This window comes from Labeo rohita, chromosome 20, assembly GCF_022985175.1.
Source record: "Labeo rohita strain BAU-BD-2019 chromosome 20, IGBB_LRoh.1.0, whole genome shotgun sequence".
In the NCBI taxonomy this organism is placed as follows: Eukaryota; Metazoa; Chordata; class Actinopteri; order Cypriniformes; family Cyprinidae; genus Labeo; species Labeo rohita.
The window spans coordinates 5044285-5116373 of NC_066888.1; the positions used below are offsets into that span (position 1 = coordinate 5044285).

Genomic DNA, 72089 nt, shown 5'->3' on the forward strand with positions numbered 1-72089 from the left:
TTTATCTCCTTATGATATTGCAATTAATTGGGCTTTTACATTTATGTTCACTATTAAAATACTACTGCTATTAACAATAATATTAAAAATGCAACTTTTCATATTGCAAATGGTTTTAAAACCTTTTGTGAAGTACTGATTAAGATGTGTACACACACTACATAAATAAATGAATAATTAAATAAATAAAAGCATGTTAGAAAATCTATATGAAATATTTCTTCAGTAATCATAATCTGGATTATTATTTAATTAATTGTTCAGCTTTACGCTTTCTTTTTAATGATGCCTTAGACAGAGCCAGCCTGCTTTTGTGGCTTTGCACAGAACTCTTGCAGTGAACATTGTTCTGGTTTATTTCAGTTTCGCAGACCTCGCAGTGTCATCATCATGTGAACAGGAAGGATGTGGAAAATGACGATCAACACTGTCTTTATATAGAGTTGAGATTGCAGGTTTCTCAGCTGTCTCTTCACATCACATCACAAACTGGCAAGAAGGTAAGTCTGCATGTAATATTTTCACATGATGACATCAATGTAGCAATTATTATTATAATCAAAGCTGCAAAATTTGGTTGGGGTAAAGTTCAGCAGCAACGTGCGTATAGTTTTAGAGAAGTACATTAATGTCAGTCAACTTTTATATTTGAAAGACATTGCTGTTTTAGTTCTTTGCACTTGTCACCAGCTACGTAACACTTAAAAGTCCAACTAACAGAAAAATACTCAATGCTGTTAACCAGTACTGGCTTTAAATGTTTTTAGGGTTGTTTTAATGTGCGCAAAAATCAATGTTCAAAACCAAAATTTGACAAAATTTTATTCAGCTTTCTAAAGATTATTCAGAGGATTGTGAGATTAGTTGATTCTAATATTGCAATAAATGTGTTCTCTTTTCTTCTAATGACAGCATAACAGTTCTGTTTTCATATTTACAAAAATCCCTCTATAGGGTTTTGAATTGCAAAATGTCCTGACGTCCCTGCTAGAAAGAGGTTTCAACCAAATGATGCATGAAAGAACTGAACCAGTAACTGTAGATTAGTTAAGTTTTTGTCTATTCCTTGGCAATTCAAACACATTTATGTCTCAAAGCATAAAAACTGAATGTCAAACAGGCTGCCTGACAGAAAACATCTGATCTCTGGGAAGCTGATTGTTATGTGCTCTCACAGCGACGTATATAAAAGACGGCATTTGTTAGATAACCCTTTCCTGGAAGTGGCGCTTGCAGCAAAAGCCCCCTTGCAGTGAGCTGTCAAGGCCAGACGTTGTGGGCTCCCACATAACCTCATCATTGTGTGACAAGCGCAGTTCTATAGATATGAGTCCACCGGAGACACTTCACGTAAATGAGCTCATAAAGAACGTGGGAAATGACAGCAGATTCTTCCCACAGTCCGCTGAATTCCGTGTAGGTCTATTGACTCAACTTTACTGTGGCTATAGGTCCGTTTAACACATTTTCAGAATGACAGCATTTCAAAAATGTGCTTATGATTTGATTCTTGGTTTTGCTACCAGCACCATGCATGTAGGTATTTTTTTCCCGATGCACTGTAAACCTATGAATTATTTTAGTGCAATTGCTATAATGATTAATATCTGAGTTTGCTGAGAAAACCCCCTGAATAATATATATATATATATATATTTAAGACATTGTTGCAGATTAGTGTGCACAATGTTAGAAACGAACTAAATTAAATCGACTTTCAGTTTGTCCATCCGATGTTCACACAGAATGCGTTCTTGTGTCCCACCTGCGCTATTTTTGAATTGTTGGTCTGTGTGCAAACGGATGTTCATTTTCATAGAATGTATTTTAAATGGCGTGACAAATTAAAACTTTCATTGTTAACAAGTACGTCATGCGTTCGCTTTCACTCTGTCTAGGTATTTTTGAATGTACTCTCTACTGCTTGCTCATGCATGATGTGGTTTGGTCTGGTGGGTCATGTGGTTAGAAGTTCTCAGGTATTAGGTGGGGTGAAGGCAGCATTGGCATAAAAAGATGCATGAATGTATGTCAACCTGGATCACAGGCGCCTTAAAAGTAATGCTGCCGGCAAACTCTTACCTCAGAGTCAGGCGTTCTTAAGTTGTCATACTCAAGTCGCAAACATACTATGGAAGTAGTCTAAACAAAACAAACGGTATTGTATTGTGAACAATATACCCAACGTGAGTAGATATTCAATAAAAATGATGAAAAGGACTAATTTCTTTAAGTTATTTTTACGTGGTATCACCACAGTTAGATCTGAATTCAAAATGATGAACTGTGTTACCGGTAAAGCGTTACGTGTTGAACGTTAAAATCATCCACTCCAGACTTGATTCTGCTTGCTAATCTCTAGATTTAGATTATAACCTACAATCAGGGTGTCCAAACACGGTCCTGAAGAATTTACCTCCAACTTGCCTCAACACACCTGCCTGGAAGTTTCTAGTAGCTACTGTATGTCTACACTGTAAAAAATAGAAAACACAATTTGTTGAGTCAGCTTAAAATAATTTGTTAAAATTTTAAGTTCAGTCAACTAAAATAAGTTTAGTCAACTTGAAATGTTAAGTTGTACTAAGTAACAACTTAGATATTTGTGTTTGCTAAACTTAACAGATGGGTAAGTAACCCAGCTGCCTTAACATTTTAAGTTGATTCAACTCAAATATCTAAGTTGTCACTTAGTATAATTTAACATTTAAAGTTAAATAAACTTTTTTTGAGTTGACTGCACTTAAAATTTTAAGGCAGCCAGGTTACAAATTATTTTAAGTTGACTCAACAAATCGTTTTTTACAGTGTAGTACGATCTTGATTGGCTGGTCCATGTGTGTTTAATTGGGGTTGAAACTAAACTCTGCAGGACAGTGGCCCTCCAGGAGCTGGACTGGACATTCCTACCTACATACAGCATGTTATATTCAATATATAGCCTATTATATGTGACCCTAGACCACAAAATCAGTCTTAAGTAGCACTGGTATATTTGTAGTCAAAATGTTCGATTTTTTTTTTTTTAATGCCAAAAATCATTAGGATGTTAAGTAAAGATCATGTTTCATAAAGATATTTTGTAATTTCCTGCTGTAAACATATCGAAACTTAATTTTGAAACTTTGGTTTTGTGGTCCAGGATCACATATATCAACGTTTCCGCTATGTTTCAAATCAACCCTTCCTAAATCAACTCTATAGGTATGTTTGGTAGCAGCTTGAGCTCCGAACTGACAAAAACATGCCTTATATGCATTTGTTTTATATTAAATTATTTTGACTAATTGTACACTATTTATTGAAAGCATTATTTGATGAAAAGCCAAATAAAAACACCACAACATCTTGACCATCTTGACTTTTTCAGAAACTGATCAAATCTACCGAACTGCTCTGAGCTGTGGAAAAAATGAAACTCGAACAGGAAAACTGGGAAGTCATATACAATCAGTTCTGCCCTATGGATCTCGGCTTATTCCAGGCTGTGGAGAGAGAAAGGGTCCTGGAGGTTCTTCAGCGAGACAAAGCACTTCGAACCATTGAGGCAGACAGAATCAGGTACGAAAATGTTTTAGAACAACTTCTTTAGAACATGTGTGTTCTTATTTTGTTGGTGTGCAGAAAAACGTAAATGTGTTGGATAATTTTTCAAACTAATTGGTTTTAGGAGGCTGAAGGTAGATCTTCAAGGTGTCTGTCGACAGACTGCCAAAACCATCATGCGTCCCTACGGTCAGAGATCATGCGCGCGATGTCAGCGGATTCTTGGGAAGTTTTGGGACTGTGGTTCGGTGTGCTGTGGATGCAGCCATCGCATCTGTAAACACTGTCGGGTCGTCCGGTCTGCACAGGAGTGGAAGTGCACAATGTGCCATGCATACAGGTAAAGACAAAGCCACGTTTATGGATTTATGAGAAATGCATTATTAAATGATCTTAAAAGTTTGGTATGAATGACACAGATAAAACATAAATGTTTTTTTCATAATAATGTCTTCCAGGGAATTTAAGATCAAATCTGGTGAATGGTTTCAGGAACAGCAAGCAAAGAAATTTCCGGATGTCAGAGGTTTGAATGTTTCTATTAGCTAATTGTTAGGAACAATTTCTGAGGACAACTGTTCTTTTGAATTGACTAAATATACACTTTACTGGAATACTGGACTTTGATTGGCCAATCACTGCATTCTTCATCCAAAATGTTGTAATGATGATAAATTGTATAATTGACCATTGTCTTGTATTGTTTTTAGAAAACAGTCATGAAACCATCGGAGACAAACTATTACAGTCTTATCAACGGCTAAGGTTGGACACCCTAAAATATAAACCTTGTTGTAAAAATCAATATAATAATCACCTTTGGTTTATGACCATTATTTTATTTTTTTTTAGCTTTATTGCTGTCGTGCCTCCAACTCCTCCTCCTGTTTATGAACCCCCCGTCATATAACAGATTGATTCATTTAACAGAACAGGTAAAGAGAGTAATATGTTTTTGTTTGTTTTTTTTTGTTTTGTTTTTCTCTTTGCATTTCTTCATCACCTAATAATGTCTTTGTGTGTCTTTGTTTATACTAGGATCTCAAAAAATCTAAGCCATTTACTAAATCTGTGGAGAACCTGATGGTGTCTGTCAGTGCTCACATAAAAAGTAAGAAAACAAAGCCAGAGTCTTCGCTATGTTAATTGTAATAACATTGTAATAACTTTTGGATCCACAAGAGTCTCTGCAACAGTTTTGTCTTGTCCTGATGCTAGAGTTCTCCAAATCCCAGAATGATTTGAGTGTGGAAGTGGATCAGCTGACTGTGGATCACGGACAGCTGCAGAACTCAAGACACAAGAGCCGATCAGAGAGTGCCATCAATAAAGTCAATGTAAGTCTATGCAGTATCGTCTACAATTGCATTTGCGCTGCAGTTAATTTCCTGTAATTGTCCTTCACTGCTGATGTATGAACGACTTAAATTTGAGACTAAGCAATTCATCTGTCAGGCCTAATTGTCTGTAAAGTTCTTGATAAATCCACCTTGGTTTTCCTGCTTACCAGGTTTGACTTGAAAAAAACTGCCAGATTAGTAACCATTACCGGCTGTGTTTGAAATCTCCAGCGGATCTTAATTTCTTTTTAAGTTTTTAAGATTTTTTTTTTTTTTTTTTTAAATATTTTAGTCACAATTTACACCCAGTAAAATATTTTGGTAATGTTTTCTAATAAGGTCCCATCAGTTGATGTTAGTTATATAATAAGTATAATATGTTTTAGAAGTGTTTTTTTTTTATTGTTTGAACTCTCCAGTGGTTCAAATTTTTTTAAAGCAAAAAAAAAAAGAACAAAAAAAAAAATGTTTTTTTTTTAAACTCACAATTTTGTACCCAGTAAAATACTTTCTTTCTTTCTTTTTTTAACTTTTGTTTTAAAAAACAAAAAAAACACATTTATTATCATATTATTCTTTGCTAATGGTAGTTAACCCTTTAACTGTCACTCCCATTTTTTTAAAACATACATAAAAATGCACTATCTAGACTTAAATTTTTATAATTCATGAATGAAACATTTTGTAATATGATTTTGATGTACATTTTCCATGGTAATGCGATGTCTGATTCTAAAATGCCTTTTAAAGGATGAATTTCGAGAAGTTTTGAGCTTTTTAAGTTGCACTCTTGACATATATTAATCTATTACTTTTCCTACATAATTTCTATCACAAAAATATGGTAAAATATCTATTTAGGAGTCTTTCCAACGATGTATAGTTTGTCGTGATTAGGATTTATTTGTAATATGGTGAAGTAAACTTAGGCGTCCCACCTGGGGGATGGTGACAGTTAAAGGGTTAAATAACACAATGTTCAGATCCATTAAATAATAAAAGATACACCTTTGTTTTTAATAATGTATTAGTACATTTTGAACTTTAACTAATTAAAAATGCTTGTTATTTAATGTTAACTAATGTTAATAAATTATGCCTAAAGTGTTACTAATATTTTAGAGCCCAGCAGAAGTAGAAAAAAAATACATTAACTATGTACAGTTATGTACTTGTGCTGTCAAATTGATTAATCGCGATAAATCACATCTAAAATAAAAGTTTGTGTAATAATATAATAATATATGTGTGTGTGTACTGTATATATTTAAATGTATATACAGTATAAGTACACACACATGCATTGACATATTTAAGAAAAATATGTTGTTTATATATTAAATATTTTTATATATAATATGAATATGAATAAAATATATACAATAAATTATCTAATATACATCTAAATATTTCCAAAATATATACTGTACATAATAAATATATACAAAGTATACACACATAAATTATGTAAACAAAAACTTTTATTTTGGATGCGAATAATCACGATTAATCGATTTGACAGCAGTAGATTTTACATTACTCTTCCAGGTCTTTCAGCTTAAAATAATTTGTTACCCTGCTGCCTTAAAATTTTAAATTCAGTCAACTAAAATAAGTTTAATTAACTTGAAATGTTAAGTTGTACTAAGTATCAACTTGTGTTAGTTGTGTTATTAGCGTTTGCTAAACTTAACAGATGGGTAAGTAACCTAGCTGCCTTAAAATTTTAAGTTGATTCAACTAAAATATCTAAGTTGTCATTTAGTACAATTTAACATTTCAAGTTGAATAAACTTTTTTTTGAGTTGACTGAACTTAAAATTTTAAGACAGCCAGGTTACAAATTATATTAAGTTGACTCAACAAATTGTTTTTTACAGTGTGAGACTGTGGAAATCCTGGTTCTTCAAAGACAAAAATATGAATTAAAATGTGAAATAACATTACTTTTTTTTTTTCTTATTTAAACCATTTCAAGTCATCTTGAGGCCCTTTGGAAGTTTGTTGAACCATTGTGAGAACCATTGTATAAGTCTGATGGTTTCTTTCAGTTATAAATTCAGACTAATATTTGGCATCATTGTGACCTCCTGATTGATTTTATCTCTTCACAGCTGTGCAAAGTACCCAGTCTACCCAATCTGTCCCAGAACAGCAGAGGCATCGAGCATTATGCTTCAACAAGTACACTTTACCTTACAGATGACGACGCTTCGTATACATCCGCATACAGCGATGAACAGAGGGTACGTGTTTACAGGACGATTGATTGGTTTTCTGTTTAATCTGATAACTGATGAGTACAGATCTCTCAGGAAGCAAACTGCCCAATATCTGCAAAACTCTGCAAGATAACTTTCTGCAAAAACGCTTAGATAACGCTTACAGGCTTATGGGCATGAATGATGAATTGTGTATTAATCGCTCTCACGACTTTAAACATCAACATAAAAAAGTGCAATGTTAATAAATATCATTCAAAAACATGTTTTGTACAGGACAGCAACAGCAGCACGGGAATGGATTGTGGGATCTTCGAAAACACTAGTGTGACTGGAGAAGTGGAGGTTGCCTTCGCTTACAACAACAGGACGTCCTGTTTGGAGATAACTATCAAAGCCTGCAAAAATCTGATGTTTGGAGATATGAAGAAGAAATGTCATCCGTAAGTTGTTGTGATGGAGTGTGTGTTTCCTGTGTGTTGCAGAATTGTTTTGAATGTGTGAAAAATTGACAATATTGATGCTACAACACATTTGGCTCATATGCAGTTGACCTTACAGGAAATGTTGTTTCTTTCTGAACAAACAGGTATGTAAAGGTCTGTTTGCTTCCAAAGAAATACCATGATTATAAGATGAAGACAGCAGTCAAGAGGGGAAATAACCCGGTTTACAACGAAACCTTTACAGTGAGTATTTACAGCCAGATGTACTAGTGAACACTGATTTAAAAAACAATACAAGTGTTATTTTAAAACAACTGAGATATTATTATTATTTAGATTTTTGTATGTTTTATTTTAATTTTACTTAGTTTCAGTAAATTTGTTGTGTATTTTTGTTATTTTTATTAATGTGCCAATATTGGTTTTATTTTTTATTTCAGTTTTAGTATAGTTCAGTAGAAATAAAATAAGTTTAAGGGTATTATTTATTTCAAGTACCAAAAAATTTTGGTATAGTACTATAGTTTTCACTTGCATTGAAAGTGTGCATCAGCGGAGTGAGATAAGCAAACATTATTAGTTAAAGTCAATAAAATATCAAGGTTAGTAAATTTTGCAGTAAGAAAAGCAAACAAACAGATGCTAAGTACAACAGGTATTGAGTGAGCAAAATGTTATTTGTTATTGTTCTCACAATCTATGGAAGTAATTTGAGCTTCCACAATCACACAATTAAAATTTACAACCAGACATCAGAAACAAAACCAGACTTTACATCAGAGTGTAAAAAAACAGTTTAATCTTTAAAAATCATCAAAATATTGTAGTTTCATGAAATTTAATAATTTAATTTAATTTAATTTAATTTAATTTAATTTAATTTAATTTTTTAATTTTTTAATTTTTAATTAAATGTAATTTAATTTAATTTTGGTAAAGTATGCATTTGCCCTAAATCTGCAGCTGTCTTGTTGTGGCAACTCAACTGACAAATAGATAATAAAAGCAGTATCTGTATTATTATTATTATTATTATTATTTAATAAATTCTGACCATTTTAGTCATTTGAATTTAATTAAGCTGTATTTATTTGCAACAGATACTGAGTGAGCAAAATATTATTTGTTATTGTTCTTACAATCTATGGAAGTAATTTGAGCTTCCACAATCATACAATTAATATTTACAACAGACATCAGAAACAAAACCAGACTTTACGTCGGAGTGTAAGAAAAACATTTTAATTTAATTTAATTTAATTTAATTTTTAATTAAAGTATCTGTATTATTATTATTATTATTATTATTATTATTATTATTTAATAAAATTTGACCATTTTAGTCATTTAAATTTAATTAAGCTGTATTTATTTAAAAGTAATATTTACTTGAACTTTTATTTTTTTATTTACATAACTAGAAATGCACTGAAAGTATGACTATATATTGAGGTGTTTGTGTGCTGAATTCTTCGGTTTGTGTTTGCAGTGCGTGGTCGCTGCTGAGCAGCTGGGCAGCAGCATAGTTCAGGTGTCAGTGTGGCACAGCCGGGGACTCAAGCGCAAGCTCTTTCTGGGTGAGACGCACGTCTGTCTGTCTGACTTGTGTCTGGAGAGCACAGACACTCAGCGCTCGGTCTGCTACGCACTTGGTCCAAAGGTAAGACCAGTCAAACTGGACTGACGTCATTAGAAAACTATGAAATTATCTGCTCTTAAATTAAGTCTTTAACTACTATCTCCTGGGGAAGTTATTTAAGAAAATGTCCATTCCCCACTTCAACTGACTGTATTTACTTATTCAAAGGCACATTCCTAGCAAAATACCTAGTCTTCATAATCAAAATGTGATCATCTGCTCATGTTCATAGGTGTATCTGTTGACCTGTGATCTGTTAAATGCTGACGCTTGTTCTTTCATTGCAGGGTCATCCACTGGGTGGCGATGAAGAACTGCTGCTTAAAGCTCAGTTCCAGTTCCTGCCACAGACTTACCCACATACAACCGGTATGAGACTCAATTAGGAATGACTGTGTGTGGATGAGAAAAAGACTGCCTTTTATGGCCTTTTCATGTTCTTTTCTTCAATTACACATTAGAAATGTAAATGTTTTGAAACTCTTATTAAATATAAATTAGGGCTTTATTGAATGAAAACTATTGCAACTACTCTGTCTCTGCAGATGTCTTGATTGGAGCTGCAGGACAGCTCAAGGTTGTCATCACTAATGCATCGAAGCTGAGCACTTTGTCAAAAACGGCTTACATTGAGGGGTGAGTGGACTGTGTATGTATGTCTGTAGTGTTTCAAATAAGCTTATATAATGTTATGGTTGTGAAATTATAATAGTAAGGTTGTGAAATTATAATAATATAATAATAGTGTGTATTTAGGATACATAAAATGGCTAAATATCATTGCCATCACAGAATGCAATTAAATATATAAAAATAATACAAAAAAACAGTAGATTACAGTAATGGCATGAAATTAAAAATGTATTTTGTAAAAGTTTTGTCAAAGTGTATATATTTGTATGTACAGTTGAGGTCAAAAGTTTACACCCCCCCTTTTAGAATCTGCGAAATGTTAATTATTTACCAAAATAAGAGGGATCATACAAAATGCATGTTATTGTTTATTTAGGACTGACCTGAATAAGATATTTCACATAAAAGATGTTTACATATAGTCCACAAGAGAAAACAATAGATGAATTTATAAAAAAAATGATCCCGTTCAAAAGTTTACATCCCCTTGATTCTTAATACTGTGTTGTTGCCTGAATGATCCACAGCTGTGTTTTTTGTTCAGTGTTAGTTGTTTGTGAGTCCCTTGTTTGTTCTAAACATTTAAACTACCTGTTGTTCTTCAGAAAAGTCCTTAAGGTCCCACAAATTCTTTGGTTTTCTAGCATTTTTTGTGTAATTGAACCCTTTCCAACAATGACGGTATGATTTTGAGATTCCTCTTTTCACACTGAGGACAACTGAGGGACTCATATGCAACTATTACAGAAGGTTCAAACACTCACTGATGCTCCAGAAGTAAAAACAATGCATTAAGAGCCAGGGGTGTAAACTTTTGAACAGAATGGAGATGTGTACATTTTATATATATATATATATATATTTTTTTTTTTTTTTTTTTCATTTAGTACTGCCCTTCAGAAGCTGCAGAAGATATTTACATGTTTCCCAGAATATTTACCCTGATCTTCAAATTCAAAGAGTTTTCACCCCCCAGCTCTTAATGCATTGTTTTTCCTTCTGGAGCATCAGTGAGCATTTGAGCCTTTTGTAATAGTTGCGTATGAGTCCTGAAGTTGTCCTCAGTGTGAAAAGATAGATCTCAAAATCATACAGTCATTGTTGGAAAGAGTTCGAATACACAAAAATGCTGAAGAAACGCAGAATTTGTGGGAGTGTAGGATTTTTCTGAAAAACATGGGGCAGTTTAACTGTTCAGGACAAACAAAGGATTTATAAACAACTATCACTACACAAAAACAGATCTGTGGATCATTCAGGTAACAACACAGTATTAAGACTCAAAAGTGTAAACTTTTGAATGGGTTCATTTTTATAAATTCCACTATTATTTTCTCTTGTGGACTATATGTCTATATAACATATGTCTATATGTGGACTATATCTTTTATGTGAAATATCTTATTCAGGTCAGTACTAAAACAAAAATGTGCATTTTGTATGATCCCTCTTAGTTTGGTAAAATAATTAACATTTTTAACAATAATTAACATCATTACAACTAGTCTATAGTGTCGACAGGTTCCTTCAGAATTCATTCTAATATGCTGATTTGCTGCTTATTTCTCTCTCTCTCTTTGTATATATATATATATATATATATATATTTTACTGCACCCAGATTTTTTAACAGTACTATGGCGCGTGACTTGATTTTAGTTGCATTAATTGTGTATTAATGTCTTCCCAGGATCCTTTGCCTTCCTGGAGACCGAGAGCTGGTGCAGAGAACTCCGGCGCTGAAGAAGACTGCCAGTTCTGTCCAAATGAACTTCAGCAGATTCACACGTCAGGAGCTCCAGCAGGCCGCGCTGCAGATCAACCTTTGGGAGAAAAATACCTTCAGCCTCACTGACCGTTTAATGAGATCAGCACGACTAGCCGGAGGTGAGTTCCACACACAAAACAGACGCTAAAAGCGGCCTAGGTATTTTTCACTAAAAGTTTAAGACCTAAAAGCACATGAAATGATGTACACTCACATGAGATCAAGACTCCAGTAATGTTTGACGTCAGTAAGTTTTGTACATCTATAAATGCGCACCAGTAGACTTCTCTAAAAATAATGCCTGCACACTCACAAATAGAAAGAAAAAATATGGGGTTGTATGTCATTCTGTCTGCTTGTTTCGACAGAATCGTCATGGCAACGTCTGCAACAGATGCCAGGAGAGTGGCATGACTTCGTTCTTCCACTTCAAGCAAATGTCAGCACAAGCATGAGGTCATGAATGAAGAACGTGGATCCTTTCCATCAACCCACAGATCCTGGCAAGTGACAGCTGTGCCTACAAGCTCACGAAGAACCAGAATCCTGACAAACAAATGCCCAGATTGCCTTAAAACTGCCTCATTCTCATTTCTTCAGACAATTTTCTTTGTTGTTGTTTAATTTACAGTATTTCGTATTCATTTCATAAATTATTTAATAAACATTAATGTTAATTGCTATATATACTGTATAAATGAACATTAATAGTATTTACTAATTGCCATTACAAATCAACAATGAACAGCTTAACAAACATTAATAAACTGTTAAAAATGTTCATTGTTTGATGATTCCTCATACATTGACTAATGCTACCATACAGAACCTTACTGTAAAGTACTACAAGCTCACGAAGAACCAGAATCCTGACAAACAAATGCCCAGATTGTCTTAAAACTGCCTCATTCTCATTTCTTCAGACAATTTTCTTTGTTGTTGTTTATTTTACAGTATTTCGTATTCATTTCATAACTTATTTAATAAACTAAATATATCCACAAAGATGGCATGTTGTGCAGCATTCTGTTCTTAAATAAAACACACAGATCTGTTCATCATAAATCTTTATTTCTAATATAATAAACACCTTTTAGGGGAAAATAAATAAATCCAGTTGTTGTGAAGCTTGAAAGTTTGTCTGCTACCGCTTTACATAACTCATTATACACATAAGTCACACATTAAAATGTTAACCCAGGGTCAACTGGCTCTTAATCTGGGTTAGTTACTCGCATACATTTGATACCATAATTGAGCTTCATAACCCAAGGTTAAAAACAATGTTAAGTCCTGTTAAAACACTCCCCATATGCCTCTGATTGGTAGTGCGTAGTGTGAAAAGCTTATTTGTGTATGGATGGTATCGAAATATTTCAAACACAAGCGCTCAAAGTGCTGCGATTTAAAACAGCTGATTTTGATGGTGGAGAATTAAGCGTGAATTAACAGTCAGGATCATTTGGAGGAAACAAACACATTTAAAACCTTCAGCCTCTTTACAAAAAAAAAAAAAAAAAAAAAACTTTTTATGAAAGTGGCACCACATGGTTACAGGCATCTTAGAAACAATTTACTAAATTGTCATATTCGCCCATTCGTATGTCACATACATCTAAATGTCTAAAACTTCATTCTTGTCGAAAGTATTTTACATTTGGTCCCACCAGCAGAGTAAAGTTGTAGTAACACTACCTGATTTGTGCTATTTTTTATATTTTTACTTAAAATATAAAGAGCTGCTAGCAAGTCTGTGAGAAACTCTCACTCACAAAACCACCAACACAGCACATATCAAGATCCATTTAGATGCCTACTGAGATTACAAAAGGCTATTGGCCACTGTCATGGCAAAAAAAAAAAAAAAAAACATTAAGTAACCATTTCAAAGTCATAAAAAAATCAGTTTGTACCTATGTAGGAAATCTAACGATTTAACATGCATTTGAACATAATCCAATATATATAAAAAAGTATAACTTACATATAAATCTTTTAAAAATAAAGGATCATCATTTGGGTCAGTACAGAACTCAATAAACAAATGAATCTGTACTGTCATTAGTAAAGAAGCAAAGTACATCTACCCAGAAACCTTAAATAACCCAAAGACTGAATAAATAAACACTATAACAAGTATTCTGGCAAAAGCCATATTCAACATGAATGAGAGAGTTTTAATATAAGACAATACATAAAATTAAGATCATACTGCAAAGCCCTGTGCTGAGTGGATCATGAACAAGAAAAAAAAAAAAAAGGAGGGGGCTGTTAAAACTAGTTCATTTGGCCAGATTATTGAATTACTAACATATTTAACAAAAGGGGGATGCATTGGCACGTGTTTAAATATTATTTAGCTTCGTAATTTTATGGCAAAAGCAGATTTCGTTCAGTACGTTCTGTGAAACTGGTGTGCGTTTGTGAAATTGGTAACATTTTACAATAAGGCTGTAACATTAGATAACATTAGTTAATTCATCTTAATGTTAATTGCTATATATACTGTATAAATGAACATTAGTATTTACTAATTGACATTACAAACCAACAATGAACAGCTTAACAAACATTAATAAACTGTTAAAAATGTTCATTGTTTGATGATTCCTCATACATTAACTAATGCAACATACAGAACCTTACTGTAAAGTATTACTGTGAAATTCAATGTACACCACTTAGGGGTAAACATCCTATGTGTAATTATGTATATTAAATGTAATGACAAAAAAGTGTGCATTTTATGAATAATTTAGATCTTAGTGCATGTTGAACCAATGCTCATGTCAAACGAATCAAATCTGTTGTATTGTTATGTGTGTATACGTGTGCACCTAATGTAGTTTTGTACGCAGGTTGTGCCTCTTGCATTGACCACTCAGATGGGACAGAAAGAAAATGGACAAAGGCTTTGAGACTCCTTCTTTCCCTCCCTCCCAAAGTTTCCTGGTCCAGATATTTTATAAGGCCTCAAACTCATCAATCCTCTGTTTAGTGTTGCCCTGGCGGATCTGCCGGAGAGTTTTGTATTTGTCTCGGCCGGCGCGCACGTTCTCTGTGTGCAACAGGTCGTTCTGAGTCTTCTTGGTGTCGTCACGAGCCTGGGCCAACTCTGAGGTCAGAGCCTGTAAAGAAAACAATGTCAGAAATTTAGCGATGCTTCTTTAATGTATATCCGAAAAGAGCAGAGTCAAACAAATGCAGTCCTAACCCTATCCCAACCATTTAACGTGATTTTATCATGTAGGATTAACATCCTGGAATAACGTTGTTCAGGCCTGAGGCCAGCGCAGGCACCTAAACCCATTCAAAACAATTGGATATCTAGTTAATAACACTCTTATCACCAATTCTATTCTTATCTATAGTTCCCTCTGATATAAGCTAGAAATATGTTATGGTTGGGGATTGGGGGAGGGATAGTGTTTGAACTCTTGTGGGATATGTTTGGATTGTTTGATAGTACTGTTGTTCTAGGACAGATAAAATACAGCATGTTATTTCAGGAACATGTCCTACTTGGCAAAATCACATTGACCACTCCTAACCCCAATTATTAACTAACTCTAAAGGCAGAGGGAATTTATAGGTTTATAAGTCAAGCCCCAGCCTGAGAGTAAATCCTAAACCTAATCCTATTTCCAAAATCTGTTTGGTTGTTAAGAGTGTTGTCCAGGACCAACAAAGATCTGTTAGTGGTACCACAGTAATCATATGAGACAACTTGATAAATCAAAGTAGGACATGTTTGTAGACATCCCTGGTGCTAGACAACTAACTATTCCTGTCAACAAAGTATAGCTCTAGGTCAGTGGTGTGCAAACCCAGTCCTGGAGGGCCACTGTCCTGAAGAGTTTAGCTCCAACTTGCCTCAACACACCTGCCTGGAAATTTCTAGTATGCCTAGAAAGACCTTGATTAGCTGGTTCAAATGTGTTTAATTAGGGTTGGAGTGAAACTCTGCAGGACAGTGTCCCTCCAGGACCAAATTTGGACACTCCTGCTTTAGGCCAGGGGTCTCCGACCCAGCTCCTGGAGAGCTACAGTCCTGCAGATTTCAGCTCCACCCCAAACACAGCTGAACCAGCTAATCAAGATGTTCAGGATTGCTTGATAATTACAGGCAGGTGTGGCGGTGCAGGGTTGAAACTGAAGTTTGCAGGACGGTAGCTCTCCAGGAGCATGTTTGGAGATCCCTGGATTTAGGTCAGCAGTGTCCAAACTTAGTTTCGAAGGGCCACTGTCCTGCAGTGTTTAGCTCCAACTTGCCTTAACACACCTGCCTTCTAGGATGCCTAGTAAGATCTTGATTAGCTGGTTCAGGTGTGTTTAATTGGGGCTGGAGATAAACTTTGCAGGACAGTGGCCCCTTTATGACTGAGCTTGGACATCCCTGATCTAGATCTATCCAAACATAAACCCTAAAAAGAGAGGCAAATTACTAATTGTTTCAGGGCAGGGGTTAACTATTCCTAGTCATACAGTAGTTCCAGTACGCCCCAAGATGGTCTTGAGCAGTGGCTCTCAACTCTAGTCCAGAGCAGTGGGGCCTGAGGACTGAAGTTGAGAACCACTGCTCTAGGCCATCTTGGGGCAAACTGGAACTACTGTATGTCTAGAGCCTAGAGCAGGGATAAGCAACTTTTGTCCTGAAGTGTCCTGGAGTGCCAAAGTCCTGCAGAGTTTAGCTCCAACCCTAATCAAACACACTTGCCTGTAGCTTTCTAGTGATCTGGAAGACACTGACTAGCTTATTCAGGTGTGTTTGATTAAACTCTGCAGGGCAGTGGCCCTCCAGGACCAAAGTTGCCCATCCCTGGCCTTGACGTGGACCTACATACCTGAAGAGACTTTGGTCTCTTTGCACCTACAATGGGAACCCCATGTTAACAATCTACTGCTGTTTTTCTTTTAATATTGTTTATGTGTGCAAAACAGCTACAATGACAGAGGAAGTTAGTTCAAAGACTACAGCTTGAATGTTCTGCAGGAAAGTGGATCTCCATGAGTCAGAATGAGTAACCCTGTTCTAGGCCCTAAAACCTTAAATAAGAAAGGTTGATAGGAATATTCTAAAGCAGAGGTCTTCAACCCTGTTCCTGTGGATCCACTATCCTGAAGAGTTTAGCTACAACCCTAATCAAACACACCTGAAATGGCCAATCAAGGTCCTCAAGACTGTTTGAAAATTGCAGGCAGGTGTGCTGAAGCAGGTTGGAAATAAACTTTCCAGGAGCAGGGTTGAAGACCTCTCTTGTAAAACACTGGTTCTCAACTCCAGTCCTCGAGGCCCACTGCTCGGCACATTTTGTATGTTTCTGAATCTGACACACTCAGCTCAGTTCATGGATTTTTCTTCTAACGAGCAGACGATCTGAATCAGGTGTGTTAAATGAGGGAGACATACAAAATGTGCAGAGCAGTGGGCCCCGAGGACCAGAGACAGAGGTATTTAACCCTGCTTCATGAGAAACAATGTCCCTCCAAGATCAGGTCCAACCCTAATCAAACACAACTGAACCATCTAACCAAGGTTTTCAAGATTACTTGGATCTAGTTGAATACCCCAGATCCAGGACCAATAAAGTCTCTAATTCTGAAGAGTTCAACCTTTTGGAAAGTTCAACCAGTTGCTCCTGCAATGTTAGGGTTACTTACCAACAGCTGTTTCTGAACTCGTTCATTCTTCTCGGCCTCAGTGATTCGCTGTTCTTCGTAGCGGTGGTCATTGATACCTCCTGTCTGGAGGTCTGCACTGTAGGTACTGTTGCTCTCCCCATCTTCATACTCATTCTCATCAGGTTCATATGCAGGTGGTGGAGGAAGAGGTAACGCAGGAAGAGGTGGTGCCGTCATCACCGTGTGAAGTTCCTCACGGGTCTTCACAAGGTCATCTTGGGCCTCTTGTGCCTGGAAGAACACAGTCCAACACCACAAAGATCAGACTACCAATCCAATTACTGAAGAACTCAAGAATGCATGACAGTTATGGATATATAGACAGCTTTTGGACAAATTTGCAGGTGACCTTGAGGTGATCTTGAGGTGATCACTATTTCCAGTATAGGTTTATGTCTTAACGGTCTTACTCTGTGCTGCCATGTCATAGCTTCCTCCTCCTTGCGTTTTTTGGCTTCCTCCAGGAGTGCAATACGAGCAGTATGTTCTGCCAGCTCAGCAGCCTGAGAGAGATTAATAGAGAGTATTGTTAATAGGGGAAAAAAACCTTTTAAAGGATAAGTAATATTTTAAGAGAATGAATGTTGGGTTCTCACCAGCTGTTCCTGACTCTTCAGCTGATCCTGGGCTTGACGGGCAAGTTCCTCCTTTGCGAGCAGGGCTGCCTGCCTCTCTGCCTCCAATCTGGCTGCCTCCTCTTCTGCCATTCTCCGTTCACGCTCCAGCTGCATGGCCCTCTGCATTTGATCCTGCAGGTCTGAAAACATGCATCCAGATTTAATGTAAAGTGCAACCATCAGTACGTCTTAAGAATGGGTCTGGGCCTCATTATGGAGGATGGTGATGTTCTAACAGTTACAGATCTGGGATGTTGATGTAAAGTTTGCTGCTCCTAAGACCAATTCAATTTTATTCAATTTTAGCAAAAAATGAAAAATCTGTCACATTTACTCATATCATTCCAAACACTGAGTCTTTAATTCATGGGACACCAAGGAAGCATTTTAATGTTCATTGTGTTCTTCCCATAAAATGAAAGTGGATGGGAACCAAGGGCTATCAATCTCCAGAAAGACCATAAACCATAAAAGTACTTCTGACTCATGCACTATATTCCAAATTATGTGAGTACAATAGCAATAGCAACAGTTGATATTCACTCTTGCTTGTTGCTTGTTGGCTATGGACATCATTCACTTTCATTTTATGTAAAAAGAGAAGCATGGATTTGCTGCTACATATTATTCCTTTTTGTGCTCTGTAAAAAAAAAAAATAATAATAATATGGGTCCCAAAATACATAATGAGCACACAATAGTTGCTTTCACACAGTAAAACTAGTAAATTGCCATCAAATTACCTGAACAACCTTTCATCGTTTTACCGGTAAAGCACCATTCATAAATCAGTTTCAAAATACCGGTAAATTCTGTGACATCATTAACCGGATATGGCCGGTACACCATTTGTAATCATGAAGGGTTAAACGTGTTTTTGTTGATATTTGAATTTCTCTGTCAAATGTTCACATTTTGGCCCAGAGACTTTGTATTAGACAACTTCAAACCAAACTACACAGCGTGGATTAAATGCGTCATCTGTGTCCAAATGTTACAATTGGCCCAAAGTAGACGTCTTACGTCATCACGTTCTGAACTCGCATTTGCTCATACTGGTAATCTTCATTCTGCGTTCACACACAGCATCATACCGATAATTTACTGGTAATGTAACAACTCCCCTTCCTGGTAAATTACTGGAACGAATTTACCAGTATTTTTGAAAAGGTCCTGTTCACACGTGATCTCTTAACGGTAATTTACCAGTAAAGACTTGGGTGAAAGGGGCTACTAATGACAGAAATATCCTTTAGCCTGATGAAAAAGGCAAAAGTAATGTCATATCGTGGCATAACTAATAAACAGACTTTTAGAAAGCTTTGTTGGACTGTCATAGTGTATAGTCAGAGATGGCTAATGTTTTAGCATGCATTGCCACAAGATTCATTAACATTACTAATTCCAAAATAACAACACACAGATTACTGTTTTCACACATATTACTAATTTCTGAATGAAAAATTTCCTCTCCAATAATGTAGTCTTATACTGTATATCAGAAAGGCAAGCTTTGTGGCAAACACAAAAGAAACATGACATGCGGAAAGCAGAAACAGAGTAACAGGTGCAGTATGACACCATCTTGTGTTTGTATTGCCGGTCAATGGTATTGTCAGCACAGTTATGATCAAAGTATAATGTCTCTGCTTTATAGAATAACAAGCTAAAAGGTTACATAAACTGAAAAGACCAAAGTGACTGTATTTGGGTTGACGTATCCAATTATGAGTCACATTTTCCATACTGATTCACAGCACAACAATAAGCAAAACAATAGTCACGGTAACTGTTCGATTTTACATGTCTTTTCTGAAATAAAATCATATAAACAATGATTCAGCAGTCAACTTGCATTAGACGTTAAAATATTTAAACGTTTCTTATGATATTTTTCCAATAAAAAACAAACACGCTGGACCTCTTACCTTTTTCTGCTTTTTTGGTCTTCTCCTCAAACTGGTAGAGTCGCATCATCAGCTCCTGTTTCTCTCTCTCCATCTGCTCTTTCTCTCTCTCTATGGCCTCTCGTCTCTTCTTCTCACTCTCCAGCTGAGCTCTGCAGATAAGACACAACCAAAGAGACGCACATTGACGCTTGCTCAGGACACTGCTCTATACCCACACACAAAATTCATCACTCATTAGTGATGTGACGGTGAGAAAATTCATCGTTACCTTATATATTATTTATTAATAGAAATGATTAAGACAAGGCATGGCATACACCACATGCTGTTTAGCAAACACTGTGGAATCAAATGAATAAAAAAGTCCTCGTAGGCAAAGTTTCTGTGAAATAAGATGCTAAGTGTAGAATGCGTTTTAAAATATGGTCAGTCAAACAAAATGAATAAAACAAAATAAAATAAAATAAAATAAAAAAATAAATAAAAAATAAAATAAAATAAAATAAAATAAAATAAAATAAAATAGTTCATTCATACCAGGCTTTGCCAAGGCAAAGTTTCTGTGAAATAAGATGCTTAGTGTAGAATATGGTTTAGAATATGGTCAAACAAACAAAATAAAATAAAATAAATATTAAAAAAAATGTAATAAAATAAAAAAGAAAAAAGAAATAGATAAATATAAAACAAATAAAATAAAATAAACTTTCTGTGAAATTAGATGCTAAGTCAAACAAACAAAACAAAATGAAAAAAACTAAACTAAACTAAACTAAACTAAAATAAAATAAAATAAAAATTCATACCAGGACAAAGTTTCTGTGAAATAAGATGCTAAGTCAAACAAAACAAAAAACAAAACAAAACAAAACAAAACAAAACAAAACAAAATAAAATAAAATAAAATAAAATAAAATAAAAAAAATCATACCAGGCTTAGCCAAGACAAAGTTTCTGTAAAATAAGATTCCAAGTCAAACAAACAAAACAAAACAAAACAAAAAAAATTAATAAAATTAAAATAAAATAAAAATTCATAACAGGCTTTGCCAAAACAAAACAAATAAAATTAAAATAATAAAATACAATACAATAAAATAAAATAAATACAATAAAATAATACATTCATACCATTGCCAAGACTAAACTAAACTAAACTTAACTAAAATAAAATAAAATAATTCATACCAGGCTTAGCCAAGACCTGTGAAGTTTCTGTGAAATAAGATGCTAAGTCAAACAAACAAAACGAAAAACATAAAATAAAATAAAATAAAATAAAATAAAATAAAATAAAATAAAATAAAATAAAATAAAATAAAAACATGGTCAAAAAAAAAAAAAAAAAAAAAAAAAAAACACAATAGAAAATGAATAAAATAAAATAAAATAAATAGATAAATATAAACAAAAATTAAATAAACTAAACTAAACTAAAATAAAATAAACTAACATAAGCCAGGGGTTCTGTGATATAAGATGCTAAGTGTAGAATATGTTTTAGAATATGATCAACAAAACAGAACAAACAATTAATCAAACAAAAACACACAACAAAAATGAATACTGAAAATAAAATAAAAATTCAATTCATAAGCCAAAGGTTCTAGCTATGAATTAAAATGTATAATATGATCTCTTTTATATCCTGCAGCATCTGCTGATGAGACAACATCACTCCTCACATCACCATGGTGATTCATCCTCACCTCTCCATCTGTTTGTGTTGTTTCTCCTCTCGAGCCTGTGCTTTCATCTGCTGCACCTCGATGGTGTCCGGCTTCCTGCGGCGCATGTAAAGCTCATGGTTCCCCATGCACAGCTGTAGGATACGTTTATTAATGCGCAAACGTGGGGCGTAGAACACAAAATCCTGCAGGGTTAAGAAGGAAGAGACAAGATATGTAGTTGTAGAGGTTATAAATCATTCAATTTATTAATTGTGTGTATTTATATAATAAAGTCCTGTGATAATGTGAAGCCGTAGACAGACCGGCTCTGACGCTCAGTGATAACGCTCTGTGAAGGCCAGTCTGTCAGAGGAGACTGACTGCTGGCCTTTATCAGCCAGAACAGCCCTCCTACAACTAATGACTCTTTACTGTGCAACCGCAGACGTTACACTGATGTTACACTGATGTTACAGTGATTTACTGTTTGTCTCAAAAGAAAGCTGAAGCATCCCTAGAAAGCATCTCACTATATTCTCAAGTGTTTCTGAGTGCCACTTTGTGCTCTAATAGTATTTATAATAGTGCTGTGCTAAAAATCCTTAATCTAGTTGTTGTTCCTATTCAAAAATAGTCGGCCTTTTAAAAATTATCAGCAAATCTTGGATCAAATCTTTCTATCAGCTTGTTTTCTTTTAGTTAGAACAGGTTTCGTCATAAGGCTCATTTATCTGAACCTATGCATTTCAGTTCTTGAGTGAGGAGAGAAAAAAACAAAACCAAAACAAGAACAACAACAACTACAACAACAACAACAACAACAACAACAACAACTACAACTACAACTACAACAACGAACATTATTTGTGGATAATTTTGTTCACTCAAAAACTGAGGTGGAAATAACCTACGACCAATCAGTTCAATAAAGAAATACAAAACCATCTAATTGAAAGAAAATAAGTTGACCAAAAAAGGACAATCTAATATTTGGTAATAATTTTGGATAATGAAAAATTTACAAGCAATTTTATTTTGTAGGCCAGACATTTTTGACAGGGATCACAACATGAGGGCTAATATTTTGAATCAGCTTGTATTTATATATTTTCTTAATTTTAATGTTAGTTAAAGTTCTTTTTTTTTTATTAGTTTTTAATATTTTCTAGTTTTTAAATTTATTTTATTTATTTTGCACAAACTGTACAAAGTTTGTGTGCTCAATGTACATTTTTTTTATTAATAAAGTAAAAAACAAAATATTTAAATGTATTTTAAAATAATAATAACAACAACAACAACAATGATAATAATAATAATAATAATAATAATCTATTATTACTATTATTATTATTATTATTATTATTATTCAAATAAAATAAAACAATATAAAATACTAGCCTTTGTGCCATTTCTATGAAATAAGATACTACAAAAGTATAGAATATGGTCAAACAAAACAAACATATAAATTAAAAAAATAAAAATAAATACATAATTAACATAAAATAAGCCTAACTGATCTGAACGAATGCATTTTTTGAGTGAAGAGAGCAAACAAAAAAAAAAAATTTGTGGATAATTTTGGTTATATTTAATATTGGCAATACTTGGTAACAATATTGCATAGTGACAGAGAATATTGAGGGCTGATATTTTGAATCAGCTTTTATTATATATATATATTTTCTTAATTTTAAATGTTAAAGTTCATTTGTATTAGTTTTTAATATTTAAATATTTATTTTCTAAATCATAATTTTATTTATTATTTATTCTTTCATACATGCCTTGTTTAATTTAATATTTCTATTTTTATTTTAGCTTTATTTCAATTAACAACAATAATTTATTGATTTTAACTGACAATAACAACCCTGTCACATTGACATACAGTGTGATCCAAAAGTCAGAGACCAGTTAAGAAGCTATTTAGCATTTTTAATATATTCCTTTATTATTATTTTCAGATTTTTGTGTAAAACCTGATAATTATGTTATCCAGCATGATTTATTAAGCTTTGAAAGGGCATTTGTACCTTTTGTACAAAATTGATGTACTCATTGTCACAAATTTACTTACTTTCTTACTCATTTTTTCATCATAACACTTTTGTTTCATTCTTAAAGCTTTGTTTAAACTTGATTTTGTATTCAAAATGTAAACCTACATGTTTTAACACTAGTGTTTGTATATTAGAGCGGAATAAATTCTTGTCGAAGCAGTTTTTCAGTTTCAGGTGGGACTGTGAGGTATGAAGGCGGCTTGTGTCGCAATCATAGTTTCACTTACTGGAGCTTTTTTATCTATAGGCTTGATGACAAACTTCTTATCGTTGAAGGAAATGTTTCTTATTTCACTCCAGGGGAATCCAATTTTCGGAGTGAGCCTGTAAAGACAATGATGAAATCGTGAGAGACGTTCTGTATTCATACCGAACATACAGTCACACAGAACAAAAACTGTAGGGTGCATGAAACACGACATATGAATTCTCATTTAAATAAACGTGGACGACAATGGTCAGACCTCTGGTTGCTGATCGAGCAAAAATCTAAATATCAGCACTGAGATGAGTTTGTAATGGAGTGAGAATGCTGCAGCACAGGCATGACGGTCCGACGCTGAGATACTCAAGGAATGCAAAGACAAGGACGGGCCCGTGATTAACGTGAGCGGATGACATCATCGCGGTAAGGAGTGTGCCGTGTGATCTCTTTGTGGAGCTCATGGGAGTGTCGCTACAACTACGCCTTCTAACGTGCATGTCACACTGTCTCTATGCGTAGCCAAGAGAACACAAAGCTTTAATGGCCCACCTCGCATGACACACCACAAACGTTCCCTAAAACAAATGACATAAATGGCTAAAATAATTAACGATGGTAACAAAAATGGTATGCAAGATCCTGCACATGTAACTCGTTCAGTTGTTCTTTTTTATTTTTAAGACGTAAATAAAAAAAGAATCATGACGGTAACCATACTTTAATGATCACACTTTACAATACGTTCACATTAGATAACATTAGTTATTGCGTTAACTAACAATGAGCGTTCGTTACACTATTTATTAATCTTTATTAACCTTCATGGTAACACTTTACAAAAAGGTTTATTAGTCAACATTAGTGAACTACTTTACTTAACATGAACTATGAATGAACAACTACAGCATTTATTAATCTTAATGTTAACCTCAACATTTACTAATGCATTATTAATATCAAAACTTGTGCTTGTTAACATTAGCTGTGAACTAACATGAACCAGTGAACGACTGTATTTTTATTAACTAATATTAACAAAGATTAATAAATACTGTAATAAATGTATTGTTCATTGTTTGTTCATGTTAGCTAATGCATTAAACTAACGGAACCTTATTGTAAAGTGTTACCACATTCATTAGCTGTTCAATGTTAATGTTAGTGCTAATCAAACGATTAATCGCGATTAATCGCATACAAAATAAAAGTTTGTGTTTACATAATTCTGTGTACTGTGTGTGTGTGTGTATATATATATATACACGCATGTGTATGTTTATATATTAAACATTTATATATGAAGAATTCAGATGCAAAAGCCTCTAACTGCAGTCTTAAATTTTCTTCTAAAATGAGCATTTTTACCAGGTTTCTATATTTATGTTCAGTTTTTTCACTTTAATTGCATAGAAAATGACCTATACATTGTCATTATGGGAAAATTGCATTAGTTAGGAAAAATTACTGAACCTAAAAGTTTCCAGAACCTAAAAGAAGGGAAAAATGCTCATTTTAGATAAAAATTTCAGACGACACTTAAAGGTATTTGCATCTGAACTCTGCATATAATGTAAATATGAATCTAAATATATGCATGTAAATACACGTGAATATTTTCTAAATATATATGTGTGTATATTTATATACACACATAATAAATACACACACACACACACACACACACACACATTAATTAAGTATACAATAACTTCTTTTGGATGTGATTAATCGTGATTAATCATTTGACAGCACTATTAATGCCATATTCATAATGGTAACACTTTACAATGTTATTAGATAACATTAGTTATTGCATTAAGTCACAATGAACAGTACATTTGTTACACTGTTTATTAATCTTTGTTAACATTCATTAACTGTTCATTGCTAATATGGTAACACTTTACAATGTGTCATAATTTAACACTAGTTACTGTATTAACTAACATGAACAATACATTACACTATTAATCTGTTAATGTTAGTTAATAAAAATACAGTTTGTTGTTCATGTTAGTTCACAGTGCATTAAATAATTTTAACAAACACAACTTGTGATTTTTATAATGCATTAGTAAATGCTGAAATTAACATTAACTAAGATTAATATATACTAGAAGTATTATTCATTCTAAATTCATGTTAACTAATACAGTTAACTAATGTTAACTAATGAACCTTATTGTAAAGTGATCCAAGCAGATTCAAATATTATTTTAATAATGTATTAGTAAATGTTAAAACCAACATTAACTAATATTAATAAATGCTGCAGAAGTGTTCATTGTTAGTTAATGTTAACTAATGCAGTTAAATAATGTTATCTAATGTGGCTTTATTGTAAAGCCACACTCAACAACTGAAGCAAATATGATAGTTTAATGTAATAATAATAATAATAATAATAATAAATAATAACAACAACAATACATACTAATAGAATAATATAAATCCTTTTCCATCGAGATTATTAAATTTCATTTAAAATTTTCATTTAAATATTTTAGATTTGCAATAGTGCTGTCAAACGATTAATCGCGATTAATCGGATCCAAAATAAAAGTTTTTGATTACATATGTGTGTGTGTAGTGAGTGTATTTATTATGTATATATAAATACACACAAACACAAAGTATATACTTTGGAAATATTTGCATGCATTTACATGTATATATTTATATTCATTTCATTTATATTACATATAAATATATTTAATATAGTTAATGAATAATACCTTTTTTTACACTATATACATGCATGTGTATATATTTATATATACACATCAATATACACAGTACACACACATATATTATGTACACAAAAACTTATTTTGGATGCGATTAATCGTGATTAATCGTTTGACAGCGTTCATTTGCAACTATGGTATTTAGGTGTATTTATGGTACATTTACAGGGTACAGCAGTATAGGAAGAGAAGAGGTGACAGAATGCAACACAACTCTAGACGGTTTTCCCTATCATATATTTGATATAATTTATATTTGAAAGAGGCCATAATTTTTTTCAATTGGCTCTAGTGGGAATTGAGCTCCAGAAACACTGTCGTGTGATTTGGTCTAGGTGGAATAGAGCTGCTAAAACGTGTTTGCTTAGTTTTTCCTCTTGTGGACAGAAGGAATACAATGTTTTAAGTATATTATTCTACCTTTTAAATTAAGGAAAATGCTAAATTGTATTGTAAAAACTTTTACATTAAAATAAGTATTATTATAGCAATAACAGGTTTATTTTAAGGTGTCCTTTTTACACTGCAATTACACAAATAAGTACTGAGTAATACTAATTAACAGTCTGAACTTAATATAGGGTTAGGTTTGGTTTGTGGTTAATTGCTTGTAATTATACATAATTTCCTGTTATTACTATAGTAAGTACATGTAAAATGTGCAACAAGGACACTGTAAAAAAGTTCTGGCCAATTATATTATAATAATAATAATAATAATAATAATAATAATAATAATAATAATAAAGATAATTCATTTTCAAAGATAGGAAATCAGTAACACTTTACAATAAGGTTCATTAGTTAACATGAACTAAAAATGAACAATACTTCTACAGCATTTATTAATCTTAGTTAATATTTGTTAACATTAGTCACTGTGAACTAACATGAACTAATAATAAACGACTGTATTTCCATTAGCTAATATTAACAAAGATTGATTAATATTGTAGCAAATGTATTGTTCATTGTTTGTTCATGTTAGTTAATACATTAATGAAACCTTATTGTAAAGTTTTACCAATAATTCCAATAAAATCTAATAGAATAATTATATTAATTCTAATAGAATAGTTTGTTTTACTGTTGTTTTACTGTACTTACTGTTCTATCATTTGTTTGATGGTGATAATGAAAAAAGAAAGCAAACAAAAACACCTTGTACTGCATTTTGCCATTGATTACAACATTTTCCATCATTTCTAATCATAATGTTGTGTTAAACTATGACTGCATGCTTTTTGAGACTGACATGTTGTCAGGTAAGACAGTTCATTTGAAACAAATGTGAAGCTAAGGAAATGGGCCACTCAGCAGATACCTTGAAGCTGAAACGCAACAACACAAGCAAAGATCCAATGAATGTGAACTATTTCACAGGTTGTTGTGCAACGTGGTTTTCTTATCTTTACATGTGTGTACTTGCGAAGCCTTCTCTCAGTCACATACACAATCCTTGCCCAACGTTTTCAAGGACTGCATAGCTTGAAAAACCAGTCTTTGTTGCTATGGTTAAAATAGAGGGCATTGTGGGGAAAAAGCCATTAGTCGCCACTGCACTTACGTACACACACAGATCTCTGTTCGTGGAAAGAAGAGCACCGTGTTCTAAGGACAATGTCCTCAAACCAAACTAAATCACAACACATGTCATTGGAAAAAAAAAAAAATCAATAAATCACACACACAAAAAAATTGGTGGTGTAAATTAAGAGAAGCTGATGTATGTGTAGGCCAAAGGTAATACCAAGTAGGGTGACATGCCACAAAAATACCATGGTATTATGGCAACTATACAGTACATGTAGCATACCATCTAATACTATTATTTTACCATGGTAATGGCACAATGTAAAGGGAGAGAATTTAAATCGCATGTAAATGAAGGGGAAAACAAGCTGAAGTTGAAATAGCAGTTGAGATGTGAATAATGTCAAATGAATGTAGGGAAAGGCTGAACTCACTTGTCGTCTTTCTCATAGATATTTAGGCCCAGGGCATCCACACCCAGCCACAGCTCTGTTCCCTTCTTGTTCTTGATGTCAAAATAGTTCACCCCATACATTTCCAGATCCTGAGCAATTTTCAAATACTCAAGCATTGCGTCCTCTCTAAGAACAGAGAATAAACCGTATATAGTAGATGACCAAAATCTTTTAGCATAATACATGTTATTTTATGGTAACAGTGTAGTCATAACTAGGGTTTTACACATTATATAATATTTTATATATTACATAATCATATGGTATATCTTAAAATTAAATAATCCAGTAAATTAAACACTAAAGGCACTTCAATTCACATATATATATATGGAAAAAAAACATGAAATTAAATATTTAGATTTAAAAACTTAATTAAAAATGTTGTCTGTACAACTAATTGCAATAAATTTTAGCCGAAGCTCTTAAATTACTACAAGTAAAATAAATAAATAAATCAATACAAAAGCACAAAGTTATCAAAAAAAAAAAATGCACAAAAATTCACTAATTCACTCAAATTCAAAAATATAAATAAATGAAAAAATACTAAAATAGCACCAAAAATGTAAATGTGAATATAAATTAAAAGCTAAAATTAGCTGATATAGGCACTTCACTTCAGAAAGGTGAGACGTTAACAACCACAAACATCCTACAGTTTACACTGGACTTGCCAAGTCACGTCTAGAATTGCATGGTATACTGTATAATGTCAAACCACCAGTGTCTATAGACTGATATATCAAGCAAGTCAATTATTAGGCATTAGCAGTCCACAAATGTGCTTGACTGACCGGCTGACATAAGCATTTTCTTGTTACCACAATCTGCATTTATCATTAAGGCCCATTTACACCAAGGACATAACTATAAAGATACTACAACAATAAGAATAACTTCGGAGAGGACTTTAACCTACTTGAGCATTCCACGATGTTCCTCATGCCACACCTGAATCCTCTCCTCCCACTGGTCCCGTGACAACTTGTGCTGGTCTAGAACCCTGCAATCAAGCAACATAAGGGAAAAACACTCATTTTCAATATTTCCAAATTTTTATCTATTATCCAGGCCAAGTGCTGTTGAGAAATGATGGTAGATTTCAAATCATATACTTCCAGGAGGACACGTCCTAGTTAAGCCAGTCCTGTATGTCTCACCGTTGGGGCAGGAGGCGATCTGAGGTCAGGTATCCAGGTCTGTGCACTTCCTTGTTGAAATCACCAAATTTGGCCTGCACCGAATAGGAGGCCAGAAGCACTGCAGTCTCTGGAGGACAGTAGATATCGTCACTCAGAATGCCGTCTTTTACTTGCATGAAGAACAGCTTTTGGGTGATATCCTGGATCAGCTCATCTGCCACATCTTCTGGGAAGAATTTGGCACGGAACTTAAACTGGAGAGGATTCTCCTTCCTCACATCCTGAGAGGAGACCTGCAAAACAAAAGTGTGAAGATTTTATACTGAGCTTCTGCTGATTACTCATGAATGTATCACTACTCCAAATATGTTTCAGTACATTTAGGCCACAGCCGAGGAGACATTTGTAAGATATACATATTTGTTCCCACCACTTATTTGCTCCCTTGTTTTTGTTAAATGGTAAGTAAATTAATGTTGTATTCATACACCAGTTAGTAGGCATCAGTTAGTTTCCACATTCGGAAAGGCACGGAAAGCGAATAACGCATTCTACTGATCCACTAAAGTGACATTGTTAGCCTCTTACATTACAATACAAACTGATAGGATGATGACGAATGATTTGCAGATCCTGAGCATTACTGACAAACATCTAATCTTCTAAAATGTGTGGTATGTACTAATGCTCCGTAGCACACTCAAGAGTACGTGCAATCGTGAATATTGAAAGTGAAAGTAAAAAGCAAGTGCGCCTTCAAAAGCGATTTCAATGCCTGCATATTAATAGTGGCTCCCTGATGCCCGCAATTTATATACTATAATTACCCAATGATATAATTGTGAGAGAAAGTACTGAAATATTATTTTTTTTCCCTCCCATCTTGTATTCATTTCCTTAGTACCGTAGTACACGTCATTTCCTTTCTGAACACGGTATTCAGATTCGGGTACATCCCTAATGTCAAGAGTGCTCATATTCAGTAAAACCACACTATATGTGTTCATTTATTATGTTTGTTAGTTTTTTGCCCAAAGTGGGGTTCTAACAAAAGCAAATGTTTGGGGGGACCTTAAAGCTTCTCTTTAGTTGACAATGGCTGGTTCATAAAACTTATTACGATTTTAGGAAGACGTTCCCAAGATGAGTTCCCGTCGAGCAGCTTTTACTGCTTTTACAAAACTTTGAATCATGAGCTGCTCAAGTGTAAACGAACACAATGCTGTGCTTCACTCTGAAACATGCAGCGCATATATTTATTTAATTAAATAATGGGCTTTGCAATTTCCTAATTATAAAAAGAAACTGCACATTCAGCCATCTAGACCAAACAAATCAATTTTTTCCAAATATGCATGTTTTAGGGTTAAACAAGCGCTCTCTCTCCCGCCTCTTCACTTCAAGCTCTGATCTGTGAAGTGTTTGCGAGTGGAATGAAACCAAACAAGTTTCTTCTTCTGAAAATCTCCCTTCTTCTTTGACTGCTCCTAATTTATGGTGGGTTAAAATCTCAGTTATGAGCTGCATTTGCTTAAATATTTCAGACCTTTCTTAAACAGCAGTCCTTCTAGGACAGTGTATATTTCTGGCCGTAGCCAGCTAGTAATCAGAGTCCCATAAAATTTAACTTAAATCACATATCAATTACATACAATTCAACTGGTCCAAGGTTTCTCGCTGCATGCATTGGCAAGGGTGTTTACTCTGAGGAGGCAAGGGAGGCAGTGGCTCAAAATATCGGATGAGAAAAAAATTCGTAGTTCAAAAATAAAGCCAATATTAAAACGTATGACATTAAAATGTATGCTGCCCAACAGCAACACCAGCAGTTAAAGCTCTTGCCTCCCCTGAGCCCATGAGTTTTAACAGACCCCCTAAAGCATGTGGTAAGTTTGGTGGGGGGTAACTGAGAATAAATGGAAAAGTCACATGAGATGACTGCGATATTGCATATGACTGGTTATGTTCGGCTATTATTGGTTCATGCGATGAATTTCGGTTTGTGTTTGTGCATGTTCTGCGTTTGCGAATCAGTCTGGATGACCAATATAATAGCGTTAATGGGGAAGACTAATTTTAAAAAAATGAACTAAACAACTCACACACTGATATAGCCATTGTGTTATGTCAAAAAAAGACTTGAAATGGCCTAAAAACATAATCTGTTGGAGTTTTAATGAGTAATCAGCTTGCTAAAATCTCTGTAAATCTGCGTCTGCGATCAATTTTCACCAAGCTTTGATGACTGATGACCCCAAAAAAAAAAAAAAAAAAAAAAAAAAATGTAAAAACAAAAGCTAACAAACATCTTGTAATCAGTAAGTCTGACAAGCACAGATGCTTTAGGCAGTTTTCAGCCACACTGTGTTTTGGGTCATGCGGATGTAAAAGTGTCCTCTTCATATAAGCTTTCATGATGGTAAAGTTATTATACTTTATTTATGTCATAATAATTCTTAATGGTACATTCCTTATGCTCATTTTCCAGTTTTCATTAAACAAAATATTAAAGGACCAAGTAGGCCTGCTGTGCTGCTCTTGCTTGAATTTTAAAAGCCTAATTCGTTTTCTAATAACTAAAATCATCAAACTGAAACCGAAACATAAAAAAAGTCAATTTCACAAAACACAATTAATTCCCATGTATAAGGATATCCGCTTTCCTCTGAAGTATTGTGAATGATTGTTGAATGAGTAAGGCATGCTTGAGAATCTATGTCATCAAAATGTCAAATACTTTTCAAATTTATGAAAACAGAGTACTTCCTGAAACTACTGGACTGTAGTCAGAACAGAAAACGAAAACCCTTTAAGGTTTATTGAAATCAGAATATTGTGATTTTGCTAAATGTGCAATTACCTTTTTATCAAGTTTCAGCCATGTAAGGTACCCTTTGCTGTCCATATATTGTAGTCCGAAGTACCATACTTCACGTAACCCGATGGTCTTCACCACCTGTCAGGAAAAAATGTACACCTTTTAGCACACAATAAACAGACAAATGATTATTAAGCTGTTGCTGACTGCTTTACGACTGTTGTACACTTGGTGCTTTGAAATACAACAGAGCACAGGATTACATTTTCATGAAAACAGAATAAAGGCCATATTTAAAGAAGATACCACAGTAAATACTGTGGCCTTCTTCCCATCACCATATACTGGAGGTCATTAGCTCATTCACACTCATTAGCTTTTTCAGGGGTGGAGGGTGATGATCACCAGAGGCCCTGAAGGGAAAACTTTAGATTTCAATGGGTCCACATGCACGTACACCATTTCCTAAAGGCTTTGTGCATGATGGTATTTATTACCATTTTGCTAAATGTTGCAGCTCTGATGCAGTAGCCATCACCTGCTGGTCCAACCAGATTTTGTACTTTTTTTTTGGGGGGGGTAAATTCTCATATGCTATAGTCAGAAACAATTGCAGTAAAAACAGTAATATAGTAAAATATTATTACAATTTAAAATAACTGTTTTCTATACTTAAAAATTCTGTCATTACTTACCCTCATGTCATTCCAAACTCGTAAAACCTTCGTTTATCTTCGTAACACAAATTAGGATATTTTTTATTAAATCCAAGAGCTTTCTGACCTTGCATAGACAGCATCGCAACTGAAACATAGTAAGTAATAGTAAGTACGTCGGTAAAACAGACCATGTGACATCAGTAGTTCGACCGTGTGCTATGAGAATACGTTTTATGCGCAAAGAAACCCCCCAAAAAAAAAACGTAAAATAATGGTTAAACCACTTATGTCATATGGAATGTTTTACCAATGTCCTTACTACGTTTCTGGGTCTGGGAACATTTTAGTTTGTTGCTGTTTAAGCAGGAGCCAAAAAAGCTCTTGGATTTTATCAAAAATATCTTAATTTGTGTTTTGAAGATGAATGAAGTTCTTGCAGGTTTGGAACGACATGAGTGTGAATAATGAGATAGAATTTTCCTTTTTGGGTGAACTACGCCTTTAACTCAACTTCAAATTTTAAGGCAGCTGGGTTACTTACCCATCTGTTAAGTTTAGCAAACACAAATATCTAAGTTACAGCAGGGTAACAAATTATTTTAAGCTGACTCAACAAATTGTGTTTTTTATTTTTTACAGTGTAGTACTGATGTAGTAAGTGTCACATTCAGTATGCATAATCACCATGAATTAATGAATGAATGAAACAAAACTGCACTGCAGGAAATATGAGGTGCAAATATACTAATAGGTTTCATTTTCACATTGCATTCATGTCTCAAATGCTCTGGGTCCTGTGTTTATTCCAGTTCAAGTTTTTTTCCTTCTCTCTTCCACCAACGCAAATAGAGTTTTCCGGATTTTGATTGTGAATGGCAGCAAAGAACTACCCCCAAAGCATGTGCACATACTTGTGTCAATGACATGACAGACAATTAGTATCCAAGAGCGATTCCGTTTATGATTCCGCACACAACCAAACTCCCTTTTAAATTACAGTCTTCCTGAAAATTTACAGGAGTCCTGTTGGCTGTAAAATGAGCTTGTCAGTCTAGTAACCAACTGACATGTCAATAAACAACCTTATTTAGCAATCCAAACAGGATTGACAACCGTATTTTTCTTCTGTGTGAACGCAGCTGAAGAGCACTTCATTTAGGGGACAAATTATGATAGAAAATCCAAACATAAACCAACTCATAACAATAGTTTTACAGATCTTGAATTTGATATAAACATTTCAACAATATTTTTTTCCTTCAACAAATCAGATCTTCAATTGCACTTGGATTGCTTTTCACAACCATTCACAATCATACCACATCCTAGAAAAAAAAATTAAATCCAAACAAGCTGGTGATAAGGACGAAACAGAAATGCTGCAAACCAGCTTAACAGGTTCTAAGTATCTCTAAGCTCAGTGTCAAAGCTTTTTGAGAAAGTGTACATAGCCTAAGCAGAGCAATATTTCAACTTAAAAAATAGCAATAACCAGCTTTAACAACAGGTGTGCTTCAAGCTAAGAGTCACCCAGGACCAGGGTCACGGCACCAATTTCCAAGACTGACGTTAGGTAACATCAGCTTTAGTTAAATTAAACATTCTAAGAAATATTTAATAAGAACATTACATAATTAAAATCCTTGCAAAAGCCTGAAAACCTTTTTTTTTGGTATGTGACTCAGCCTGCCAGCATGGACAGTTGGACTGCCAGAGGCTTCAGTGAAAACCTCTCATGTATGCAGTGTGGCATCCACAGTTCATGACTGGCTCTTTAAGAGCACTTACTCTGAAGTGGAGACCGATTCGGCTGTGGGTTCTGTTCCGAATGGGAAAACTAGAGTGAGATGAGAGAGGGACGCCCCTTATTCACTGTTTCCACAGTCGTGGCAGTCAGTGAGCACATTGGTGTAATGGTCAATGAGTCATGCGTCAAGGGATATGCTCTTTTAAAGAAGAAAAACTCATCTGTGAGGTTTTCGTGGTGTTCTGGCCTTCTATTTGTAGAGGATTATCCCGTGTCACCAAGCCGGTAATTAAATTAGGTCACAGGCATTGGTGCTACGGATGGATGCCAAGTGAAGTCGGAGTTTGTTTTTGTGATGTCCTTAACTGGTTGTTGCTATGATTTAAAATAAACATGACTTATATTTATATAAACTTACATATTTATATTTATAAAGAAATATAAAGAATATTTCATATATTTTACATATTAATAAACATTTTTCTTCCTGCTCTTTTTTCTGCTTAACCAATGTACTATCAATTCTGCTTCTGTTTGAGCAACAGGTAAATGACTAAGAAAACAAATGTAAATTTCTCTTTTGTATTTTTAATTTACCTTTTAAAAATTCTCTGAATAACTGTTTACAGTATTTTTCTCTCTACTTATGATGAGGGCCATGAATTTGCTTAAGATTAAGGAACTGTGGGAAGAAAATGAGCAGCTGTCATTGAGGGATTAAAATGATTGACTTGAAATGTCCGGTATCTGTTACACAACCAGAACTTCGAAGAACTTTGTCAGATCAGCTGCATATTTCTCTTTTGTTTGTTTAATTTCAGCCAAATATTTGCTGGGGAAAAAAAAGTAGTAACCGTTTGTGTCATAAAATTAAATTCAGCCAATCAGTTGTATATTAATGCAATTAAAGTCCAATTGTGGTAGTCCAGATACATGATTAAAAAAAATTACCTTTTTTTTTTTGACAATGACCTACATTCCTGATAATCCCTAATACTTTTTCTTCCATGTAATAATAAATATAATTGAAGAAAAATGGTGGGGAAAACTCAGGTTTAAGCTAACACTGTGAAAACTGTTTGGAACCACCGGACAGCTTCTTTTAGTGTTCATGCACATGACCCTAACCAGTTCTTGTTAATTCATCTAATTCCTGTCTAGTTGTTTAGTTGCAGACCTGGTCAAACAGCTGCTTGCCAGTTGTGCTGGGCTGAACGGCAAACTCCAGCTCCGCGTCCACCGTCGTGACACGGACATTTACCTGAAGAGAGAGAGAGAGAGAGAGAGAAAAACACATTAGCAACCACTGTTGACATTTGTGCTGTCAAATACAATGACATTTGTGCTGAAAATGGTCATCTATTACAAGATGGTTATAACTTTAGATTTTACAGTTTCCATTTTATAGAAGCAATTTCAGAGGCAAAAGTAATAAAAATTCTGCAGTGATGAGTCAAGCACGCTGACCAAAGGAAAAAAAAATACGTCCATTGAAAACAGTCACTATGTTGATAACTTGTGTCTGATTGTGTAACAAGCTGATGACCCAGACTATAGTTCTTGAAGCAGACATGGCTTAAAAGAAACTGGGAAAACGGCAGGAGTGGCTTCACAGAACAATGCGCCTCAGCTACTATTTGTAAAGGGGAAATGCCAGTCTATTCTACTGTTAATGTTTGACAGGACTAAGTCAACAAGAAAAAGGCTGAAACTGCTCTACAATCAAATTTGCACCATTTTATGGGACAACAAAGAGTCATTTGAAGCAATTTCCCAAGAAACATGAAACGGAGGCGTTTTCTTGCTATAAACAGACAACAGACTCAGGATCAAGGAACAAAGAATCATTTGTGAGAGACAATTTAAAAAAAAAAAAAAAGACAAGAATTAACATTGCTGAGATTGTAAAGCACAATCATAAAGCGCACATCTGATTCAGTGATCCATATTCATGTGATTACCATGAGAACTGTTAGCAATCAGGGCGAAAATAAGTAAAGAGACTACTGGTGGAGAATCACAGACACACTATACTGGGTGTGAGCAAGAAATGACCATTTCTAATTATGTAACTGCTTTAAAACAAATGCTCCACTATTAAATGTCATAACTTTGTATATAGAAACTCACACAAGCGTTCAGACCAAAGTAGAGTAGACAATACAGATTCCACCATTCAGATCCACTAATACAAAGATGAAGGAATAGTTCATATCAAAACGACAATTATGTCATCATTTACATTGTTTCAAACATTGTGTGACTTTCTTTCTTTCATAGAACACAAAAGGGGGAATTTTAAAGAATGTTACTTTTTTGAATTTTTAGACTGGTTTTATGACTATTTAATGCTTTAAAACACTAGTCCACATTGATTAAAAAAAATCCATGAAAAACCCCCACCAGTATTTACTTTTTTCTATGGAATATAAAAGAAGAAAAGAAGTCATATGGTGAACTTGGTGAATTTTTTTTTTTTTTTAAAGTCATTCAAAATACAGTAATTGCTGTTACATATACATTATTATGTACAGCATAATATAATATAAAAAATAACCTAAAAGGTCAAATTATTTCACTTCACCTAGTTGCCAAGTCAATGTTTTTTTTTTCTTTTAATAGTACTAAAAAAAACTAAAACAAAAATAATATAAAATAAATTAAATAAAAATTTTGAAAGCACACAATAATTACTAAAACTTTAAATAAAAAAGTAAAATATAAAATTTTATTCAAAATATTAACCAAAACTATAACAGTATATCAGTGATACTAAAATAATACTGGTTGAATTTTCAATATTTTGATTCTCCTTGCAATGATAACTGTTTGGTTGAAATTACAATTTTTTTGTGTATATAAAAAAAAAAAAAAAAAAAAAAACACTAAAAAAAAAAAGACACTGATTTTAACGGTAAATGACTGTAAAAATGCTACAGTAAAAACCTATTAATTGGTTAACGGTGAGTTCCCCTACTATTTACGGTGAAAAACTGTATTGAACATTTCATATCATTTTATGGTAGTTTAGAGTTTTTGGAAGTGAAAAAGAAAGTATCATTTACAATCAAAAACTGTAAATTTATGTTACCAGAATTCCCTGCAATACATTTCACATTTCATGTTTTTTTTTTTTTTTTTTTTCATTGAAATAACGGTTTCTTAGTTTTTTTCTCTCCAGTTGTGTACATTAGGATTGTACGTTACATCTAATGTTACTATTTAAAAGCTGCTTGTAATGAGCTTTGGTTCATCATGTGACAACCTAAAATGTTGATACTGTATTTTTTTACAGTAAAATTCTGGCAACCATAGCTGCCAGTTTTTTACCTTACAGTGCAACTAAAGCCATTTAACAGCCAAAACTGTACATGATTAATAGTAGTATGCCTGTAGTCTTTTCCAAAACTTCCACAGACACTCAATACACCCAACTGTCACCAGAACAGCTAAATCCACTGCTCTATCATGGTATTACTCTGGTACTTCTTGACATCTGTTACGAAATCACTACATCTGTTATAACTTTAAGCAACTGTTTTTTGTTTTTTTTGTTTTTTTTGGCATCATTCTCAAGTTCCTTAGAATTGAATCATGTACTAAATGAATAAATGTACACTACATATTAAGATATATTTATCAAATCTAAACTTTGCTCACCCATGACTACTCAACATAAAACTTCATAGAGAATGACTACGAGCAGTTCTAGTGAATAATCAACACCTTATGAGCATATTATATGGAAAGAACTTCCTGTACCAAGCTTAAAGAGGACTTCTGGGACCTTTCCTGAAAACAGCACTGTGACAGTAAACACACAATCACACAGAAATTCAGGTTGGTTGGTGTTAGTAATTATACAAATACAAATAATTAACACAAATAAATAACTTGATATAGATAAGGAATCATATGCCTGCTGTGTGCATTTGAAACCTAGTGGTGAAGAGTTCAGCATAAAGACTGGCATCCAACTCGCCAAAGAGGGGGAGATGGAGGGGTATCCATTTACCCAGCAAAACAAAGGTCTCTTTCAGAAACATCCTCTCAGTGGTCTACCTCCTGCATCAGGCTGCATTTTAATAGAGTCTCACCATTTCTCTGCATTGCTCTCAAAAAGGTTTTAGCTGACCGACAAACTTTTTTGGCTGCAATATATACTGGCAAAATCAAGCACAGTCACCAGGCTCAGATTCCAATTAGCGTCAACAAGCAACAGACGTCATCAGAGCAAATAATTTACGTTACAAGGTAATTAAAATTCCGACTGACTACTAAAAGCTGTTTGCTTATAAAATATACGACATCACAGACACATGCATTTACTGTTGATCTACAAACAACATACCAAGTCAGCTAGTGAACTGGAGATTTTCACAGTTCTTCAAAGAATGATTCTTTACTAAATCTACTAACCATTGAATTTATTTTAAAAAAAAAAATCTCTTGAAGTATATAATAGGTAAAAGCAAAGAAACCATCTAATTACTCAAAACCTGTATTTATCATCTGCAAATCTTGCAACCCAAGCTTAATGGAAAAAAAAACAAAACAAAAAAAAACACACCTCTGGAGACATTTCCATAAAATATTGCTGCTTCTTGCACATTTCACAACAGTTTCCAAGTGAAATAAACTTGAATCTGGCAATGTTTTACTTTGGTTGTTGCATGCATTGTGGCAGTTCAGAAATGAAATTAAATGCTATATTGCGCAAATAACGCTGAATCCTAAAATGCTAAACCTAACGATAGAGTTAACAAAAGCAAATGTGACAGAAAAATACATTTGCTGAAGCAACCATGCCATTTTAGCTTGCCACAAGTCTGTGAGCTTTTTTTTTTTATCCCAAACACGTTGCAAGCACAATGCAATACCAGGTGAGGTAACAAACAATTTTACTACACAACAAAGCAATACATATGGAGCTGGTTATATAATGCAAACATGCACTGTGCAAATGTGTTCTGAGGTCATAATAAAGTAAGCAAGGAACTGTGAGAAAATTAGTCTTCAATAATCAATAATCTGCCAGTGTAATCATAATTTGTGTGAAGAGGATTAAAAGATGTGTTTTATTCTACTAGTGTTCATTTCAGCTGGGAACTGTAGTGAATTGTTACATTTTTGGGATTTTTGCAAAACATGTAGGTAGTGGCACAGGGAGCACATGTTGAAATGTTGATGACATGTCCTATAAAAGTAGGGGATTAAAAGTTAAAAACGGTTCTGTTAAGGATTGTCTTCAGTTACATTAACTTATTTTTGCTAGAAACTGCCTTTTGCCTAAAGCTTCAATTTGGATGGTACTGGTAGTCTTTCACTGAGCTGGTTTGAGCTAAAGCCCGAGAGCACATGAGGATTGATTACAGCACAATGAGCTTTTGTGCTACATCACCAAAGGGCGTAACAGGCATTGTCTAGTTATCAATTATTCAGCAGAACAAACGATAACAAAGATTTGAGAGGAAACACCCTCAGCTGCTGAAAGTGATGATTATGGACACACCTGAAACATACTATAAATATTAAGACAGTAAACAGAAACCCTCAAAATATTTTTTTCATAGAGGGGTTCAGTGTAGAAACACCTTAAAATAAAACACCTTACAAATGATATCATTTTATCACATAATTTTACTTTATTTATACTAACCCATCTCAATTTAAAAGCATCTAAACGACTGAAAAGTTTTGAAAGATAAAAATGAATCCAGTTTCATCCAAACTGACCATGGCACCAAGAACAAGCCTCTGCATTCAGCATTTCAGCAGGCAGTGCTGAGGACCAAGGATGAATGAGAAGCTTTGAGGAAAGCATCATGATGTCATTTCCTCTGTATTCTTCCTGACAACCCTGTTACCATCTTAAACAAGCTGACAACACATGCATCAGGCTGCACTTGCCGTTTTAAGAGCGTTTATAAGCAAACAAGGATAACATTCCATACTGTGTTTGTTTCAAACAAGCACATTTTAATGACATAAAATACAAACATTCTCACTACTACTATAGTTTTTTTTTTTTTTGAAGGGTAAACAGGTGTAAACAATACCTAAACCTTATAAACTCTACCTTAAAACAAATAAATGTGCCTCTAAGAAGTAACCAAACGAGAACTGATATAATTTGTCTAACAGAAGTGAACATATTCATAGACAACGTTACAACATTTTTAAACTAGGGTTTAAAGACATAACAGCTAAGACCCAGATGTTCATTCTAAGTTACAATATAAAGTCAAGAAACAAAAAACGTTTTATCAGATCAGAAACCCTCCAGAGTATTTCAAAACACTGTACACTTGCATACAAATAACTGGTAAACATTTTAACAATGATAAAATAAAACTTACAGGTTTAGGCATTTTGAATCCTGTTGTAGATCTCTTCTGTCAAAGAATATTGTGTATTTCCACGGAGCCTCCCTCTGAAGCAGAAAGAGGAGAAACGCGTTTGAGCAGCGCTAGTGAAAATGACTCACAAACAGTCTGTCTGTCATTTTAAAGATCGGTAAGAATAAAATCTGACGCAGTCCATGTGAATCACGATTAAAAACTGGAACTCCGGATTGTGACAGCCTCACCCAAAAGAGGTAACACCGCCTTTCAATTTAAAGTCCCCACCCCATTCTACAAATATTTGCTCCAGTCTCTGTTTCCCAAAGACCGATCCTTGATAGGGAATGAACTCAAATATTCGGTTATTAAATGTAGCGGTAACTCAATCGTGCGAGATATTCACATAAAACTATCTATAAATAAAACTAAGTGTGGGTATGTAGCCTTTATGAGAAGACACCGACGAACGAGCAGTTTTGGATATTTAGTTTAGATATGTTTGTATTAAGGTTTATGAGAGCAAATATAGAGTCAGACTGTCATCTTTAGGGATGGGACAACTTTTACACTCCCACTAACTAATAAAAAATAAAGACAGCTGAGGGCAGCGACAAAGATTTCGCTCTCTAGGCTAAATTATGGTTTTATTTAAATTTATACAGCTACTTACTTTATAGACCACATACAACAAATCAGAAATAAATTGCATTAGACCTACCTTTTTTATACAATAACTTTTAATTGCAGAAATATTAATTAAAATACAGAAAATGCGGTCAAATACGTAGGCTACTGCATTCGGTGTTTATAAAATACCACAAATAACAATAATGCGACATTAATCACGTTATTATATTAACAACCAGTCTGTAAATAATCATTTTAATCTTATGAGCCAAAAGGCTAAAATATATCACAACTTAACAGTTTTGGTATATAATGAGTCGGACATGACAAAATGAGTCAGATTACTTCAGTATTCATGCGATGTGTATAAATAGACTACAAAGATCCGGTTCGTGAGAGTCATTTATTCAGGAATCATTTCACTGTATTCACTAAAAAAAAAGAGCCGACTATTTGTGTGATTCATTCAAAAAAGAACCGGATCATATGAATCACTCACTTGGAAGCTGGATTACGTTTGTCAGGCTGTAGATGTGTTTTTGGAATCATTAAACGCAATGGCTCATAAGAGTCATTCATTCGGGATTCGAATGCCGCGTTTCGCTGAAGACTTACGCTGTGAAACACTGTCAGACTATTTAACTAGGTTGATTCATTCGCACCGCAGAAGAATGGCATGTCTGACAGGACCGAACGTACTAAAATGAGCCGATTTTGATATTCTTATGAAACTGAAAACCGTTCTCAGTTCCCATGCGTAGTCACTTACTAAACATACATTTGCATAGAGCTTTCATTGTCCACTTGGGAACGTTAGTCATATCTATAAAAATGGGAAGCTTGACGTTTTTTTGTCCTTTTTATGTTTGTATTACGCCCATCTGTATAGTAAGATACAGACTATCCCACTGCGATAATCAGAGCAACACCTGTTGGTAGAGATTTCGCTTTGAACTGGGCGGCGTCAGTACAAAGACAAACGCGTGAATGAGAGACGCACTAACTGGTTTGTGGTCTTTGACCCAGGCGATAATCGATCGGAGCAAATCTTACCAGAGCCGGGGAGTCAATTCAGTCCAGCTTCTGCCGAAAAATTCCCCTCCCTCCGAGGAAATGAGCACAGAGTCCGGTGGTGGGAATATGGCTGACAGTGCGCTCACCTTTGTGCGCTCAGCTGAATGACAGCGGCTCCAGTTCCTGTTTCAGACACCCTGCGGCGCGACGCCCACAACGGCGGATACGATCAATAACGCGCCCTGCTCAAGTGGCTTCAAAGCCGTTCACTTCATGCAAGCTGAATGGCATAAGTTTACTTGAAAAATGAATGCAAAGACAGAATAATATACAGTATTTAAGTAAAATATGAGCCGGTTATTAGCAAACGGACGTGCAACATTCAGAAATAAGCTATTGTAATAAAACAGTGTGATAGTGTTTAAGTATGATAGTGTGCTTTTGTTGTAGTTGTAGTAGTTGGTTATGGACTCAGGTCTCATTTGTATCCGTGAATATGATTCCCCAGTGTTTGAAAAAAGGTACAGGTGTTTAAATAAAGAAAAAAAAAAAAAAAAAAAAAAAAAACATTTAAAAAGCATTTAAGTATTAAAATCTTGGATGTTTACTCAAATCCTATTATATATTGAAACCCACAGTAATATTTAAAATATCTGTAAGCTTGATATATAGCTATGAAATAATTTAGGGTACTTTTTTAAACTGGGAGGTGGCTGTCTCGAACCCTAACCCCTAAATTTCAACTTATGAATGAAAATGATATTGAAACAATTTTTGCATTGTATTCCATTATTGGCCTCTAATATATATATATATATATATATATATATTCAGTGAATTTAAAAATATATATTATAAAAATATATATATATATATATTTATATATAAATATATATATATATATATATATATATATATATATATATATAAAAGGTCCTGCATTTTTGAGTCACTACCAAAACAGTGTATATTTTAGTCCTTTGGCTGAGACTGATTTTAACTACACACCTACATTTATGATCAGGAAATATTTATGTGTCACTTTCTCCCATGGTGAGTACTGGCCCCATCATTTTAAAGTAAATGTGTTCGTAAGTATGAAAAACTTTAAAAAATGTGTGTAAATTAAAAAAATGTCACTACACAAACACTTTTTTGGGAGTTTTTCCAAAACACTTTTTATATGTGTAATCCTTCACTTTTTATATGTGTAATCCTTCATTTAAACAAAATTGGCTAATTCACTTATTTTACAGAAAATATTGGCATATATTTTTTGTTTTTAATAAGTATATATTTAATACATCTTTCCATGAATTATATTAGTGATCATTAAGAAAATACATCTTTTATATTTATTCACAGGGGGTGTACTCTGTGCTGTGCACTGTATATTCAAATGAATGAATCTATATCTCTGAAATCAGTATTATCAACTTGCCTTTTACCAAAAAAAAAAAAAAAAAAAAAAAAAAAAAAAAAAATCAAAATACAACAATTATCATAAATCACACTTAAAATATTGTTAAAATGGTAATTGTTATTGACAACCTCTGAAAACTTTTTAATAAATAGAAAAATATATATATTTAGGAAGGAAGAACAAAATCTTAATAGGTCGAAATGACCCTTCTTATTAAATTATATATTATTGTGTTTCCATAGTGACAAATTTGGGGAGAGGACAAATATTCCAAAACTTTTTGGAAATACAATATGAGAATTAACTGTGCAATTACTTAAAATGTGTAACTTTGATATTATACAATTTGCATACACAATTTTGTAGTTTTTTTCAGGACGTTTCCAACTCTGACTTTGAACCAGTTTTGTAGAATGGCCTTCTGTTTATCTGTCAGCAAGGTGAAAGTGTAACAGAGGAACTGAGCAATAGATAGGTGGGAGATATTATTGACATCACATCCTCTAAAATGGATTTTTAGCCAACCATAGTCATTTTTCAAGAAATGAAATCTACTGTGAAGATATGGTCACTAGTTGAAAAACAAAGCATTGATTTGCAACATTTTGTTATGTCTGTGTTTTAAAGAAATAGTTTTGAAGCACATTTGGCATTAAGCCATTTGACCAGTCAACCAACACATCCAACAACACATACACATGATTACACTCTTGCCAGGAACGTTATCATATATAGTGCTGTTTGAGAGCAAGTTCAAGAATCTCAATTAAAATTAAGATCAAATAAATAAGTTTTAGGAATTTGAGAAAAAGAAACAAAGTGATGTTATTACATTAAATAAGATGATTCTGTCCTATAACTCAAAAAAGTGTGTGTGTGTGTATGCCTGATGAGGCATTCTTTTATAGCCATCACTGTATCTGTGTTCATTACACGCGGACACACACACACACACACATTTATGTCACACTACTGCGAATGCATGTCAGTTACTTGGAAGTGCTCAGAGTTTCCCTTCATCTCTCTACATTCACTCTCCACCCAACCTGCGCATGTTGAGCACAAATTTAAAAATATGGGCTATGCTCTAATTTCTCTGTGAACTCTAATTTCATGTGCTATTTAGGACAGCTGGGGAAAAAAATCATTTGGCTGTACTTCTCTTCGTGTGCTCTCTGTTGAGAATATGAGAATATCCTCTTCTTACCACTTTAACATCTACACCTTTTAGGGCCTTTCTTATATTATTTAATCAATGAGTTTATTATTATTATTTATTAAAATAATATATAATGATCTTACTTCTCTGACGGAAAGAGGTGTGAGTGTGGCTTTACTTGCCTTATTTGTATATTTAGGAGACTAAATTAAAGTTTACAAATCTGACAAAAAAGGGAAAACTTTGTCTACAGTTTAATTTAAATAATACGTAAATGTGTGTGTTCCCCGCTGGCTTCAACCTCAAGAATGATAAACAGGTAATTTGATCAGTGATTCACTAAAAAGACCCATTATTACAGTCATTACATAACTACAGACTACAGGGAATCTCAATATGAAACGGATGGGGCATTCTTTTACAGCCATTACCTTACATGTGCTCCTAATTTCAAGCGTAACATGAGGAAAACCTCTGTCAGCACTTTTATTCAGATGACTTTTGCAAACTGTTGAATTATTAAAGGTTATCGCCTAATCTAAGAGAGAGAGAGAGAGAGAACAGAGAACAGAGAAGAGTTCTTTTGAAACTATTGTTCAGTCAAATAGAGCTTTTGCCCATACAAGGTCTCCGAATACATCCATCTTTTGTGTCGTGTTTATTTTGTGATGAAACCTCATATGTTTAAACAATCTACAATAGTAATCAGGTCATTCAAACATCTACGTCGGTTGAGGTCTGAATAAGTACACTGTGATGTGACTCAGAGGTCTTTCCTTAACGATATATTTACATCAACACTCCTGTTTCTGTTTGTGTTACCAGAGCTGCACCGGCGGAAGTGAAACTCCGATGCACCTACTGGGCGTGGCCAAAGGTGGGAGTTGACCAATGGAGAAGCAGGTTTAAAATAGAGCCGTATATAGGCGAGGTGAATGAAAGCTGAAGCGGAACCGTCAAACAGTTCACGTCACGGTGTTTGGTCAAAGAGCCAGGCGAGACAGGTAGGCGGGAAATAGTCATTCCACTGAAAATGTTGTTTTATAGAGTTATTAAGTCGTAAAAAAAATTACAGCATCTCTTTATAGTTAAACAGCACAGCATAATGGTCAACGTTTTGAAGACAGCTCTTCTGTGCTTCAGCATATTACACATTCAAAGAGGACTTTATTACTCATAAACTCTAAATATGAACAAAAGACGCGAAAATTTTCCATACAGTACATCTGCATAAAGCAATAATGTGTTCGAGATTAAATAAGGGTTTGAGTGAAGGTCAGTATTTTCAGACTCTGCAGCGCCTCTTACAGTGTTGTTCTTGAAGTGCAGTACATCACATCAGCGCCATAAAAATAACAATTGGCATATTTTTCGACACTTTATTCAAATAATATGTGAATAATATATTTGTAATAATATGAACATTTTATTTTTATAATGAATGCACGAACTCCTTAATATTTTCCCAGATTTTTCTTGTTTCCTGATATGATCTGAAATGAAAACAGATTATACAGTTAACTCTTCACCTCAGATGTTAAGTAAACTGATATTATTTACGTAGATTGAACAGTAGATTTAAATTTATAAATCAAAGTGTTAAAGTGATTGATGTTTGATCTTGCTTACCTCTAAAGGGAAATCACATGAAGGCATTTATTCTTTCATCTTAAAGGCTTCAAATCTTTGGTTGGTAACGTCTTGAATGAGCACTGTGGAAGTACAAGTCCAAATTATGCACAAAATACTGTTATCAATATAAGGGATCTCAACTAAACAACAACAGGCTTGATAGGTTAATTCCATGTTATGTATTATACATCAGAAAATATTTTAAAAATATAAGAAAACAATTAGAACAGCTCTGAAAATCGTTAACTCACTGTCAAGCACTTGTCTCGCTACATATCTCTGTTCTAAAGTATTGGTGACTTCTTCCATCAGCCAGGGTAGGAATCCAGTCTCTATATCTGGAGCAGAAATAATAAACTTTCATTCATTAGACAGCAGACTGAGAATGCATATATCATCAAGACCTTTTAAAATGAATTTATACAGATTATTTCACTTTTTTCATGTTGGGACTTGCCTCTCTGCACAGGGTCATAGAAGTAGCCACAATCCTTTAGATTGGAATAGACTGAGGGCAACAAGTCAGACAGATACTGCTGAGCAAATGCTCTCGCAGCAATTTTATCTGCTGTCTCCTTCTCTTTTTCCAGCACTGCCTTCTGCTGCTTTATCCGGTTCTCCTGCATCAAGGAAGCAATATTAAAAATATATTGAAATACAAGCACTGAAGGCAACCCTAGGTATTAGGACTTAATATAAGGCTTAATATAACATAAATGATGTCTCTCATTGAAATATGCAGTAAAGAAAAACAATATAAGTCTTCACTGATTTCCTAGCGATAAGAAGAGGAGAAAACAATGGGAAGATGCCTGTGGATGAATAAAACTTCCTAAAGACCCTTTGCTTTGTTTTCTCCTCTTTAGCTCTGATGCTTTTGATGGCTTTTAGTAGACCACAGCTACTGAAAGAGCTTACAAACTGCAGAGACAAGAAACTCTAGATGCCATCCTGGCAGGATGTAAACATGCCGACACTTCGCAGCAGCCACTGAAGGAGTTTCTCAGCGTGGATTTCATTTGAAGACTCCTTGTGGGGAAAATCGATGGTACGGCATTTGGTTTAAGCCTATGCTTATATTCATCACCTCCTATAAGCTCTTTCAGTTGTTGTGCGCCCGAAATAATGGCGCCCCGAAACTTCCAAATATGTAGGCTATAAAACAATGTTGATTTTTTTAATATAACGTAAATCTTTCATGGGTTTTCTACTACATATTTCAGTAAGAGATATCATTTATGTTATATTAAACCATACAAGTCTTAATACCTGGGGTTCCCTTTAAAACATCAAGAAATGCATTTTAGTAAAATTTATTTTTCAGTAGAATTTAGTTTTTTAAATGACTTTTTAAATTTAGAATATATATTGACAACAAGAGGTAATTACAGTATAGCGGGCAGGAAATCCAAATGTTCAGCCATTATTAATCAATTTCAAATATGGCTTATCATTTAAAATTATGAATATGAATTGAGACAAAATGGAATGTTTTTACTTTTAAAAATATACTTGTCTCAACAAGAGCAGTTAAGTGAACTTGACTGTGCTTGACACATCAAATATAATGATATTTCAAATGAATATTTTAGTTTCTTCTTATTTTTGTTATCCATAACATTCAGGTGTTTTCTGTAATGTAATTTAAAATTGTACATTATATGAAAATAAACAGATTACATTATAAAAACATTATAGAAATAAACAGATATTGATGCTTTGTTTGACACTGATCTATGACCATTATAAGTAATATTTTATTATAAGTTATACAGATATACAGTTATAAGTTATACAATTGTATGCCAGCATTGTATAAACGTAAAACCCTTAAAAAAAAATAAATAAAAAATCAGACCACTACACACCTATCCATAAACTAATAATCCGTTCAACCTCCAGCAACTAAAAGGTACTTTTATATTCAGAGATGGTTTTGTGGCCTTTTCCCATAGTCTTCACCACTGACTATTATGACTTGCTATTTCTAGTGATTCTCACCTTCTCCACACGGAGGCGCCGTTCCCTCTCCTCCAGCCTCTGCACCTCCACCAGCTCAGCGTCACGGATCTCCTTGAATGCCTGCTGCTGAGCCCTCAGGTTGGCCAGCTCCTCCTCTTCCAGCACTTCCAGCAACGCCTGCTCGATTGTCTTGCCCACCAACACCTGCAGCACGGGCTGGACCTCCACATCAAAGTCAAACAGCTGCAGAAAAGACAAATGCAAGTCTTTCCACTGGGCAGATTTCGAGGTGTTAAAAGCAGTGTTTTTCCTAGAATTAATTATCTGCATGATTCATTTACAGATTTTATTAATTTGATTCTAGAGTATAATGCACTGATTCACTTTACTAAAAGCAAGGTGATGAGCAGAGATGTAAGTGTGAGAACAGACACATAATGCATGCAAAAACAGACAATTGAGAGCATCCATAATGTACTTCTCCCTCTTCTATCTGTGTGGCCGCATCTCTTCCAGTTTTGGCTGGGATGAAGAGGGGAGTGGCTGGTTTGTCCAGGAACATGTCTGTTTGGCATTCCACATTAACGTCCTCAATGTGATCGCTCAGCTCTTCCAGATACATCTCTAAAATGAGAGATTTTAGCACTTGATTTCTGGGTTTATCACAGTGTTATCACATGGGAAGATGCATGTCCATTCTGAGATTTACACTTACAGTCATGGCCAAAAATATCGGCACCCTTGCAATTCTGTCAGAAAATACAACCCTTCTCTCAGAAAATTGTTGCAGTTGCAAATGTTTTGGTACTCACATGTGTATTTTTATTTTTTTGTTTGCATTTGAACAACACAAAAAATATAGAAGAAAAGTCAAATCTGATACAATTCCACACAGAACCCAAAAAATGCACTGGACAAAATCATTGGCACCCTTAACTTAATATTTGGTAGCACCCCCTTTGGAAAAAATAACTTAAATCAATTGCTCCCTGTAACCATGAATGAGTTTCTTACACCTCTCTGCTGGAATTTTGGACCACTCTTCTTTTGCAAACTGCTTCAGGTCATTCAGATTTGAAGGATGCCTTCTCCTAACTGCTGTTTTGAGATCTCTCCACAGGTGTTCTGTGGGATTCATATCTGGACTCATTGCTGGCCATTTCAGAACTCTCCAGCACTTTGTTTGTAACCATTTCTGAGTGCTTTTTTAAGTGTGTTTCCGGTCATTGTCCTGCTGGAAGACCCATGACCTCTGGTGGAGACGCAGCTTTTTGACACTGGCCACTACGTTGCGCCCCAAAATTCTTTGGTAATCATCAGATTTCATGATACCGTTCACACAGTCAAGGCATCCAGTGCCAGAAGCAGCAAAGCAACCCCAAAACATCTTTGAACCTCCACCATGTTTGACTGTAGGGACTGTGTTCTTTTCTTTGAAGGCCTCATTTCTTTTTCTGTAAACAGAGCCATGATGTCCTTTACCAAAAAGTTCTACTTTTGTCTCATCTGTCCACAGTATATTCTCCCAGAAAAGAATAGTGGTTTTGTCACATAAGTTTTGGCAAACTCTGATCTTGTTTTTTTATGCCTTTGTGTCAGCAGTGGTGTCCTCCTGGGTCTCCTACCATAGCATCCCTTTTCATTCAAATGGCAATGGATAGTGAGAGCTGACACTGTTTTACCCTGTGTTAACAGGGTACAACAGTACCCTTGGATTTCTTTTGGAGGTTAATCAGGGTTCTTTATCCACCAATCGAACAATCCTTCGTTGTAAATTTTCATTAATTTTGCTCTTCCACTACAGTGCCATGGGGTATAAACCTCTTGATGATATTGCACACAGTGGACACAGGAACATTAAGATCTCTGGAGATGGACTTGTAGCCTTGAGATTGTCCATGTTTTTCCACAATTTTTTCTCTCAAATCCACATACAACTCTTTACACTTCTTTCTTTTCTTCATGCTCAGTGTGACACACAACACAAAGGTTGAGTCAACTTTTCTCCATTTTAACTGGTTGCAAGTTTGATTACTATAATATCCACACCTGTTACTTGCCACAGGTGTGTCTACATACAAATTACAGGAGCATCACATGCTAGAAAAGCAATTATTTCTTACAATTTTGACAATGTGCCAGTAATTTTTTCCAGTCCGTTTTTTAGTTCTGTGTGAAATTGTATCAAGTTTGTCTTTTCTTCTATGTTTTTTTGTGTGTTGTTGCAGTGCAAACAAAAACAATAAGCATGTGAATACCAAAACATTTGCAAATGGAACAATTTTCTAAAAGAAGTGTTGCGTTTTCTGACAGAATTGCAAGTGTGCCAATATTTTTGGTCATGACTGTATGTGCATGAAAAGGTTTTGTGTTGTGGTAGAAGGTTGCTTATAAAAATGTTACACAATGAAAGTATGCCAAGGTTCTTTTGGGGAGCTTCTTGACACATTTTATTGATACACACAGAAGTTTAACTTTCGCTCTGACATGTGCTGCAGTGATGAAATTTTTTTTGTAGGCCAACCTGGAAGTTAGCATCACCCTGGTTCACTTGACAAAAACCCGTTAGGATTTTTATGTTGGCATTTGGATAACTGAAGAAAGTAAGCTTTGTGACCAATAAAAGTATATGATTCTTACATATTTTGTTCATCATAATCTTCTGATTTTTAAAGCCTAAATACAATTTCCAGAATTTGAAAGCTAAATGGAAGCTATAAACAAACTACATCATAATCATATGACTTAAACATCACCACAATTAAAACAACCAAACATTTTCCCTGAAGCGGACTACTAAGCAGATGATTCTTCCTGTTCTGTGTGATGACTTTTAACGACCCAGAAAACCTATTTGTAATCCTATTTAGCCACTTGTTAGCAATTGCCTAGTTAAAAACAAGTAGAAGCTTTTTTAAAAATCACAAGAGGGGTATTACTGATGTAGTTTATGTTGAATAAAACGTGGAAAAATCTTGAATTTGTGTTAACCACAGACGTATTTTAGGCATTTAACCAAAAACCCATTCAAAAATGCCTATTTCCAAGTTTTGGCCTTCAAAAATATGTCATTCCTGCAGCACTCTATTTTATTGTGCAAAATCATTTACTACCTGTCTGCACATCTATGTTTTTTCTGCCATCTAGTGGTTCTGGTGTTTTTGGACCAAACTGCTCCTTCAGCCGTTTTCTGGACAAAGCTCTTTTTCGGGCCTCCTGCTGTCTCAGGAACTCCACTGGATCAGGCTGAGATGTCTATGAAATAAATTTATTCTCATTTATATTCTATTCATGCATCAGCTGTGCTCTCATCGCAGTACCTGGACCAACGTGTAATATTAATGAGCTTTTGGCCTGTTTTTTTATTCTCTGGTATTTTTATATTATGCTGCCAGACTACACAAATACATACAACCCTATCTACTTATAAGAGCGTTTTCTTCCTTGTATTAATACTCACAATGGGTAGGATATGTTGAGCATATGTATTTCCTCTGACAACACGTCTGTCATACATGATGTTTCCATAACTGCTCTGTTCTTCGTTTCTGCATCATACAGTGAAGAAAAGGTGTATAATAAATAGATGAAAATAAAAGCATATTGCATATTTTAAATGTTGTATGTTTTATTATCCATTTAAAAACAAATGAATCTATTTTTTATTTATTCATTAGTAAAATGATATAATATTAACATTATAGCCAAGTCCCCAACACCTGATAAATTTGGTATTACATTATAAGTCCAAAACAAAAAAGCTAGTTTTCTAGTAATTATTACAATTATTGTTACCACAGTAAAACTGTGGTAAATTGGTTTCAGATAGTTTTGTATTTAAAAAGAGAGCGGTCAAAAAAAGCTAAATGTATACCTAGCGTATGTTTACCTGATGTTTACATGATCACTATTGAGTGGACAAATAAACGTGGACGTTTTAACCTCAAAATATGAGTAAATCTTAAATATATCAATCTATCAATGAAATTTAACGTGTTGAGACTATTAAGTTGTCAAAATGTGTAGGCTTAAATGGGATGTAGTGCATGACTCACAGCAGCGGAGCGGCTTGTCTGTATTTGGGTCGGTTGGGAACCGCACGCGGACGGCTGGAAAACGTATAAACTCCGCTTTGCGTCTCGTTCTGCGTCTGCAAACTTGATGCCATTTTTCCTTTTAATTGTGATATCACAACTGTTACTGAAGGCTAAATTAAGCAACTTTTGGCTGGTGAGAGCTGGAATCGTTTCCCCATCTGTAACTGTTGCAGTATCAACAACTGTTGCCGTGGCGACTGTATACAACAACTGCGGTCCGCTTTGTTTACTTCCGGCTTGGTCAAACAAATTTTTTAGCATAGATATATCTATGTTTTTAGTCTTCTGTGTATGTATTCAAACCAGTAGTTATCATACAGTTATAATACAGTTATAGTTACACTTTAAGATGTCCGTTTACAGTGTAATTATATTTTTAAGTACTGTGTAATATTAATGAGGAACATTTACTTACTATACGGTTAGGACTAATGTTTGTTTCAGGTTTAGTTGTATGCAATTATGCATAATTATTAATACTACAATTAGTAACAGTAATTATTGTGTAACAGGGACACTGTAAAATAAAGTGTTACCAAAGTTTATTATTTGACATTAGTTAGCTTCAGTAGTTAACTTCAGCTCTGTTAATTTCAGTATTTACTAATGGATTATTAAAATCCCAAATTGTGTTTGTGAACATTATTTAATGCACTATGAACTAACATGAACAAACAATGAACGACTTTATTTTTTATTAAATAACATTAGATTAATAGTGTAATACATGTATTGTTTATTGTTCATTCACGTTAGTTAATACATGAACTAATGTTAACAAATGACACCTTATTGTAATATTTTACCACAATACTGGTATAAATGATTGATCCAGAAAATAAATAAATAAATAAATAAAAACTTTATAATTCCATTAAACATTCAGTTTAATAAAAATCAAAAATCAAGACCACAGAGGCAAATTACAAACAACAGGGTACGCATGAATACAAAGCAATGCTGGATAGGTCAGTTTAACTTTATTACATATAATACTACAGAAGCTGTATAAAATGATCAGATGTAAAATACATGATGTTTGCATATTGCATAGACTTCACCATATGAAATATACAGTAATTTTTATTACATATACAAAAGCTATTCAGTCAAGCGCAGTGAAATTCTTTGTTTATTTATTTTCTTTTTTCTGTTTTTCTTTTGTTGTTTGATTAACATTATGAACAATGCAGCAGGTATTTAGGTTGCTGTCACAGGACCAAATGCATAAATGCAACAACTTTTGACCCAACTGACAACCAATGTTCTAATGGACATATCTGTCCCCAACAATTTTTATGACAATCTGCTCAGTCTCCATGAATTAGAGGTTTGTTACTAAACGAACACGCTCACACACATTGGGTTTTTATGTTTTGTGGGGACATTCCATAGATATAATGGTTTTTATACTGTATTTTAAACTGTTTTTTTTCTATTTTATTTATTTATTTATTTGATTTGACATGGACATCAAAGTTACATTGGACAAACCACATTCATTTGCTTAAATGATTTAGCATACATGCTAATTCTCAATACCTGTCCAAGGGAGGCTTGATGTTTAAAGAAAAAAAAAAAAACAAGCAAACAAACAAACAATAATAATAATAATAATAATAATAATAATAATAATAATTACAATACACAAAAAGTAATAGTAACAATAAAATAACAATACTTACAATAGACGCAAGAAAGAAAAGAAGGAAAAAAAACATTTACATGCATAAGGTATGAAGCAAAGGCAACATGATCAAACAATAACCTGACAGTACACTATTTATGTAAACACTGTTGTTTTGTTCTTAACCAATCGTTTAAGTCCTCTATTAAAAGCATTGCCATTATTTTCTAATTTTAAATTTGTAGGTAAGGCATTCCAGAGTTTTGCCCCCTTCACAGAAAAAAACAGACTGACCAAAAGAGGTCTTATATTTAGGAACAAGACGATCACAACTAATAGGCTCGTGTGTTTGCCCTTTGAGAGGTCTAAAGTCTACTGATTAATTCAGAAAACAGCAGTGATGCATGATTCTTCAAACATTTAAATCACCCTATCACCCTACCCCAATCCTAAACCAACCCCTCACTGGAAACTTTATGTATTTTTAGATATTTTTTTTTAAAAAAATCATTCTGTATGATTTATAAGCTTGTTTCCTCATGGGGACCCTACAAGGACAAGGATTTTGGATATTGCCATCTATGTGGAGACATATGTTATGATCCCCATAACATAGGGCAGGGTTCTAAACTCTGGCCCACGAGATCCATTTTCCTGCAGATTTTAGCTCCAACCCTAATCACACACACTTGAACAAGGTAATCAAGGTCTTTCGGATCACTACAAAGTTAGGGGCAGGTGAGCTTAAGGAGCTAAACTCTGTAGGAAAATGGATCTCGCGGGCCAGAGTTGAAAACCCTGGCCTATGTTATGCATGGGCACAAAATGTGTCTACATAGATATCCAAAATCCTTGTCCTTGTGGGGACATTTTTTGGTTGAGAAGGCCTTACATATAGGGTATACGTGAACCACACACACACATGCCTTTAAAACTCAATAATGGCACCAAACCCCACACAACTGCTGTGTGATTCTTCAGTGATCGGTTGAGGCTTATACAGTTTCAGTTCAGTTTATGATGTCACTGAATATCAATGTGTTCAGATTAATGATTGTTAATCACTGTTTGCACCTGCTATAAATGGTATAGCATAAATATTAAAAATTAATTTGAAAGTATGCCAGGGTATTATAAAACAATTAACTATTATGCAAAGCACATTAATGTTCAATGACAGAATAAACTCAGAACTGAAACTGTATCCTTGTGTTGCTGTCTTGATTCACTTCAATATGATGAAACAAATCACACCTAAACTGAAGCTTTTAAATTCATCAGTGAAGAATCACGAAGCAGTTGTTTGCAAGTTTGCTGCCATTATTGGGAGAGAAAGTGTGCGTGTGTTCAGCAAAACAAACAAACAAACAAACAAAAATTCTTTAAGAGCAGTAATCTTTCCAGCCACATAAATATGTGTTTAATTATAAATGCTTGCCAAACTGTTAGTGTAATAAATCTTAGTGTAAAACATCTTAACAACCACTAGAGGGAGAACAGGTAAACTGATGTTTTTGCCTGCTGTGAACAAACCTAAACAGACGGAGGAGCTGATGAGCAGGCTGAAAATGAGCAGGTTTCATTCACAGCTTTTATAATATAGCAAACATAATCAGTATTGTAGCCCATCAATGCATGCACTTATTAGAATATATGTATAGGTCTGCTAAATGTTGACAAAAACTATTGTCTTTGAGGTTCAGAGGCCTCATATCTTTTAGATTGGTCCGTCTGCTATGTTTAGATAAAGAGCTCATGCTGTGATTTCTGGGGCACTTTCATTTGTGTTGTGCATATATAACATTCAGAGGATTTACTTTTCTGAGTATCAGCTTTTAAAATTTTCAAATGTTTTGTCTTGAGTATTTTAACTTGCTTGTTTGGATTAAAGAAATTGAAATTTGTGACACAAGGAAGTGGTTTTGGGTTCTCAGCCTGGAAAAAAAAAAACAAGAGGCTGATGAGACAGAAATTATTTAGTCACCGCAAATGTGCGCCAATGATTAGCTCTTATTATAAACAACACTGTGGTCATGGTAAAACATGCCAAACATATGACTCAAGTCACTGAACAGGCATTGTAGTGTGCATTTACTGTATCAGGCATTATACTGGAACATGAATTTTCAACTAATATGTCATTTAATAATTTTGACATAAAAATAAGGTCAAAAAACATCAAAAAACAAGCTGTGGTGTGCATTTGTGTTAACACTCAACAGTTCTGTTCAGTTTAAGAAATTTTTCATTTTATAACACTTCTAACATTATCAAATGTCACAAGGCATCTTAACAGCAGTTTTAAGCCCACATACCAATATTTACAGCAGATTCACAGAGATCTGGAAGAAAAAGACTTGAACAACTAACTGGAAAAGTGATTTATAAAGCCACATTTACAGGACACTATTTTTGGTAACACTTTATTTTGATAGTCCACTTTAGACATTCTACTAACAGTAAGTAACTTTGCAACTGCATGTCAACTAGTCATAAGAGTATTAGTAGGCTGTCTGCTTAATATCTTCTAACACTCTTCTAAACTTTGCAAGTATATGTCAACTTATTCTACTAATCCTAAACCTAACCTAACAGTCCGCTCTGAGAGTTAGTAGACACGTAGTTGCAAATTAATGAGAATTAGTTGACATGTAGTTGCAAAGTTACTTATAGTTAGTAGAATGTCTAAAGTGGACTATTAAATTAAAGTGTAACCCTATTTTTAAATAGAGGGTTTGCACATACGTCACAAACTGGTCAGTTACCTGGATGTGTGGCCATATTGGTGGTACTCAGATGTAATCAACAGCACTGACTGCACTGTTAATGTTCTACTGAATGCATTGTTCTGCTAATTTATGCTGTCTAAACCATGGGAAAAATGTGTGGAAACTGCTAAATCATATAGAGAAGGACTTAGTAAACAGGAAAGGGCGCAATAATTTGACAAACTAAAATTAATAGGTGGTAAAGATACATACAAGCAGTAATAATTAAGATATTAGCCTAATTTTTCACCTACCTGACCAGAAATGATAAGAAAAAACAACAAAGGTTGTCAAGATTCTTGCCCTGGAAATCCTGGTTCAATTTGGCCAACCACAAATGCCTTTTGTTCCTCAGACAGTTTTTTTACACTCTTCTTGTTGATTTGTTATAACTTTTGGCAGTCTATAGTACTCCTAATGTTTTTCCCGGTCCGATCGTTTAGTACAACCCAAAACATGACAATAACTGACCATTTTCAGTAGCAATAATCAGCAAAATATGGGAGTTTTGTTTAAATCAATGGCATTGTTTATGTTTATTACCACCAATATGGCTGATTGATAACACACTCCATAAAAATCTAAACTAAACTTTTTATGCATTGTGGCCATTTATTTACATGACAACAGCGCTTAGGGGGCCTGAAAATGCAAACTTTTAAAAATGGGTTTTTGTCTTTGTGTAAACTATAAAAAAACCCCCCACAAATTTATGAAGATAGTGACGTGTATACGTTCAATTTATATTATATGTGTGCAGACACGTAGCATTTCTTTACAATGTGACATCGCCAACTACTGGCTTGGCATGCATAATGCACCGTTTTTCGTTGCTTTCATGGATCTGTGTAAACAGACATCATTCTGACAGTGTCGTCGTCTGTATGTAAAACTTTTAAATACCTTTTTGAAATACTTTTCCAGGTTTAGTACAATATTATTACATATTTTGTACATTTTTTTACACAGCTCCATGGAATATGTGATTTTAACTGGTCAGTCACCACATTCCAAGGTTTGATATTCCCAGATAACAACTGGTAAAAATGAATAACACAGGCTCATTCGGGTAAATAAAGGGTAAATCCACGACGGGCAAGAATCCAATAAAACTAGGGTCAAGACACAAATGATATAACTAGACAAGGAAACTAGGAATGGGCTCCAAAATGCAGCTAATACAAGGCGAGTGCTAAACGCTGTACAATACTCAGCCCAGAATAGTGGGAAAGGCCTTGTATTTATGCTGTTCATGATTGGCTGCAACTGTGAGCGCGGTGAAGCATGGGAAAGATAGTCCGGGGTGTAGTGCAACAGTCTGTGTAATGGCAAGGCAATCTCTGGTGGCAAGTGGACCAAAGATCAGGACCAGACTCGTGACATTATAGATATGAGTATAAGTTTTTTTTTTTTTTTTTATGAATCTCTGCAATCAACTCTCCTAATATTGTGCTAGTTAGCAAGTTTTGCGGCTAAACGCGCTAAATGCGGCTAAAGTAAACAATCTCTCAGAGCAGCTCATCACTCCACAGAGAGAAGAGAGGGGCGGGGCAAGCAGAGCTCATTTTCATTTAAAGGAACAATCCCTCAGAATGGGATGATTTTTGCAGAGCTCATTTTGACAAGGTAAAAAGGGTGTTTTACACAACCTTTGAGAATTTTTAACCACAGTATATTATAGACCTTTCATTAAGACCCTAAAGAATCATATCAACTTGTGGAAAATGGGCATCCGATGACCCATTTAAACGTCTGTCTAATTTGAACTTGCCGCTTCCTAACTGCTTTCTTCACGAAAGGTTTGCATTCAAATAATTCAACTCAGATAATTTTTTTTTTTTTTTTTTGTTCAGTAATTTACTTTTGTGGCAAGTAGCCATGTAATAAGTGGAATAATGTACATCCAGCCGGTTGCTATCGCAGAATAAAGCCAGACAGGCTTATCAGCAGCCCTCCACTTCACTTTATTCTTTATTCTGCGATAGCAACAGGCTGGATGTACATTATCCCTTACAGTACATATAAGACATATAATATGATTACACTGCCCTCCAAAAGTTTGGAAACACCCCTGGCAAAGTGTAGTTTTGGACGATATCAGCATAAATCCTTCTCATATTTTGGTGCAAATACATTAAAGTAACTCGACATTATCATTGAAGACCAGCAATAATAATTTTCATTTTGATTACATAATAATGGCAATGTATACATGTCAAAGTCAGACATGCCCCTTTGCCACTTGTGAAGCCTGATTACTGGTTTAAACTTGGCCCAGGTTTTTAAAAGATTTTTGAGTCAGCACACCTTAATAGCTTCAACAATTGATTGCCAATTAAGTTTAGAATACAATGAATTTAGGCCCAGATTATGCAGAGCTGTAAAAGCTGCTAATGGTGGATATTTTAAGTGCAAAATTACCACATATTAAAAAGGATTCATGCCAATATTGACCAAAACCCTACTTTTCTAGGGCATTTCCAAACTTTTGGAGGGCAGTGTAGTTTACCCCAAATGTTTCTGTTGAGCACAGAAGTATAAATTTATGAAATTACAGTTAATAGTAAACCAAAATTTTAAACGAACAAACGATAATAGTTCATATGATTTGTGCACTATATTCAACTGTAAGTCTTAATATTCCAGTATCCTCACATAAAGCTATTCTATGGCTTCAGAAAAGTTAGCACAAAGTATTATGGACCACTTTTATAGTTTTTGTTCGGTCGGTTTGACAGCCCAAAGATAATAATTCTTTTAAAATATTCTGTCCAACAACAACAACAAAAACAAAATATGGCGCTGCAACAACACAAAGGTCAGTAAATGATGAATAAATTGTCATTTTTTTGAACTATTTCTTTAAGAAACACTGTTTGCTATCTTTAGAGGAACTGAGCCATCACTGGGTTACCTCAGCTTGATTACTTCAGCAGATCTCACGGTATTGCCGTTCCTGTTGGTTGCATGCTAATATATTATTTCATATATTTCTGGCTATATTTTTGTTGCCATTTCCTACTTGATACTAATTATGCATACTTGTCCTGTTTTATCACATTGCATAATTCCTTGTATGTGCAATCTGTTGTGTTTGAACTTATGTACCACTCTGCCACTCATTTTATTTTTAGAGCATCTTTTTTCAGTCATCGTAATTACTTTTAACGTCTGCTTGTTCAGACTATGTCATTGGTTTTGTGTGCTTTGTTTGAGAAATTCAATATCGTTGTTCCCTATTTAGGTTTGTTGGTAATCCAATACTTGTGTAAGTGAATGGTCACTAATTGGTTGTTAATTTAACTTTAAGAATTAAAGCATTCATTACATAAAGCGCCCATTCATCACTGTATAATGGAGACAGCAATGGCAACAGAGAGAGAACCACTGTGTTATGCAACTAAGAGGCGTCTATCTATGAACACATGCTAGCATTCACAGTTTCGTTATGTAACATTTATCTGTTGCTTTGTCTCTATTAATGAATGTTTACTGGCTTGCATTGCCATGTTTATGGTCAATCTTGTCAAATCCTTAACTTGCTTGGCATTTTCACTTCACAAATAAGTCATAAAATGTTTTCTTCACTTGCTGTTCTGACATGAACATAGACCATGCAATAGTTAATGGTCTTCTTGTCATTGTATTGCAACTTATTCATAATAATTCTTTCAAAAATATATATTTTTGTGATTCACAGGAACAAAAGCAGCATACAGGTTTGGAACAGCATGAGGGTGAGTAAATAAAGTTTTATTTTAAGGTGAAGTACTCCTTTAATAGTTATGGCTGCATATGTTTTCACATTTCTGATAAACTAAGAGGCTGATCAGAACGTTAGTGTATTTTGTCTCTTGATAAGAATCTTTGGAAAATATACCCACATTACCCATATACAGACTAATGTTAGTGTGTTCACATTGCGCTATAGAAACCATGCCAGCTGACATTTGACACACTGCAGTCTGTTTCTTAGTAAGGCTGAAAGAGGAGGAAATAGGGCATATCTATAGACAAGTGAGACGGCAGACCAAATTCAGCGAAAAACCAAATCAGTCCACATGATCGCTAACTTCCTCTCCAATGTAGAACACGCTGTTCTCAATGACATTTTGTTCTGCATGTTATGCAACCCCTTGCCAAGCATGGGGAACAGCGCTGTTCAAAATGGCAAACTATGAAAGTACTTGTTTCTGTAGGTTCCTCATAACCCCTTTTATCTCTTTTCTGTTGGTATCCCAAAGAAACAAGGAATATTTAACCTTAAAATGAGAATTCTGTCATCTTTTAACTCAATCTCATGTTGTTCCAACCACAAACAGTAAACAGAGTTTCTTCTTGTGAAACACTCAAACGTTTGAATTAAAAAAAAATATATATATATATATATATATATATATATATATATATATATATATATATATATAATTAACCTGCAAAATGACAAATAAATAAAGTCTAGTTAGCTAGAAATCTAGTTAGCATTCATTAAGATTGTGAGGAAAAGATCAACCAGCACACTATTCACATGAAACAACATGAGAGTAAGCAAAAAAAAAAAAAAAAAAAAAAAAAAAGTTACCTAATAACCCAGTGTTCATTGGGTGAGACTTAACAACTTTTTGAGACTGTCAAAGATGAGTTCAAACAATGTGACCTCTAAGATTTTTTATTGTAGTGAAATAAAAAGTAGAAATAATACAGAAATGATGTAATTTACAGCTGTACATTCTTACTACACCAAAATTATTCTGTTACCATAAACTATTTTACTTTATTGTACAATTTAATTATTTTAACTGTGTATTTACATAGCTTCATACTGGCAGGAGTTTATATTAGCATATGAAATTGCTGTAACACATTGAATTCTATGTGTCACTAAGTTAAACAGCTTAACAGTTGCAGGTTATTTTAAAGCTGAAGTGTGCAATTTTGCTATGTTAAAATGCGTTCTCCTATCACTGCTTGATTTAAGAGTCAACTGTAAGCAAGCCGTTTCATGGGTTGATTTATCTGGAAAGTGTAAAAATTGTGGCACAAACATTACTCTGATTGGTTATTCATCCTGTCTAGCCTAACACAGCAACAGTGGTTCAACCAATTATGGTTGAGTGGGTGGAGTGTTTGGGAAACATGTTTGAAAACAATCATTGGTTTTGCAGTTCCACTTGGTGATGCTAATCACAAACAAATTACACACTTCATCTTTAAATCTTAGCAGGAGTTCAGTATTGCAATTAAGAAAGAAACACTCACACATAAGATTCCTTTGCATAGGAGAATTCCTCAAACACAGGCTGACTACACCTACGGGACACTCGTTCATGCCTGGACTGGGACACTGACTCAGACATGGCCCTCTGCCGGAACGACACCGGCTGTGGTTCTTCAATCTGAGCACTTTCTGTGAATGTCTCTGTGTATTCTGTGGGTTCGTTAACTTTGTAATTGTCCAGTAGGTAGTCATTCATAGAAATGGGGCGAGATTTCCTGCCGAGCTCTCTGGCGTGTTGGACCGTCATGGCCCTGTACTGTGGAGGAGCCGGTTGTGCTCCGGTCTGCAGCGCTTGTTCATAGGATGGCGGGCTGCATGGCATACGACTATCCACATGTTGGAAGACCTCGATGGCGGAGAGAGGCCGTCGACGGCGAACAAGCTCATCGATGTTCTCCGTCTCGTTTTGAGAGTCCTCTTGGAGAGTTTCACATGGGAAGACAACTTCCTTTTGGGAGTCTCCTTTCTTCAGACTGCTTCTGTTAAATGTAAAGTTTCCAAGGCTTTTGGCCCTCATTGAGAGGGATCGTCGGGTCACTTCCACATCTCCTTGGCCATTGCTGTGTCTAGATTTATTCATAAAGGACGAGTGCCTAGTAGACTTGCGAGGGCTTGCAGGAGACGGCAGAGGTGACGTGGTTGCTGATTGCTCAGAGAGATTTGAGGAGGTGCTATCTGAGGAACAAAACGATGGGCACGAACCAGCCTTAGATGCTGGAGAAGACACACCGATTGGCAATTCCAGTTTCTTGAAGGACATCTGGGATCTTCTGTTCTCACAGCGGTTGGGATGCAAGAAAGAGTCATCTGAGTTTTGCTTCTTGAGTGGTTGGTCATCAAAGTCTTCCTTTTCTGTTGAAAAGTTATCATGGCTGCGGGCAAGTTCTCTTAAACCCGCTATGGGGGCAGAAGGAAAAATGGAGGGTTCGGAGCACCGCCGATTGAATGGTTTTGTGCAAGCATCAAATATGGCGTCAGAGGAACAAGAATGAATGTCAGGGAGTTCTAGCTTGCATAAGCCTGGGCTCCCACGTGGCATCATGTTGTTCTCTTGCGTCTGGCTCTCAACTTCTACACAGTCACAGTCGACATCGGGATCTGTGCTGTCGTATGCTGAGTCATGCTGGTGGACATCGAAAGAGATATCAGGGGACATGAAGGAGGCTGAATCTGTAGAAAATGTAATCGAAAAAAAATGAGTGTTAAAGGTCTGGGTGGCTGTGTCATGATATCAAAGCAATGGTTTATTCAACAGAGCATTCCTCCCATTTCTTAAAGACTTACTCCACCCCAAAGCTGTCGAAATGCTATAAGATATCTTAATTTGTGTTACAAAGAAAACTAGCTCCTGCTCTGGACCAGCTCATAACCATCTTATAACCAGCTCAGGACCTGCTTAAACCAGCTCAAATTGGCTGCTATGCTTCACAACATACCCAACCACCATATGCTGTTTTTTTTTTTTTTTTCAACAAAGGAGGTTAGGGTGAGACTATCAGTGTGGTAAAATTTGGCCTTTAGCCGGTCCAAGCTGATCATTAGCTGGTATAGCATCATGAACCAGCAACAAGCGAGCTAATAGTTTATCACACCATCTCTAGGGGGTCACACTGAGTTTTGGAACAAGGTTGCTGATCATCTAGCTAATTCTAAGATTGCAAAAGCTAAGGGCAAAAATACAGCTAAACAGGGATTGAGGTGATGCAGTTCGATTTGGCCACACTAGGGGTGCAGAAACATCTGCTTTAAGGAATGCTATTTACATTAATAGTTTAGTGAGCATCCTGTTAAGACTTGAGGTTGTGGTCAACCTCAAAATCATAAATGGACCTTGATTGGGTAGTTATTAAGTAAAGATATTAAGAACTAAAGTGGCCTAATGTAGCATCAGAGAGGGCTCAAAAATGGTGCATAGATCTTAACGTACATTAAAAAATTTTGTTTCAGTTCTTTGTTTTTATTATTTACCTGACTTGTCTATGGACTCCTGATCCTCCAAATCCCCAAAAAGATTCAGGATAGCATTTCCGAATATCTCACAGCAATTTTCAATTAGGAACTGGATAAGATTTGTGGCCTTAATAAAAACACATAAGAAAACATGCATGCATGTTAAAATACTGTACGGTATTAAGTTTTGTGTGCAACACAGTGTCACAGTGTTTTTGGTGTTGTGGTTTCAGTGCATCTAAAACCACATCATGCATATGAGAGTGTGTCTTAAATTGACAGATTAGTCAAAGTGAGACTGCAGAGGTGTATCAAAAAAAAAAAAAAAACATTACTGAGACATCTGACATACATTCTTGCTCAGACACTGATCCTGGCTAGCTTGTGTTGCCAGAAAATTTAATGTCATAGTACTTTATTATTTTGAAGTTTCTAAGTGTCTGACCTTTTCTACATCATCCCTGTCTAGGGGCTGGCTGTCAGGATGTAGCAAGGTTGGAGCAATGCAAACTGCCAGGTTCCTGGCATCCATTTTGTTGGTTTCTGAATGCTGACTGATGTGGTGAAACAGGCACAGCAGGTGCTGCAGGAGGAGACTGTTTGCTTTGGGCAACTTCTCGGCCATTCTGAAATTCGAGAACAAAAGAAAAAAACTGTTAGGTCCTTTTCTATCAACCGCTCCTTCCATTTTTTTTGATGAGGGAGGAAGAACAAAAACAGAACTGTCCTTCTGACATTTTGTGGCCAGACTTCAGCTTCTAATTTCCCTATTTTCAAATCTCTGAAGAGTACATAGAAAGTCCACAGAAAAGCACCGTTTCTACCACCATGCCTTGTGCCAGGGACTTTTTTTTTTAACAGCACCCACATCTGCTGCCAGTTTCTCTCTACCATTCACTTTGAAACTACAGTGAGTTTACCGCTAGGTCACGAGAAAAAGAGTCCTGTTTACCTCCTCAGGTCTCTTTGAGCATCCTCTGTCCTCTCTTTCTCCAGAGCACTGATCCAGCTTTCATAGTGCTCAAATACCAGCAGGCCTCCAGGGAGTTCCCTCAGGAAAATCTGTCAGTGCATTGAAAATAAAGAAATGATTCATTGTTTCACAGACACATCAAAATGGAAAAAGGGGCGTTGACAAGAAACATACATAAGCAAAAGCCTATTGTAAACACGGAGTGTTATTTACCTTCAACAATCCAACCAGGAGTGTCACAGGCAGGGCCTCCATGTCCACCTGGGCTCCAGAGTTCAGCTGATCTTTGAGAGCATTCAGGTTTTTGCTGTTACATGAGACTCTGAAGACACCCTCAGTAAATGGACCCTTCCTGAACAACAACAGGAGTATTTCCTGTTGGAGGACCAAAAACATGAGAAGTCTGAGGAATAGAAATCTTCCAACTTTTTAAAAGATTTAAGACAGACTGAGGTCATTTCTGGTCCTGTGCATGATTCATCAGTGCATGATATTCCGAAGAAAAAGACTAATTTATGTCTTATAATCTTTCAAAATGACTCACTGCGTGTCTGAAACTATTTTACTTTTCAGAAAACATCACCATGGCCATCAGTTTCCAAGGTCTGTTTGACAAGAACTACTATACCTGCTGCAGCATTGGCCATATTTTTGTCTTTAATCAAAATGATCTTAAACACTTCAGATTGAGGTCTGGATAAGGCTAGCAAGAAACTGCACGATGCCTATCAAAAGAAACATTACGTGTACCACTGTATTGATTGTATCTGTGGTGCAGATGTTTTTGTAGATGGATTACTTGTTCTTGGACAAAAATATCATGTGTATCATTATCATCAAATCATTAAGTAAATAATAATACATCAATACAATACAATGACATACAGTAATTGGTTTTGGAAGCGTGGTGTCGTCTTGCAGATGTCGCCCAAACAGCAAGTTCTTTGCACTGGACTCAGGATGAGCAGGTACACTTGGGCTGGTGGCACTTCTCTTCAGCTTGGAGAAAAAGTTTCTTTTGCCTCCATTCTCCCCTGAAGCCAAGAAAAGCATACACGTACATTATTAGTAATACTTCAGATAGTTTTAATATTTTTGAGTTGACCAATAAAGACTGTTTACAATTTATTTAAAAGATTTACTACTAGAGTAAAGCAGTAATAGTCAACTTAGTCTTTAGGCCTTAGTTTTTCACACCTTTGTGTTTTTACACTATTTTTTTTTTCACTCCTACTCAGTTTCACTGTTGTTTTTCTGGCGGGCACGTAACCCAACATGTGGTTTTGAACAGCCATTTTGATTAGTTTAAACTCACCAATAGGGTGCTGTGCATGTGCCTCTTGGTTATGAAACTGCTTCGAGAGGGTGGAGAATTTGCTGTTGCCCTGGGAACAGGCACATGTTTGTCATGAGGACATGAAGAAGTAGTAGGGTGTGACTACAAATCGCACACATACAACTGTCAAAACGATGATAGACTTTCAATATTAATTTTAGCATCCTGATTTTTGTTCCTGCAGTCATTTTCAAGTGTCACTAAAAGTAATTTTGTGTTCGTCAAGAGTGTAAATCTAATACAAAGAGACGAAAATGAGAAATATTGAGTGCTCACATCAAAAGGCAACTCTGGAGAGTCCATCCCAACTCCACTTAGAGTTTTATTCTGTAAGACCAAGAAAGACAGAACAAATAATGCCAGTTCAGAATCTGTACCCAAAAGATATTTCCATGCACAGACCAGAGCCAAGGACTTATGTCATGTAAGATAAAAGCCACAGAAGAATAATATCCCATTCCAAGCATTTATGCGTTCTGACCTTTGGAAAGGTGATCACTAAAGTAACAAATCAGAGGAATGCGTACCATGGTATTGCCACTCAGCACCTTCATGAGGACGCTGGGCGGTGGAGAAGTGCTGCCTGCTCTCGATCTTGCTTCTCTAGTTTTCCTATGATGACATTTAAAATTGCAACATTTTCTGTTATGTGCCTCACAAATAATAACTTACAGCAAGAAGTACACAAAAACTCTCGAGTGCACACCCGGTAAACATGCTAATACACTTCTACGTCATTAACTCAAAGAGGTTTGCATTTTCAGTAGGCTTCAGAAGTCTTAATCTTCTTGTAATAGTCATATTTTTAGTATAACAATTTAAGTTGAATGTGAATTCCACTTTTGCATGTACTAAATAACACCTCACCTGTGTAGAGTATCTAACCAATGGTCCTTTAGCTCAGGCAGACTGCAAGTTAGAGAACAGCATGGTGTGAGTTAGTAATCCACAGAGAGCGCAGCATGCATGAGTATGTTGTGCTTATGAAGAGGCCACACTCTCTCGACCTCTTTACAACAAAAAGAGCAGGAAAGTCTCAGTGAGTCATGAGAGCAGGAAGCAGTATCACAGCTACAGCTACCACTTCCTCATTTCAGAGTGTGGCTTGGCGACAAGTGGAAACTTTATCTGTGCGACTTGCAGTTCATATATGCAAGGTAGGTTAGGTCTAATAAAACACGTAGGCTGGACGACTGTGAAATGTGTGAACATTTATATTTTTGGAGTAGTATGAAACATGGATCTTTTCCGCAGAAAAGTTTTCTGCCTTTCTCACATTTTGTTTCACACCTTAGGTGTGAGGTTAGGTGTATAAATGTGAGATACACATTCCAATTCTATATAACTATATGAGTCATCCACTGTGAAATTGGAAATACTATCTCATTTTAATTTCATAGTAACACTAAAAATCTAGTATTTATATGCATTATTTCTGTCATTACAACTCTTGGAGGGATTGGCATGGTAATGTACATGCCAATGTTAATGTGTTTAGTCTTGGCATAGTACATCCACAACATACTGCTGTGAGTGTAACGGAGGCCAGCTGGTAGGTGTGCGCAGGTAAACCTCACTCCCCTGATCTCAAGAGGCGCACTAGCGACAGACACTAGTGGCTGCAGTCTTTAGCGGTTGTGGCTAGAAGGGATACAGCTCAGACCGGAAACTAACAATGAAATGAATTGTTCTAGCTATTAGACTGTGTTTTTTTAAACGTCTATACCTACCCCAACCCTAAACTTTGCCTTTACTATAATAATAAAAAAAACACAGTATTAATGTTGTACAGTGTGACAAAAATAACGTTAGATTGATGTGTGCATGCCCAGTAGCTAGAGCTGTATTCCTTCTAGCCTTAACTGTCTTTAGCCTCCTTGTTAGTGCGGCTGCCTGCCATGCCGGAGTCCTGAGTTCAAGACCCGCTTGAAGCGGGGGCAAGTAGAACCCGGGGGGGTTGCATTAGCGTGTAAGAAATACTGATGCTACACATATAACATACATGAAATAACCCCATATAGGTGGGTGCTCAACCCTGGTCCCGGAGATCGACTTTCCTGCAGAGTTCAGCTCCAACCCTGACCAAACACACCTGAACCAGCTAATTAGGATCTCAAGGAGCACTTGATAAGTACAGACAGGTGTGTTTGATTAGGGTTGGAGCTAAACTCTGCAGGAAAGTTGATCTCCAGCAACAGGGTTGGGCACCCCTGCCATATAGCATTCATGAATCACCCAGTAGCAGATCTATACAGGTTGAGCTGGGGATGTTGGAGGGTTTCTGAAGTACATCAAGCACTAGTCATATATTTGAATACTGAGCAGCTAGCTCATTGGCTACCGATACAGGAGAGAACCCATTAGCTGTGCCATGTGATAATGACGTTATTATATCAGACTGAGTTACACCAAAGTCACTTTAAAGCAAGTAATTTAACTTGGCAGCCATCTTTGAAAAGTCGCTCGGCATGCAAGGGCAGCTTATCCAAAAACTGTTCAGCAAGTGTATGATTAAATTTCATATTTGAAATCACCAGTGAAATTTGACAACTGTCTCATAAATGTTGTTTCTTTTGCTGAAATAGCATGAAAAAGTTATTTTTCAGGTTAGACCAGCCATTGCCCATGTGTAGTTCAAAGCGCACGTCTTAAAACGCTGACTGTTTCTATAACAACCAGGACTTCTAATGGCAGCTTCACTGACGCAATGATTTTACCAATTAATAATTGGCTCTTTTATTTAGAAGGCGGGGCTTCCTTCTGTGCACCATCTATATTGAGCGTTGCATTTTTCCACATTCAAAACTATACAAGTGGCACGTCTTGGGTATTTCTATACACTATTAAAAATAAAGGTGTTTCACAATGCTATAGAAGAACCCTTTTTGTCTAAATGGTTCAATAAAGAACCTTTAACATCTGAAGAAAAGTTCTTTATGGCGAAAGAAGGTTCTTCACATTATAAAAAGATAAGAAAGGGATGGTTCTTTAATGAACATTTGACTGTATGGTTCTTTGTGGAACCAAAAATGGTTCTTCACTGGCATCGCTGTGAAGAACCTTTTAAAGCACCTTTTTTATTAAGAGTGTAGTTTTTGGTTACACCTATTTTAACGATGTCCTTACTGCCGATCTGGGCCTTTAACGTGTCAGTTCTGTTGCTGTCTATGCAGGGTCAGAAAACTCAAAAATATCTTAGTTTGTGTTCCGAAGACAAACAATGAAGGTCTTACGGGTTGGGAATGACATGAGAGTGAGCAATTAATGACAGAATTTTCATTTTGGGGTAAATTATCCCGTTTTAGTGATCTTTTATTTTATTGAGATTATGTTTTCTGCAAGTATAGTTGTTTTTTTTTATCTACACTCTTAAAAATAAAGGTCCTTTTTTAGCATTAAAAGTTCCATTAAGAACCTTGAACATCCATGGAACCTTTCAAATGCAGAAAAGGTTCTAAAAAGGTTCTTTAGGTTTTAAAAATGTTCTTCAAAATGGTTCTTTTAAGAACTGTTTACTGAAAGGTTCTTTGGGGAACCAAATATGGTTGTCTATGGCATCACTGCAAAAACACAGTTTTGGAACCTTTATTTTTAAATGTGTACTTTTAAGATCTGAAGTACAGTACAAGTCTTTATTCAATACAATTAGTACCCAGCACCTTTAAGTAAATGATAAAGTTGTTCTCTCTCTTCCCACTCATTGCCCTGATTCCTATTAAGTGATGTGGTATTATTGGAAAGCCTCTGTTGGTTTTTAGATCATGTGACTGAATCCACAGCTGTACTTCACTATTCCTGTTATATTGTGCCCTTTAATGCTGATAGAAGATCATCACTGACTTCCCTTTAACGGCTTGAGCCTAAAACCACATTTTCATGCTGTGCAAACCAGCATGAATGATCTGCTATTTCTGGTTCCATATTTTATTAATTCATGGGTTCTGTTTGTTCAAGTCAGCTAAATTTTGTGTTACAGCTTGCTCTTCAGTGTTGCAACCATCTGCCAACACCTGTGAGAACACCTACATGCCCCAGTTTCAAAGAAGTCTAGAACACCTACTCATTATCTTGCAATGACTGCACAAAGACCTTATACACCTGCTCTAATCGCCCTGTGTTTTGCCGTCATATGCTAGCAGTAGCATCCTGGCTACGTATGTCTTTGGTTAGCAATTTAGTTTCAGCGTCAGCAACATGCCCACAGACTACCCACAAACTCTGCTGTTTGCTACATGCTCGTGTGAACTCGTGTTATTGTGCATGTTCAATCCTGCTCCTGGAAATCTACTTGCAAAGCACTGTTTTTATAAAAAAACAAAACAAAAATTAAAAAAACCTCACCAGAATGAAGCCAAGCACAGAGAAACAGACCAAGCCAATATGATAGACGTTCTTAGATCAACATCTGTGTCTTCGTCCTCTGCCACATCATCGTCATTTTCAAAGCCGCACACCCACAGGTCCTTCAAATCAATCCTGTGTTTGAGTCTGTAACTTGCATTTGACCTGTAAACACACAAATCTCGGTTGTATTGTTTTGCAGTATGGTGATGATCTCCAGGCACACGTATGTTAAATTTGGACAGGCATACACTGTTGTGTGCAATCTTCTATTGTTTTTCAATCACTGAGGGATTATGTAAGACATAATGTACAGTTAATTTATTACAAAATTAACTCATGACAAGGTAACTGTGCAGTTCACTATGAAAATACATAATAACACATACATTACTATTTGAAAAATCTGGAATCTGAGGGTGCAAAAAATCTAAATATTGAGAAAATAGTTAAGGTATGTTGAAAAACTCCACTGACCCAGTGTTTGAAAAGTGAACATGCAAAGAAGATCAAACACCCTAAACAAAAAACAGCGATATAGGACGATTTTGAAGTTGAGGGAGAACATGAGATGGGAGTTTTTCAACATACCCTAAAATAGTCCAGGCATAGTAAGACAAGACAAGCGTTTGGCATTAAAAAGTATATAAATTGTATTATTTTTTATTAAAATAACCGATCATTATGCTACATAAGACCCTTCTTTCTCG

General features: G+C 35.0%; 4 protein-coding genes and 1 long non-coding RNA gene across 7 annotated transcripts in view; 2 read left to right on the forward strand and 3 right to left on the reverse strand.

The window, feature by feature from the left end:
• Positions 1–366: 366 nt before the first annotated feature.
• sytl3 (synaptotagmin-like 3) lies at positions 367–12612 on the forward strand. The gene is given in 16 exon segments (XM_051138926.1): positions 367–500; positions 3371–3561; positions 3671–3886; positions 4005–4072; positions 4257–4311; positions 4399–4507; positions 4585–4657; positions 4765–4883; positions 7001–7132; positions 7385–7551; positions 7698–7797; positions 9044–9214; positions 9481–9562; positions 9739–9829; positions 11517–11713; positions 11963–12612. Coding segments are annotated over 15 exon segments (1824 nt in total). The 5' UTR covers positions 367–500; positions 3371–3412; the 3' UTR covers positions 12058–12612.
• An 835-nt stretch (positions 12613–13447) lies between these two features.
• Positions 13448–43022, reverse strand: ezrb (ezrin b). Of its 2 annotated transcripts, XM_051138311.1 has the most exons (14): positions 42873–43022; positions 41208–41281; positions 36026–36109; positions 32485–32580; positions 29643–29917; positions 29402–29485; positions 28459–28605; positions 23767–23863; positions 21513–21676; positions 19822–19952; positions 17873–18033; positions 17687–17779; positions 17256–17507; positions 13448–14722 (listed from the first exon to the last, which is right to left on the reverse strand). In XM_051138311.1, the coding sequence occupies exons 2-14, from the start codon at positions 41217–41219 to the stop codon at positions 14558–14560; spliced, it is 1761 nt and encodes a 586-aa protein (XP_050994268.1). In that variant the 5' UTR covers positions 41220–41281; positions 42873–43022; the 3' UTR covers positions 13448–14557. The 2 variants fall into 2 exon arrangements, with proteins under 2 accessions (XP_050994268.1, XP_050994269.1); XM_051138312.1 differs by lacking the exon at positions 42873–43022 and having other exon boundaries at positions 41208–41427.
• A 3255-nt stretch (positions 43023–46277) lies between these two features.
• LOC127182748 (uncharacterized) lies at positions 46278–52153 on the forward strand. 2 transcript variants are annotated; one of them, XR_007829953.1, is made up of 4 exons: positions 46371–46419; positions 47914–48095; positions 49039–49298; positions 51528–52153. It is a non-coding gene; the product is annotated as an uncharacterized LOC127182748 (long non-coding RNA). The 2 variants fall into 2 exon arrangements; XR_007829952.1 differs by lacking the exon at positions 47914–48095 and having other exon boundaries at positions 46278–46419.
• rsph3 (radial spoke head 3) lies at positions 46704–53289 on the reverse strand. Its single transcript, XM_051138313.1, has 9 exons — positions 53065–53289; positions 52470–52557; positions 52123–52264; positions 49488–49633; positions 49049–49252; positions 47505–47667; positions 47299–47385; positions 47045–47127; positions 46704–46908 (listed from the first exon to the last, which is right to left on the reverse strand). The coding sequence occupies exons 1-8, from the start codon at positions 53175–53177 to the stop codon at positions 47072–47074; spliced, it is 999 nt and encodes a 332-aa protein (XP_050994270.1). The 5' UTR covers positions 53178–53289; the 3' UTR covers positions 46704–46908; positions 47045–47071.
• An 8848-nt stretch (positions 53290–62137) lies between these two features.
• The window catches only part of tagapb (T cell activation RhoGTPase activating protein b), a 22971-nt gene continuing 13019 nt past the window's right edge, over positions 62138–72089 (reverse strand). Inside the window, exons 4-14 of the mRNA XM_051139177.1 lie at positions 71380–71544; positions 67906–67947; positions 67566–67650; positions 67315–67365; positions 67018–67087; positions 66588–66736; positions 65916–66077; positions 65682–65791; positions 65175–65355; positions 64748–64856; positions 62138–63949 (exon numbers count right to left, since the gene is read on the reverse strand). Coding sequence (XP_050995134.1) covers positions 62757–63949; positions 64748–64856; positions 65175–65355; positions 65682–65791; positions 65916–66077; positions 66588–66736; positions 67018–67087; positions 67315–67365; positions 67566–67650; positions 67906–67947; positions 71380–71544 — 2317 coding nt within the window. The 3' untranslated portion in view covers positions 62138–62756. The remainder of the gene's footprint in view (positions 63950–64747; positions 64857–65174; positions 65356–65681; positions 65792–65915; positions 66078–66587; positions 66737–67017; positions 67088–67314; positions 67366–67565; positions 67651–67905; positions 67948–71379; positions 71545–72089) is intronic.

Excerpts from the sequence above, each read along its gene's own strand:
- ezrb (XM_051138311.1), bottom strand. Across the intron at positions 18,034-19,821 it reads GACCAAAAAAGCAGAAAAAG|ACCTGCAGGATCAAATGCAG; the intron begins GTAAGAGGTCCA and ends GCATGTTTTCAG. Across the intron at positions 14,723-17,255 it reads GAGTTCAGAAACAGCTGTTG|GCTCTGACCTCAGAGTTGGC; the intron begins GTAAGTAACCCT and ends TTTTCTTTACAG.
- rsph3 (XM_051138313.1), bottom strand. The coding sequence starts at position 53,177 with ATGGCATCAAGTTTGCAGACGCAGAACGAGACGCAAAGCGGAGTTTAT. Across the intron at positions 49,634-52,122 it reads AAACATAGATGTGCAGACAG|AGATGTATCTGGAAGAGCTG; the intron begins GTAGTAAATGAT and ends CTCTCATTTTAG. Across the intron at positions 49,253-49,487 it reads CACAGATAGAAGAGGGAGAA|CTGTTTGACTTTGATGTGGA; the intron begins GTACATTATGGA and ends TCTTTTCTGCAG.